Source organism: Pan troglodytes, chromosome 23, assembly GCF_028858775.2.
Source record: "Pan troglodytes isolate AG18354 chromosome 23, NHGRI_mPanTro3-v2.0_pri, whole genome shotgun sequence".
NCBI lineage: Eukaryota > Metazoa > Chordata > Mammalia > Primates > Hominidae > Pan > Pan troglodytes.
In genome coordinates, this window is record NC_086016.1 from 19665264 (window position 1) to 19722164 (window position 56901).

Below are 56901 nucleotides of genomic sequence, written 5' to 3' on the forward strand. Positions count from 1 at the left end.
AGTTAAGGGTGGTATCAAAATATTTAACAACTGGAACAGCAAAGGCTTTGGCCAGCAGGATGAGTTTCAGCCATGGACAACCAGAGCAGTAGCTGAGGGCTGAGCGAGGGCAGTCCAGTGACCTTCTTGTGCCTTGACCATGCTATAGCCTCTTTTCTATGAAGAGAAAGACCCTTGTTCTCAAGCAGTATGAAACCAGCCTCTCTGAAGCCTTTGAAAGCTGTTGCTCTTCCTGTATGCTGTACCCTCGATTTCCTCACTGCATCTGGGCAGCATGATAGGGACCCATGCTGCTCCTTGGTAAGGAGAGGACATACCCCTGTCCCCATCACTTGAGGTACAGCATGGAGTGACAGCCCTGTGTGCTGAAGGACTTGCCTAGTTCTGAGGCTGGGAGGACCTAGAGGATGGAATGGAAGAGAGAGGAAGGGTGCACAGGATGGGGGGTCCCAGTGGAATACTGTGGAGGGGACTCACCTCCCAGGTGCACTTGAAACCCAAATAAATAACTGGAGATGTTTCAGACCCAAGAATTCTGGACTGCCCACAAACACCTGTTGCAGATGCCACATCCCTCTTTCCTTGCATCTGAGAAGCTGGGGAGGTTGAGAGGGGCTTGTCACATCTCCAGAGCTGGACTTGGCACGGGTCAGGGCTAGCTGGGAGGCAGCCCCCTGTTTCTCCAGAACTCGAACCCATCTCCTTCCCATGGACACCATCCCATCCAGGAGCTGGAGAGGAGCACATGAGCAGCCACACTGGCAGGGCCCAGGACCAGCTTGTCACCACAGGGCCATGGTGCACCTACCATGCCTACACCTAGCTCCTTACCACAGGCAACAACCCAGCCTGGAGCTAGAGAAACGCAGGAGCAGCCACACTCTCAGAGCCCAGATCAGCCCTCACCACAGGTTTCCCACTCCAGAGCCCGCACCCGGCTCCTTTCCTGGGCCCCACCCCATCCTGGAGTTGAAGCAGAGAAGTGGGGCATGTACGGGCCCTGGGAGCAGCCCTTACCACAGGGTCCGCAAGCACCATTCCTACAGTGCCATTTGGGAGAACATGGAAGGTAAAAAGGCACCAGGGACCTCAAGGGCTGCCCCACTTGTGCAGTGGGTGGAGCGGTGGAGGGGAGTTGTGAGATGTCAGACCTCAGGAACCTGTTGCCAGGGGCCCAGTGGACACAGACACAGATGAAGCCCTCTCAGAACCACCTCTAGACTCCCTTCTAAGAAAGACGGATTGGCAGGTGCTAGCACAATGTCCAGTTTACAGATTAGGAAAATAGATTCTGTGATAAAGAGAATTTATTTTCTCTCTGAGCCAGGAAAAGTACCTATTTCCTATTTAAGATGAAGTGAACAGACTGGCACAGTGGCCTTCCTGGGTCATTGGAGAAATGATTCTGAAATGGTTTTCTTGTTGACAGTGTGTGTCTGTGCCTGCCCAGGGCAGCCAGGTGCTCAGGCTCAGCCTAAGGTGAGACTTGAGTGAGTGTGGGCTCCACTCCCAGAAAGACCCAAGCAGCCCACCCTGGGCTGTATTCCTTATGAACTTCACTGCCGTCCTGCTCCAGTGCCTCAGTACAAAGGAGCCTGCCAGCACGAGGCCTGTCCAGTGACCACAGCAGAAATGATAGCCACTTGAGCACACTCCTGTCACCCCCAGGTGTGCTCACAGGGTAAATACACATAACAAACATTTTAAAAGAAAATGGAATAACTTCAGTGATTAGGCACCAACAGTGATTTGAAAAATGAAATGTCAATTTTAAATGGTACCAAGACAAGAACTTAAGACTGGGCTTCTTGCCCATTTTCTCTTAATGAGAAACCAAACATTCTGTACAAAATGATTCTAAACAGCAAGATACAAGTAGCCAACAAATACACAAGGACACACACCGCTGGACCAAACATACCAGCCTGACTCTGCAGTGGGCTCTCAGCAGGCAGACGGCCATCGTCCCAGGCCTCAGGGGCCTGGTGTATCCCAGAATGATGCTCTTAGTGCTCTGCAGGTCAGCCTCCCCTCCCCCACACTTCCCAGATCAAGGCCCAGGCCCAGAACGGAAGTGCTCACTTCCCTGTCCTGCATGTCCCTGGGGGTCACAGTCATGTGGGTGATGCTGTGCCAGGGCCTGGGACCGAGATGACAGCCTCACAGCACGTTGAAGGACCACAAGGCAGACTACAGCTGAGCCTATGTTCCCATAACCAGAATGGTTGTGCTTCTGCCGTAGGAATGTGGTCTATTTTAATAGTTTGAAATGAAGAAGTTGTCCGTATCAAGCCAGAAAGGGACTAATTGGCCAAAGCTCTCGTGCTGCTCATCCCTTGCAATGCAGAGCCTCCAGAGAGAAGTAACAGAGCAAGGAGCTCCGAGACCAGCAGAGCCTCAGCCTAGGAAGGGGCCAGACAACATCGAATCCAACCACCCACTCCACAGATGGGAAAGCAAAGTCCTAGGGAGATGTCCTTGCCCGTTTCTCATTGTTCCCACCTGACTGCTCTAACTTTGCAGGTGGTGGGGGTGGGTGAAGACGGCTCCCCTGGAGAGCCCAGCAGGACAAGCCCCCATGTGAGCTGCATTGGCTGAGGTGTCCCTTTTTGGGCTCTCAGTCCTGGCCAGGCCACCAGGGGAGGTGGACTTTAACCTCAAGATAGGTCCAAGGACCCCTGTATTAAGCTGAGTTGACTTTTCCTTCTGGGATGGTGGGTGGAGGGGGGGACACATGCTAGACATGGCTGGAGTCCAGGCTTGGGAGTAGAGCTCTGCTTCCAATAGGCCAGTGTCCTCTTCTCTTGTCCTTCTTTCCATCTCCACCCCTACTTTCACCCTCAGGGTTTGGTGGTCACAGGAACCAAGAGCTGGAAGGAACCCCTCTGGAGATGGGACTTGAACACCTCAGTCTCTGAAGCCTCCACCAGGTTCGTGCACACCATGCACACTCAGAACATGCAGCACTTTCTTAGCAGCCTGGGATCAACAGGGAAGGTGGCTGGGCTGGGAGCTGAGATCAATACTGGGCCCCACTGTAGTCAGCTGGGGACAGGGGATGGCAGTTAAGAGCTGTGCTGTATGGGACCCCTTGTAGAGGACCTTACAGGGACACAGTCAGGGCTGGGCCAGTGAGCCAGCACCCTGCACGCTCTGCCCAGTGTGGTCACACGGCCATCACCATTCCACCCGTGGGAGCACAAAGGCCCGGCCCCTGCAGTTCTGAGCAGCTGGACCTGCCCTCCAAAGCTCCTGTGGCCCCTCAGCACAGGCTTTTCCAGTCTGTCGTTCCTTCCTCCACTGCAGCCTGGCCCTGCCCTCCTTCCCTGCAAAAATCTGACCTAACCTCTCAAGACTAATTCAGGCACCCCTTGTCCTAAAAACCACCTTCTCTGCCTCCACTCCCTGAGGAGTTTTCACTTCCTGTGCACCCCATCAGCATCTTCAGCCTATCTTGGCCATCACCACTGTCTGTGTCCTTGTTCTTTCCCTCACTGATGTGACCTTGTCACGTTTGGGAAAAGGTCTAATAGATTCTCCGTGTCCTCAGTGCCTAAGCCCGGGGCCTTGCCACCTGAGCCTTTGAGCTGCCAGGGGAGAGGGCTCCTGCTGAGGGATGGATCCCCAGAAGCCAGCCAGGCCCCTGGTCTGGTGAAGTGTGGTGCTCACAGGTGCTGACAGGGTGTGGAGGCCGCCTCCATCAAACCCTGTGGGCAGTCATTTTTTGGAGGAGGAAAGTCTGTTCACCCCAAGGTAGGATGAAGTGTCCGCTCTGCCCTGTTCATTCTGAAACTCTTCGAAATTTTGGTCAAAAACTTTCAACAAAAAATTCAGATCCCTACCTGAACTTTGGCACAAGAAGCCCTGGGTGAGGGCCTACCTTCTGAACCTGCGATCTGAGAATCTCTCAAGTCACAGGAGGAGGAGACTGGCTTCTCCTGTCCCCATAGCCAAGTTTGAGTCCAATGTGGCACTGGAACGCCAAGGAAGAGGGCGAAGTGAGAGGGAAACACGGCCTGGCACAGCCCCAGCCCCACCCCAGGCCGTCCTCCCTGCAGGCTCTACCCACGTCCCAGATGCCCCTCCAGCTGGCCTCCCACACTGCTCCCATGCATAGCAGACCCCCCTTCACCTTCTGCTCCTGTATTCCTTTCACCACTTCTGGCATGCCCCCAGGGCCCCTGGCCACATTTCCCCACTTCTCCCTGGCTGTCTCCCCGGCCTTGCCTCTCATGGGTTCCCTCTGTGCCCTCCCCACTGCTCTGCCCCTTCACAGAAGGTCACGTGCTGCACCACCTGCACTGCAGAGTCCTGGGCCTTGCCTCGGGCCCCTGCCTGTCCCAGGACCCCCTCAGCCCTGAGCCATCTCCATCTGCACATGCTCCCTTCCTCCCTCGCTCCCTGCCCCATCCCACCCCTCACCCTGCAGGTATTTCCCCCATCAGTTGCTGCTTTGCCCAGCTCAGATCAAGCCTTCTTAGGCAGGCAAGGGCCCCCCAAGGGGCATCAGCAAAGAGCAGCAGAGCCAGCCTGCAGCTCCAGATTTCTGGGGCCCTGACCCTGGTCCTTGTCACCCCAGTCTCTGGAGCTCCAGCCCTGCTTCTTGTGGCTTTCGGCTGTTCGTCTTCATGTTTTCCCTTCCTTTTGCCCTTCCCTCTCTGCCTCTCCCACCCGGGAGCAGCTGCCATACTCTGGCCTCAGTCTGAAAGTGGGAGCCCTTGCAGGTATAAGCTGCCCTGCTGGTCTAAGGATCTAATTCCTTTGCTTCTCAAGACCACCTTTAACCTTCCTTCTCAACTATTCCAACGTTTGATGGCCTTGCCTCTCCCCTGACCAAAAAATGCCAGGGCTGAAAAGGTCCATGTCCACTGTGGCCTGTGGGCCTTGGGTCCCCGGGTCAGCAAGGTAGCTCCTCATGTTCCAGGATTGAGGGAAACAGCCCAGAGGCTAGAGGGAAGAGGCTGAGGACCATGAGTAAGTGTGAGAGTGGAAATCTGTTGGGAGCCCAGGTCTGAGGGGCAGGAAGAGACTGAGGATGCTTGCTGGCAACTGCTCCTAGTAAGGGGGTGAAGGTGGGGACCATGGCCAGCCAAAGGCACAGGTGGGCCCCAAGCAGGCAAAGGATGTATATTGATCAGGCCTCTGCTCTCTATGTAAGGGATGCGGTCCCTGATATTACAGAGCTTTACAGTGTGGAGGAGCAGCTCTGAGGCACTGTCCTGGCCCCACTCTGGTTTTGGTGGCCCGAGTCACAGCTTGGCGCCCCTGGAAGGCTCCGAGGACTGCCGCAGGCACATCTGTTCATGCATGGTCTTCTGCAGGGCCTGGGTCTTCTCCAGATCCACCTGGACATAGTCCACCTTCTTGCCGGACGTGACAGAGCCTATGGATGGCTGAGGGACAGAGGGTGGAAGTGGGAGTGGTAGTGTCTGTGAGTTCCTGGTGAGGAAGGGCAGGCCAAGGAGTGGGCTCTCTCAAACTTTCTCAGGGGGAAAGGAACCTCTGCCTCCTGCTCTCAGCAGCCTGGGGGGCCTGGGCTTTAAAGCCTCAACTCCAGGCTAACCTCTCCTCCTGCTGGATGCCATAGCCCCGGCCAGCACTTCTCATCTCCCACCTCGCAGGAAGAGCCAGGCCCTTCTCTGGCCCAAGGACTGGCCAAGGCCTTCCCCTCTAAACACTCATCCATGGCAGGAAATTTCCCAGGTGTCAACAAGCACCAGCCTAGGCCTTTCCAGGGGTGCCCTCGGTGAGCCCTATCTCCCCAAGGGGCGCAATGCACAGAGATGGAGCTCTCCACCCTGCTGTCTAGACAGGCTGGCTACATGTGCTTTCTCGGGAGGCTTTCCTGGACCCAGGAGTTCCTTCTGAGGTCCCCCGCATCAATGGCCGGGCTCTAGAACCCTCCCACACAGTGAGTTCTCCTCACAGAAGAGTTTGGCCTGGAGCCAGGTTGCCGGTCCTGGGTCTCTCCTGATTTATTCCACAACCTCCACAGATCAGGTCTCCACACAGTCATCTGTCTCTAATGGGGAGTCGGGGCAGGCTGATGAAGGCACCACGCTGAGAGGGAAGGAACAGGAGCCCCGAGATCCAGATCAGAGCACCACTGAGCATAAGAGCCAGGCACTGGGCTGGGAGTGGCAGCCCAGTAGCCCGGTGCTGCCGGTGCTGAAGGGCCTGGCCCCACAGTCTCTCCCCCAGGGCCCAAGGGCTCTCCCCAACCCCAGCTCCACCCCAGGCACCTTGCTCGGCTGGAAGTCCAGGGCCACGTAGTGGATGTTACCAGTGCTCCTCGGCGGGGCTGAACTGCTGGTGCCACCGGAAACAGGAAATGCAGATGCCGGGTTCTGCTGTCACAAGGAGGAAAATCCTGCAAATGAGTTCAGGACACAGACCCAGCACCCAGTGGAACACACCTGTGGGCGTAGCTACGAGCCCACTGGGTGCTACTCTGAGCCATGCACTGGGGCACTCTCTGCTCATTCAAACCCTCTCAGCAGTCCTGTGAGCCAGGTGTTACTACTGTGCCTCTCCTTCACACACTGGATGCTGCACCCAGTCAGTCATCTGAAACTCCCACCCATGGCCCAGAGTAGGTCCATCCTATGAAGCAGCTGCCTCCCCCTCCAGCTCCCAGAGATTGGCAGTGCCCACCACCTGAGGCTGCATGGAGCCTGCCCCCTTGGCAGCTCTCTAGGAGACACGCGGGGTCCCGCAGCCTCCTCTCTAGAAGGCTGCCACCTTGCTGGGACATTCCTGAAGTCTGGCTCTGGTGAGAAAAGTGGCCGCCCTGGGCTCTGGGTTTTGGCTGCTTTGCTGGCTGGCTCATTCTTCCAATATCTATGCAGCAACTATCAAATGTTGGTCATGATGCCCTCTTCAGTGCCAATCTAAGGGGCATCCTGTGTTCCACCTGCATCTCCACGTCTCTCACAGCCCTCACCAGGGTGAAGCACGTACATGTGTGTCTCCCCATGGCGAAGCAGACACCTCCAACTCTGCCTCTTCCAGGGCAGGGCACCACCTGTATCACCGTCATGAGGGCGAGGTGGGCTGCCTCTGCTCTTCAAGTTCCAGACTTCCTTGAGGGGAGACCATCATCTTCCTAACCCTAATGATTGCCTGATACACCTGTGCTCAAGAAGAGCTTGCAATAGGAGACCAAATCACACCTGACTGGGCTGGGGTGAGTCAGCTGAGGTAGCTAAGCTGGGAAGCGGGGACATGAGTGTGGGTCCCAGGGGACTCTGATAGGAGCCCTACAGTGACCCCCAAGGACTCACCGGGAAAAGATACCTCTCTCCACTGTCTTCTGAGTCTGTGTTGGTGATGCTCTGCGTGGAGATGGGGTGTTGGGAGGAGCTGGAGTCAAAGGTGTGGCTGTCATGGGAAGAAGGCAAGGAGTACATCCTGGGTGGGGCTCAGGGCTGCTGTCAGGGCTCCAGCCTCCAGCTGGGCCCTGACTTCAAGCATCCAGGCCTCACACTGTTACCAGATCAAGAACTGATAGGGACAGGGATCATTATTCCCCCTTTACAGATGAGAAGACCGTCACGCCTCATGAGACGGAGACAGGATCAGCCATGTCCACATCAACATCAGCATCCAGTTATCCTGACCACAAGCCAATGACCATCCCACTCACTCCTCCACCGGCCCAGTCCCAAGCTCCTGTTTCCACTGACAGACACTCACCTGGTCCCAGACCAGGGTTCTGTGACAGGTGGCTTGAAGGAGAGCTCATTGATGACCCTGTTGTTTCTCAGGTTGGGCGGTGTTGGGTTTGCTGGAGCAAGAAAAGAACCTTCAGTCATCAGCCAGTGATGACACCACACCCATGTCCACTTTGCTACAAGGCCCAGGTGTGCTTAGAAAGGCCCACCCCGTCCACCCAGTCCACCCAGCTGTGTGCGGGGGACTGAGGCTTGGCAAGGCTCTATCGGCTGGGTCATGCTGAAGGGCCTTAGAGTTCTGTTCTCAGATTCCAGATCATATGCTCCTCCCACTGTATCTATAGCCACTGTATTTTCAGAATCCAAAATGGGGACTCATAGTCTGACAATAGATTTTTCTGCCTAAATTTGACTTGATATAAAAAACAGACACAATGTTTGAAATGGATTTAGTCCCCATGCCTGCCCCTGCTTGCCTTGGACAGGGCTGTGTAGCCCACCGTGGAAGCAGGTAGACACCATGAGGTGCTGAGGCTCCAGCGCCACTCGCTGGGTCTGGTTCCCTGTGGCCAGACCCACAGGACTGATCCCCACCCAGTTATCCCACTCCTTCCTTGAACCCCATGCTGGGCCAAGGCCACAGGGTGAGGTCATGGCAGCCTGGAACCTGAGCTCTAGCTCTTCTTCCTGGTCTACATGTGGAGGCCCAGACCAAACTTCACTGGACGCCTGCTGTGAGCCAGGGCCACTGTCCCAGACACTCTCCTTCCAAACAAACCCGGGAAGTAGGAGTTACTATCTCCATTTCACAGAGGAGAAAACTGAGGCTCAGAGAATTCACATGACTTGCCAAAGTCAGACGTTCCACATCCAGGATCCACCTGACACCTAAGCGAATGCAGAGTCCCTGGACATTGTCAAGAAATAGAATGGGGAAAGACTTACCTTTCTGGTTAGGCTTGAGGCTGCGGTTGACAGGGGGCAGCTGGACCTCATGTCCCTGGCTGAGGTCTTGGTGCATAGAAAGCTCTGTGAGTGGGGAGCCAAGCAGGTCAAAGCGAACAAGACATGAGCCCACAGGGATGCAGACACCCTGGGAATCATCGCCTGCTTGCTTCACAGCCGGCAGGGTCGGGGAGCCTGGGTTCATGGGCACACAGCTGTCCTCAGAAGCAATGCTGTCTGACAGGCCCACAAGTGTTTTTCCTGGCTAGGAAGAGGACAGTGAAAGAAACACAGCTATCACCAGCAAGAACAAGATAGGAATGAGAATTTCTAGACAAGGCCAAAAAGAGTCATGACGGGGTGTTTTGAACGAAACTTTTGATCACCTTGGCTGGGGGCTGCTGTCTTCAGCAGCCACCTGCGGCCCAGATAGAAGTGCTCCAGCCAGGAACCCCATGCATGGGGCCCCTCTGGGCAGCCTCAGGGGTCAGACTTTGGAGCAGCTTCCATGACACAGTCAACATGTAAAAGTGGAAGAGTTTTCAGTTCTTACAGGTCCTGGGAGGTTAGGGAGTAAGAGGAGAGAGGGTGGCAACTGGAAGTGTATCTTGCAGAATGGGGTGTGGGATCACTTAATTAAGGTCAGAGTAAATGCCTGGATGGTCCATTTAAAGGGAGCAGCAAGAAAGTGGCGAGCCCAGTCTGCTGCATGGGGGAGGTAAGTCTAAATTCCTATCTCTGGCCACTGACTGAAGCCACATGGGTGTGGTGTAGAACTGGAAACCATCAGGGAGACTAAGTCCTCTGCCTCTGGTCTGAGAAAGTTAAACCTCCATTCGATGTGGATGCCAAGGCAGCATACAATTATAAGCCTTCACTACATGGGGAGGGCTACACTTTGAAGCTATCAGAGTGACCTTGGAAAGACTCTGAAATCAAAGTAGAGGCAAGAAAAAAATGAGATGTCTGGGCACTTCTAGCTCTCAGGACCCCTTGGGGTCCAACTACAATTTGTGACAAATCTATAGGATAAAATATCTTTAGTGGCTGGGTCCACTCAGGTTTCTGGATGCTGGGCCCAGGCAGAAGGCAGCACAGGCCGTGCACCATGCAGGTGTGGCTCAGCACCCAATGTCCACTCAGGTTTCTGGATACCAGACCCAGGCAGAAGGCAGCACAGACCATGCACCATGCAGATGTGGCCTCGAGACCCACCATCCACCTCAAGTCCTGACTCGGCACTGGCAGGTCAGCATCTCAGGCCCTGATCAAGGCAAGGATCACATCAGATGTCTTGGCCCTGGAAGGTGACGTATGGGGTGAGGTGCAGACAAGGAGATTCCTTCCCCAGACAAGGAGATTCCTCTCCCCCAATGGCTGTGATTAGCAGACAAGGTATCAGGGAGGTATAGGGAGCCTGGGGCTCACTCGGGCTCCTGGGTGACCACCAAGCTGCAGGCAGAGCTGCCACAGAGTTGTGCAATGCAGCAGACCTAGGTACAGCCTTCCTCCAGCTCCTGCCTCATCTGCCCTCTGCCTTGGTTACCTAATTCCCACCATCTTTGTAAGAAGCCTGACGCCAGGCCTTGCTGCTTGTCTGACACCTTGGAGAACTGTGGTTACCCTTTCCAGGTGGCAGCCTGGAATCCATCCACCTCACCTGACTCTGAGTACTGCCCTTGCCTTGAGGCTCACACAGAAGCACCCCTGCTCCAGAGGATCTCCTGGATAAGGTTGCTGAATCAGATCACCCACCACCCCAGCAGCCTGTCCCCTCTGCCTACCCACACCAAAGGCTCACAGGGAAGCACTCCTGCTCCAGGGGACCTCATGGGTTAGAGCACCTGCTTAGAGCACCCAGAACCCCAGCATTCTGCACCCTCTGCTACCCACAGGGCTGATAAGACTTGTGATCCCATCTACTTAAGTACTCACTTTCTTCCAGACCTGGATACCTGTATTTCACTTATCCAAAAACTGAACCTATGGTTCTGAACTGAGGCAAGAACCTAGGCAGGCTCCTAGGAGGGAGATGCTGTCACCCTTTGGGGGATGTGCTTTTAGTTCCATGGAGTGTGACCTTTACCTCCCTGAGCCAGTCTGGGGACCCCTGGTTAAGCCATACTCACCAGGAAAGAACAGACTCCCTCATGCATGGACTCAGCAGGCCGGCTGGCATTCCCTCCACCATGCTGGGTGTACTTGCCGGAGGAAGCTACGACAGAGGAAGGAGATCCACATGCATCACAGCTGATCCATGTGTTGATGCCTCCCACGCCCTCCCCAGTGCTGCTTAGGGTCTCACTGATGCTCTAGAGGACACGACTCTCAACCCCAAATGACAAAGCGTTACCTCTAACACATCCCTGCTCCCTACCACAACTCCTCCTGGGCTTCCAGGTCCAGCTCCAGTGTTACCCACACAGTGTCCCTCCTGGACGCCTGCCCTCAGGACACACCTTTTCCTTCAACTCCTACAGCACCCACCACCCATCCCTTTCACCCACCTGCCACCTCCAGGAATAGTAAAGAGTGCTTATACTGACTTCTGCATGTCGGTTTCATTTTATTTTATACATAAATGTGAGCTCTGAACAGCAAACATGTTTTATATATACCTCTATCATTTCAATTTCACAGCACAAGGGCCTTGCTCAAATTGCTGAAACACTAAAAAGACTGCAAAGAACTCTAACCCAGGATCCAGGACCTCAGGGTGAGGCTCATCTTTACCACTTATGACTTTCAACCCTGAATAAGCCTAAGTACCATGGGCCTCATATAAAATGGAGAAAACAAGGCTTTGCCCCACCAGACTCTCTCATAACAGGAAGAATAAACAAAGGCTTTGCAAGGTATAAGAATGGATGCAAAAGGAAAGGAGTTACTATTGATCTATTTTTTTTCATTGAGGAGAGGAGGTTATATGCAGATATAAAATACTCTCAGTGGAAAACAAACGAGAAAAGAATCTAGGTATTTCAAATACAAGTTTAGGCTTCAAACAAAGAGACCCAAATATAGGCTGGAAAATATTTTGAAGATCTCATTTTGTTTCAACAGTCTGTTAGTCCACACTGGTTTGGCTCTAGTTTTGGACTGATCTCCTAAACTTCTGTTTTAAGTCTTTACTTGGATTTAAACATACATACACTATGATGATTTAGAATTCCAAACCCATAATGTGCTGTACTGTAACTAAGAATGTTCTGTCTCCCTTAGTGGAGGCCAAGTCTGCCAGTCTTGCCACTGGGTGTCTATTAACAGCCTCCAGTGCTGGGGGACCCAGTGGTCAAGGTCCAGGCAGGAGATGAACTTGACTATCAGTGACCTGAGTGGCTCCCAAGTCTCCCTTGGCCATGGGAGACCAAGGACTAGCTAACCACTGAGAACCCGGTGCCACCTCCCCTCTCCCTCTGGGTCTCAGTGAGGGCTCATACTGACCTTGGTGACATCGGCTGTTGTCTACTGCAGGAAGGGTATTCCGCCTGGGGATGGCAGCAGCAACAGACCACCTGCTACTTTCACTGACTAAAGGTCTCTGCTGAGGGCTGCCCCACTGACATGCTTCTGCCTGACTTGCCTTGGGCAGGGGAAGGGAGGCTATGGGCCCAGGAGTGGCCACCACCATGGCATAGAGGTTCTTGTCTAACGTGACTGTCCTAGGAATCTGGTGCACTGAGAGTGGGGTGGCCGGAACACCACTATTGTTCACCAGGTGGCCCCCAAACTCCTGGAACAGGGTGCTTCTGGGTGCCTTGAAGGGGTACACACCCTCATTATCCACCTCAGAGCCTGTGAGGCTGCCTCTGGTGTGGCCATGGAATGCCAGGCTCCAGGGGATTCTGTGGGTGCTGCCTCTGAATTCTGTATTGTGCTGGCTCGGCTTGGAAAGGCTATGGAAGCCATGGATGTGACCGCTGACCCCATCAACACTGTATCCACTGTGCTGGGCAAGATTTTGCATGGCTGTGTTTCTCCTCATGATGAATGGGGCCTCAGAACCCTGGGAGAAGCTGGCACTCCTAAGAGAGAGAAAGAAGGGAAGGGGCAGGGGTGAGAGGAGGCCAGGACTGCCCCAGGGAGGCAGGCGGGGAAGTTCACAGCCCAATGTAGTGAGATGATATGGAGAAAACACAGGAAGAGGAATTGGGCAGACCTGAGGTTTGTCTAGTTTGGGAGTTTACCACCTTGTGGCCTTGAGTATTTTCCCTTTCTGAATTAGTTTCTCCATCTGTAAAATGGTGATTAAAAACTCACTTTGCAGGTTGCTTAGAAATCAGACTCTAGTATATCTAGAGTCTAATTCAATCAAGGCAAGACCTTATTCCTCTCCCCCAATGGCTGTGATTAGCAGGGTGGTCAGTTTCACCCCCACAAAACAGAGCAGCAAGCCAGGTACACTGGCTACTGGTTCCCTGCTGTGAGCATTGCAGAATGTGCACAACTGAATGCCCAGGCTGAGAGACGGTGGGGAGAGCTTTGAGGTGGGTGGCAGGAAGCAGCAAGCGAGTCATCTCATCTCTGAGTGTCAGTGTTCCCCTCTAAAGTAAACCAGCTCATGGGTGTCAATGGGTAAGTTATAAAGAACTATTCAGACATAAGCAACAGATCCATCTTCTACCAGGTTTTAGGGTGGTTAGAGAGGCAATTCGAAGGAAAAGTTTCTCTCCCCAGAAACCTAAACATCTATAGAAAAAATGGTTTCCTGTTTGGCAACTCTATTTGGATAGAAAAAGGTTTGAAGCCAGGCACGGTGGCCCACACCTGTATTCTCAGCACTTTAGGAAGCCCAGACAGGCAGATGGCTTGAGCTCAAGAGTTCGAGACCAGCCTGGACAACATGGTAAAAACCTGTCTCTTCCAAAAAAAAAAAAAAAAAAAAAAAAATTAGCCGGGCATGGTGATGTAGTCCCAGTTACTTGGTTGGGAGGCTGAGGTGGGAGTATGGCTTGAGCCCAGGAGGCCGAGGCTGCAGTGAGCTGAGATCATGCTACTGTACTCCAACTTGGGCAACAGAGCCAGACCCTACCTCGGAAAAAGAAAAAAGAAAAAGTTTTGAATTATTAAAACGTAAGTTTTGGGAGATAAGGTAAGCAGTAAAAAGAGAATCAATGAATGAGGAGGGAGCTGTGGCAGGTTCCAGCGCTGCCACCGATAAGCTCTGTGTGCCTTCCTGATCACCCCAGACACGACCCAGCGTCACAGTGATTTCCAAGGGTCCATCTTGCTCTGCAACTCTACAGCCTTCGGCTTTATGAGAGTGGTTTTGGAACTGGGTTCTACGTTCTGTGTGGGCGCTCTAGGAAATTGCAGGATGTAGTTCTGAGCAAGTATGGATCTAGGTCTTCTTCCCTATCTTTTATATTATTATTCCTCCCAGGATTTAATGTGGGGAAAAAAGTAAGACTGGATCCTTATAGCAGCAGTTCTCAGCCTCTTGATGGCCACAGGCATCTTTGAAAAGCTGAGCAAAAGCTCTTGGGGTGACTCCCCAGAATGAGGCATGTCTCACACACATGCACATTTGCATGCGGTTTCTAGGGGTCACAGCCCTCTGAGACCAATCCATGGAACTGCCTCACTGGTATGCTCTCAGCCTGTGGGGAGCTGTTCCTTGGGGACATGGCCACAGCTGGCCCAGAAGCTTAGAAAAATGAAGGGAAGCAGGTGTGCAGGCCAGGCTACCTCCTCTGCCAACATGGGCCACCGAGCTTCACAGCCTTCCTTCCTGGGCCTCTGCATTCCTTCTCCCTTTCTATTCCTCTCCACACACAAGACCAAGCCAACAGCATGGGCCTCCATAACTGAACACGTCTCTAGAGCATGCTGTGCTTCACCAGCAGACAGGAGAGCAGGGGAAGATGCAGGATCCTCGTGTTTATATTTGTCTTCGGTGCCTTTCACTTGGTCTTTTGGAGTTTCCAGCTCTCTGGTGGATATGCCACCTGGATTTGCTTCTGTGATGTTTGCTCATGCCCCACTTTCCATCTGGGCCAGGCACAGTGGACACAGACGCCACCTGCCCTGCAGGACAGGCATCACAGCAGTGGAGGAGGTGTCATGAACACACACCACCACAATCAGGTGGGATGAGCACACGGCTGCAGACAGATCTGGAAGAGCCCTCCCTGGTGGTGGTCAAGAGTGCCAGGAAAGCCTTATGCAAAGCCTTCCATCTGAGTGAGCCCGGAAGGATCTGCAGCAGCTGGCCAGACAAAAGTTGAGACAAGGGAAAAGCTGTTCCACTTGGAAACAGCAAGATGCAGAACACAGCCTGGCAGTTCAAGGGGCTGCAAGCTGCTCAGGCTGAGAGATGACAGTGGAGGGGCCAGGCCAGCACTGAAGGGATCAAGAGCTTCGGAAGGATGTCAAGGTGGGGATGGGGTGGGGGAAAGCACCTCAGGTGTCCTGCGGTAATCTCACGCATATTCAGAATATGCCCATCATCTTCCTCCTGAAATCTACTTCTCCTGACTATTCTGTCTTGGGATTGGCTCCAGCCTCTCAAGCCCAAAACATTGGAGTTACCCACACTCCCACTCACTCGCCAGTCAGCCTTAGTGAGCCCACCCTACTCATTTCCTCCTGATCCTTCCTCTGGACCACAAAAGGTCTCATAACACGTCTTCCTCACATCTTCCCAGGGCCTCTCCAGCTCTCTCCATCCTGCTATTACCTTCCTAACCTCCCAGCTTAAACATCTCCATCACTGTCACAGTGCTTTTAGGATGAAAAACCCCCAGCTTTATTCCATCCCATCTCTCCAGTCTTTTCTTCCTAGTTACCCTTCCCACCTAGGATCCACTCAAACCAGACGTCACTGTGTCCCCAGTGTGCTCCTCTCAGTGACACTTCTGGGCTTTGTCCTGTTGTCAGCTGTCCCTGGATGGCTTCTGAGGTCCCTCTGGCAAGCTCCTACTCCACTTATCCTTCAAATTCAGCTCAAAAGGCACATTTTTAAAAGCCTGTCTTAGATCCTCTATCTCCAAGCATAACCAATCACCTGCATAACTGTTCTTGGAGCAGCAGCAAACTGCTATCTGAGTCACACTCCATTGTTACTTATCTCCTCCACCAGACTATGATTTCCCTGAGGAAGGAAACCCTGTCTTATTCATCTTTCTTTCCTCAGCACCCAGGTTAGTGCTTGTCACATAGCAAATAATGAATAAATGTTTGCTGAAGGAACAAGCAAATGAATGAAAAAGTAAATAAAGAAAAGTGGGGTGCTGCCATCCTTTTTCCTGAGCTTGGCCCAAACACTTTGGACCAGCAGATCCAAACTCTTCCTCCTTAAACCCCACTTTCTTATGTCCAAACATCCGCCTGCCCCAGGTCCTTTACTCCAGCTCAGATACTCACCCCTGAGTACGTCCCACATGGTCTAAACCCCATCCCTGGGTGTGCATGCCTCACCTCGCCCTGGAATGCTTCTCTCTGATGCATCAAAATGTTACACCAAGTCCAAAAGACTTTCCATCTACAAAAGAATTACTGGTCCCTAATTCTCCCTCTCATCTTAAGCATACCCTTCTCTGTGCCCCCATAGAACCTGGGCTCCCATCAGCACATGCACTCACTCTGTCTGGTGTGTGTTATCAGTGTGAGTCTCCCCACTCCTAGCAGACCCTGTGCTCTTCCTCCCTGTTCCCACAGCACCTGGGCTCCCATCAGAACATGGACCTTGCTCTGTCTTGTGTTGGTTTCTGGGTCTGTGTCTCTCTACTCCTAGCCAACCATGTCCTCCAAGACAGCAGAGGGCCACATCCTGTCCCATGGAATTATGCCTGGCTTATGGTAGATGACACTGATGCATTTTGAGCAGGACTATATCAGGTAAAAGGTAATCAAGGGAAGCCAACATGCCTGAAATTACCTACTCAAAGAACAGGAGCACTGTGCCAACACCCAGGGCTCTGGACACCCTGCTCAATCCCTGCTGCAGTGTGCTCCCCTTGGGCAAGAATCAGGAGGAGAACTCTGAGGACTCAGAGGTCCTGGGGACTCCATTACTGCCATGCACACCCATGTGAGGCCAATGTTACTATGATGTCCTGCATTGCTTTTGTTGGACGGATAACTGGGAGCAGTGGATTTGGAGAGACACTTGTCTTCCAGGACTGCAGGCTGACAGAAGCTGCATAAAACAGGTAAGACCCTGTGTCAGGTGCATGACATGTGATGCCACTTTAAATCTTCCTAATAGGTCTCAGAAACACATGTTACCCCTGCATAGCAGATGAGGAAGGCAGAAATGGCCAAGTTGGTACAGGGAGACACTAAAGCACTAGTGTGCAGGGTGCTTCCTGGAGTCAGCAAGCAGTTTGGGAGTAAACACTCACTCCAGCCAGCAGCGCAGTGCACCTGCCCTCCTGTCCTAGGCTTCTGGCTGCACAGAGGCTGGTGGCATGTGGGGCTGTCACACCACCTCCTCCATATTCTTTGGTGTCAATATCAACCCAGAGCTCTCCCTTGACTTTTAAAAATGGTTTCCTAGGTTTTGTAGCCACTTCCTTTTGCACTTGGTCACTGCATTTAAATAAATAAACACTTTAAAAATCTAAATGATGGGTGGCTGGCAAGATGGCCAAATAGGAACAGCTCTGGTCTGCAGCTCCCAGCGAGATCAAAGCAGAAGGTGGGTGATTTCCGCATTTCCAACTGAGATACCTGGCTCATCTCACTGGGACTGGTTAGACAGTGGGTGCAGCCCACAGAGGGTGAGCCGAAGCAGGGTGGGGCGTCACCTCACCAGGGAAGCACAAAGTGTTGGGGAACTCCCTCCCTTAGCCAAGGGAAGCCGAGAGGGACTGTGCTGTGAGGAATGGTGCATTCTGGCCCAGATACACTTTTCCCACGGTCTTCACAACTCACGACCAGGAGATTCCCTCGGGTGCCTACACCACCAGGGCCCTGGGTTTCAAGCACAAAACTGGGCAGCTTTTTGGGCAGACTCCGAGCTAGCTGTAGGAGTTTTTTTCCATACCCTAGTGGCGCCTGGAATGCCAGAGTGACAGAACTGTTCATTCCCCTGAAAATGGGGCTGAAGCTAGGGAGCCAAGTGGTTTAGCTCAGGGGATCCCACCCCCATGGAGACCAGCAAGCTAAGATCCACTGGCTTGAAATTCTCGCTGCCAGCACAACAGTCTGAAGTCAACCAGGGACACTGAAGCTTGGTGGGGGTGGGGCATCCGCCATTACTGAGGCATGAATAGGCGGTTTTCCCCTCACAGTATAAACAAACCCTCCAGGAAGTTCTAACTGGGCAAAGCCCACCACAGCTCAGCAAAGCCACTGTGGCCAGACTGCCTCTCTAGATTCTTCCTCTCTGGGCAGGGCATCTCTGAAAAAAAGGCTACAGTCCGAGTCAGGGGCTTATAGATAAAACCCCATCTGCCTGGGACAGAGCACCTGGGGGAAGGGGCAGCTGTGGGCGCAGTTTCAGCAGACTTAAACGTTCTGCCTGTGGCTCTGAAGAAAGCAGCATATCTCCCAGCACAATGCCCGAGCCCTGCTAAGGGACAGACTGCCTCCTCAAGCAGGTCCCTGACCCCTGTCCCTCCTGACTGGAGAAACCTCCCAGCAGGCATCGACAGACACCTCATACAGGAGAGCTCCAGCTGGCATCTGGCAGGTGCCGCTCTGGGATGAAGCTTCCAGAGCAAGGAACAGGCATCTATCTTTGCTGTTCTGTAGTCTCCACTGGTGATACTCCACTGGTGATATCTGCTGGTGATACAGAGTCTGGAGTGGACCTCCAGCAAACTCCAGTAGAGCTGCAGCAGAGGGGTCTGACTGTTAGGAGGAAAACTAACAAACGGAAAGGAATAGCATCAACAACAACAACAAAAAAATCCACACAAAAACCCTATCCGAAGATCACCAACATCAAAGATCAAAGGTAGACAAATTGACGAAGATGAGGAAAAAACAGTGCAAAAAGGCTGAAAAGCCAGAACACCTCTTCTCCTCCAGAGGATCACAACTCCTCACCAGAAAGGGAACAAAACTGCACAGAGAATGAGTTTGACCAACTGACGGAAGTAGGCTTCAGAAGGTGGGTAATAACTCCTCTGAGCTAAAGGAGCATGTTCTAACCCAATGCAAGGAAGCTAAAGACCTTGATAAAAGGTTACAGGAATTGCTAACTAGAATAACCAGTTCAGAGAAGAATATAAATGACCTAATGGAGCTGAAAAACACAGCATGAGAACTTCATGAAGAATACACAAGTATCAATAGACAAGTCCATCAGGCAGAAGAAAGGATATCAGAGATTGAAGATCAACTTAATGAAATAAAGCATGAAGACAAGATTAGAGAAAAAAGAATTAAAAGAAATGAGCAAAGCCTCAAGGAAATATGGGACTATGTGAAAAGACCAAGCTACGTTTGATTGGTGTATGTGAAAATGACAGGGAAAATGGAACCAAGTTGGAAAACACTCTTCAGGATATCATGCAGGAGAACCTCCCCAATCTAGCAAGAGAAGCCAACATTCAAATTCAGGAAATACAGAGAACACCACCAAGATACTCCTTGAGAAGAGCAAACCCCAAGACACATAATTGTCAGATTCAGCAAGGGTGAAATGAAGGAAAAAATGCTAAGAGCAGCCAGAGAGAAAGGCTGGGTTATCCACAAAGGGCAGCCCATCAGACTAAGAGCAGATCTCTCTGCAGAAACCCTACAACTCAGAAGAGAGAAGGGGCCAATATTCAACATTCTTAAAGAAAAGAATTTTCAACCCAGAATTTCATATCCAGCCAAACAAAGCTTCGTAAGTGAAGGAGAAATAAATTTCTTTACAGACAAGCAAATGCTGAGAGATTTTTGTCACCACCATGCCTGCCTTACAAGATCTCCTGAAGGAAGCACTAAACATGGGAAGGAAAAACCAGTACCAGCCACTGCAAAACCATACCAAAATGTAGAGACCATCGATGCTAGGAAGAAACTGCATCAACTAGCAGTCAAAATAACCAGCTAGCATTGTAATGACGGGATCAAATTCACACATAACAATATTAACCTTAAATGTAAACGGGCTAAATGCCGCAATTAAAAGACACATACTGGCAAATTGGATAAAGAGTCAAGACCCATCGGTGTGCTGTATTCAGGAGACCCATCTCACGTGCAAAGACACAGATAGGCTCAAAATAATAGGATGAAGGAAGATTTACCAAGCAAATGGAAAGCAAAAAAAAACAAAGCAGGGGTTGCAATCCTAGTCTCTGATAAAACACACTTTAAACCAAGAAAGATCAAAAGAGACAAAGAGGGCTTTACATAATGGTAAAGGGATCAATTCAACAAGAAGAGTTAACTATCCTAAATATATATGTGCCTAATACAGGCACACCCAGATTCATAAAGCAAGTTCTTCTAGACTACAAAGAGACTTAGACTCCCACACAATAATAATGGGAGACTTTAACACCCCACTGTCAATATTAGACTGATCAATGAGACAGAAAATTAACAAGGATATTCAGGACTGGAACTCAGTTCTGGAACAAGCAGACCTAACAGACATCTACAGAATTCTCCATCCCAAATCAACAGAATATACATTCTTCTGAGCACCACATAGCACTCACTTATTCTAAAATTGACCACATAATTGGAAGTAAAACACTCCTCAGCAAATGCAAATGAAGGGAAATCACAACAGTCTCTCAGACCACAGTGCAATCAAATTCGAACTCAGGATTAAGAAACTCACTCAAAAATGCACAACTACATGGAAACTGAACAACCTGTTCCTGAATTTATTTACTGGGTAAATAACGAAAATAAGGCAGAAATAAATAAGTTATTTGAAACCAATGAGAACAAAGACACAATGTACCACAATCTCTGGGACACAGCTAAAGCAATGTTCAGAGGGAAATTTACAGCACTAAAGGCCCATAAGAGAAAGCAGGGAAGATCTAAAATCAACACCCTTAAAAGAACTAGAGAAGTAAGAGCAAACAAATTCAAAAGCTAGCAGAAGACAAAAAATAACTAAGATCAGAGCAGAGCTAAAGGATATAGAGACACAAAAAAACCTTCAAAAAATCGATGAATCCACGAGCTGTCTTTTCGAAAAGATTAACAAATTAGATAGACCACTAGCCAGACTAATAAAGAAGAAAAGAGAGAAGAATCAAATAGACACAATAAAAAACGATAAAGTGGATATTACCACTGACCCCACAGAAATACAAACTAGCATCAGAGGATACTATAAACACCTCTATGCAAATAAACTAGAAAATCTAGAAGAAATGGGCAAATACCTGGACACATACACCCTCCCAAGACTAAACCAGAAGGAAGTCGAATCCCTGAATAGGCCAATAACAAGTTCTGAAATTGAGGCAGTAATTAATCGCCTACCAACCAAAAAGAGCCCAGGACCAGATGGATTCACAGCCGAATTCTCGCAGAGGCACAAAGAGGAGCTGATATCATTATTTCTGAAACTATTCCAAAAAATAGAAAAAGATGGACTCCTCCCTAACTCATTTTGTGAGGCCAGCATCATCCTGACACCAAAACCTGGCAAAGACACACAAAGAAAGAAAATTTCAGGCCAATATCCCTGATGAACATCGATGCGAAAATCCTCAATAAAATACTGGCAAATTGAATCTAGCAGCACATTAAAAAGCTTATCCACCATGATCAAACTGGCTTCTTTCCTGGGATGCAAGGCTGGTTCAACATACGAAAATCAATAAATGTAATCCATCATATAAACAGAACCAATGACAAAAACCACATGATTATCTCAATAGATGCAGAAAAGGCCTTCAATAAAATTCAACACCCCTTCGTGCTAAAAAATCTCAATAAACTAGGTATTGATGGGATGTATCTCAAAATAATAGGAGCTATTTATGACAAACTGACAGCCAATATCATACTGAATGGGCAAAAGCTGGAAGCATTCCCTTTGAAAACTGGCACAAGACAAGGATGCCCTCTCTCACCACTCCTATTCAACATAGTATATTGGAAGTTCTGGCCAGGGCAATCAGGCAAGAGAAAGAAATAAAGGGTATTCAATTTGGAAAAAAGGAAGTCAAGTTGTCTCTGTTTGCAGATGACATGATTGTATACTTAGAAAACCCCATTGTCTCAGCCCCAAATCTCCTTAAGCTGATAAACAACTTCAGTGAAGTCTCAGAATAAAAAATCCATGTGCAAAAATCACAAGTATTCCTATAAACCAGTAATAGCCAAATCCTGAGTGAACTCCCAATCACAATTGCTTCAAAGAGAATAAAATGCCTAGGAATAGAACTTACAAGGGATGGGAAGGACCTCTTTAAGGAGAACTACACACCACTGCTCAAGGAAATAAGAGAGGACATAAACAAATGGAAAAACGTTCCATGCTCATGGATAGGAAGAATCAATGTCGTGAAAATGGCCATACTGCCCAAAGAAATTAACAAATTCAATGCTATTCCCATCAAGCTACCATTGACTTCACAGAATTAGAAAAATCTACTCTAAATTTCATAAGGAAACAAAGAAGAGCCCATATCGCCAAGACAGTCCTAAGCAAAAAGAACAAACATGGAGGCATCATGCTACCTGACTTAAAACTATACTATGAGGCCACAGGCACCAAAACATGGGACTGGTACCAAAACAGATATATTGACCAATGGAACAGAACAGAGGCCTCAGAAATCACCACACATCTACAACCATCTGACTTTTGACAAGGCTGACAAAAACAAGCAATGGGGAAAGGATTCCCTATTTAATAAATGGTGTTGGGAAAACTGGGTAGCCATATGCAGGGAACTGAAACTGGACCGCTTCCTTACACCTTATACAAAAATTAACTCAAGATGGATTAAAGTCTTAAACGTAAGACCTAAAACCACAAAAACTGTGGAAAAAAACCTAGGCAATACCATTAAGCACACAGGCATGGGCAAAGACTTCATGAATAAAACACCAAAAGCAATGGCAACAAAAGCCAAAATAGACAAATAGGATCTAATTAAGCTAAACAGCTTCTGCACAGCAAAAGAAACTATCATCAGAGTGAACAGGCAAACAGAATGGGAGAATATTTCTGCAATCTATCCATCTGACAAAGGGTTAATATCCAGAATCTACAAGGAACTTAAACAAATTTACAAGAAAAATCCAAACAATCCCATCAAAAAGGTGCCAAAGGATAATAGACACTTCTCAAAAGAAGACATTTATGCAGCCAACAAACATGAAAAAAAGCTCATCATCACTGGTCATTACAGAAATGCAAATCAAAACCACAATGAGATACCATCTCATGCCAGTTAGAATAGTGATCATTAAAAAGTCAGGAAACAACAGATGCTGGAGAGGATGTGGAGAAATAGGAACACTTTTACACTGTTGGTGGGAGTGTAAATTAGTTCAACCATTGTGAAAGACAGTGTGGCGATTCCTCGAGGATCTAGAACCAGAAATACCATTTGACCCAGCAATCCCATTACTGGGTATATACCCAAAGGATTATAAATCATTCTACTATAAAGACAAGAACACCCGTATGTTTATTGCAGCACTATTCACAATAGCAAAGACTTGGAACCAACCTGGATGCCCCTCAATGATAGACTGGATAAAGACAATGTGGCACGTATGCACCGTGGAATACTATGCAGCCATAAAAAAGAATGAGTTCACATCCTTTGCAGGGACATGAATGAAGCTGGAAACCATCATTGTCAGCAAACTTACCCTAGAACCGAAAACCAAACACCACATGTTCTCACTCATAAGTAGGAGGTGAACAATGAGACCACATGGACACAGGGAGGGAAACATCACACATCAGGGCCTGTCAAGGGGTGGGGAGATAGGGGAGGGATAGCATTAGGAGAAATACTTAATGTAGATGATGGGTTGATGGATGCAGCAAACCACTATGGTGCGTGTATACCTATGTAACAAACCTGCACGTTCTGCACATGTATCCCAGAATTTAAAGTATAATAAAAATAAATAAATAAATATAAAATATAGTAAGGAGTAGAAAAAAACTAAATGATGCCCCTTAAAAAAGTTGAAAAGTAAGAAAAAACCAAACCCCAAATTAGAAGGAAATAAATATTACAGTTCATAGCAGAAATAAATAAAATTTAGAGTGAAAAAAATAAAATATCAATGAAACAAAAACTTTACTTTTTTGAAAAGATAAACAAAATTGATAATCCTTTAGCTAGATTAACAAAAAATGAGTCAAGCCTTAAATAAAATCAGAGCCAAAAAAGGAGACATTACATCTGATAAGACAAAAATTCAAAGGACCATCAGAGACTATTATGAGCAACAATATGCCAAAAATTGGAAAACCTGGAAGATACAGATTAATTCCTACACAAATACAACCTAGCAAGGTTGAATCATGAAGAAATAGAAAACCTGAACAGACCAAGAAGTCACAAGATAGACACAGTAATAAACTCCCATCAAAGAAAAACCCAAGACCTGATGGCTTCCCCGCTGATTTCTACCAAACATATGAAGAACTAACATCAATTCTTCTCAAACTATTCCAAAATGTTGAGGAGGATGGAATACTTCTAAACTCATCCTATGAAGCACTATCCTGATACCAAAAACAGACAAAGATACAACAAAAGAAGAAAACATCCCTGATGTTTATAACAATATATTATAAAGATAATTAATCTTGATCAAGTGAGATTCATTTCAGGGATGCAAGGAGGGTTCAACATATGCAAAGAAATGAACATGATACACCACATTAATAAATTCAAAAACAAAAACCATATGATCATTTCAAAATATGACAAAAAGTTATTTGATAAAATGCCACATCCCTTGACAATAAAAACTCTCAACAAACTGGGTATAGAAGGAACATACCTCAAAACAATAAAGGCTTTACATGCAAAACCCACAGCTAGCATCATACTGAACAGGGAAAAATGAAAAGCCTTTCCTCTAAAATCTGGAACAAGACAAGAATGCCCACTTTCACACGGTTATTCAACATGGTTCTAGAAGTCCTAGCCAGAGCAATGAGAAGGGAGAAAGAAAGGGCATCCAAATTGAAAAGGAAGAAGTAAAATTGTCCTTGTTTGCAGACAATATAATCTTATATTTAGGAAGACTTAAAAATGCCAAAAGGCTGTTGGAACAGATAAATAAATTCAGAAAAGATGCAGGATACAAAATCAATATGTAAAAATCAGTAGTATTTCTATATGTCAACAACAAACAGTCTAAAAAAAGAAATTAAGAAAGCAATCCCATTTACAGTAGCTACAAAAAATACTTAGAAATAATCTTAAAGAAGTAAAAGATCTCAACAATGAAACTATAAAATATTTATTAAAGAAATTAAAAAGGACATGAAAATGGAACAATATCCCATGATCATGATTGCAAAAATTAATATTGTTAAAATGTCCACACCACCTAAAGAAATCTGCAGAATCAATGCCTATCAAAATACATTCAGTATTCTCTACAGAAATAGAAACAAAAATTCTAAAATTTATATGAAACCACACAAGAATCAGAACAGCCAAAGCAACCCTGAGCAAAAAGAACAAAACTGGAGGAATCATATTACCTGACTTCTGTTGGGGAAAAGCTGAGTGTTGGGAAAAAAGCTGAGGCAGGGCTTGCATGTCTGACATAATGTAAAAGAGTCTCGGAACATGTCCAGGGTCCAGGGTCTAAAACCCCTCTTGGCCTTTGGAACACCAAATTCTGTGCCAAAGGGTGGAAGGCTGCCCTGCCGCACCATAATCTAAGCCCAGGGCATAAAATCCCTCGTGGCGTGGATGGAATCCAGGGCTCAGGGCATAAAACCCCTAGTGGCCTCTGGAATGTGTCTAGACTTGCTGGCTCCTTGTTTCTAGCATTCCCAGGATCATAGGTTGATTGTATCTTAAACTAGAAGAACATGTTTCCATTATCTCAAGTAGCAGAACATGTTCCATATGCTTCAAAGAAAATGCTAAACCATCACAGGTGTAGATCATGGGCTTGATGTGTCACTACCTTTCAACCCCACATCCTCACCACCTGTTTCTTTGATCACCAATAAATAGCATGGGCTCCCAGAGCTCAGAGCCTTCACAGCCTCCATACTAGCATTGGCCCCCTGGTCCCACTTTCACTCTTAACTTGTCTTTTCTCATTCCTTTCAGTCCACCAGACTTCATAGCCCTCATGGTCTGGTGTTGCATCTGATCACCCCAGCACTACCTAAAGAAATCTGCAGAGTCAATGCCTATCAAAATACCATTCTGTATTTTCTACAGAAATAGAAATAAAAACTCTAAAATTTATATGAAACCACACTAGAATCAGAACAGCCAAAGCAACCCTGAGCAAAAAAGAACAACACTGGAGGACTCATATTACCTGACTTCAAAATATACTACAAAGCTATAACCAAAACAGCATGGCACTGACTTAAAAATGGACACACAGGCCAATGGAACAGAATACAGATCTCAGAAATAAATTCATGCATTTACAGTCAACTCATTTCCAACAAAGATGCCAAGAGTATACACTGGGGAAAGAACGGTCTCTTCAATAAATGGTGCTGGGAAAAATAAATATCCATATGAATGTATGAATGAAACTAGAGCCCTATCTCTCACCCTATACAAAAATCAACTCAAAATTGATTAAACATGTAAATGTAAGACCTGAAACCATGAAACATGTAGAAGAAAACATTGAGAAAACACTTCAAAACATTGGTCTAGCCATATGTTCTTGAATAGCACCTCAAATGCACAGGTAATCAAAGCAAAAACTGACAAATGGGATTACATCAAGCTAAAAAGCTTTGCTGTATAGCAAAGGAAAAAATTAATAAGGTAAAGAAACAATCTACGCAATAGGAGAAAGTATTTTCAAACTATTCATCCAATAAGAAATTAATAGAATATATAAGGAACTCTAACAACTCAATGGACAAAAAAATCAAACAATCAGATTACAAAATGGACAAAAGATCTGGATAGACATTTCTCCAAAGAAGACATCCAAATGGCCAACAGGTAAATGAAAAAATGATCAACGTCACTAGTCATTAGGAAAATGCAAATCAAAACCACATGAGATATCTCCCCCAGTTAAAATGGCTATTATCAAAAAGATAATAACAAATGCTGATAAGGGCATGGAGAAATGGGAATGCTCTATATACTCTTTGTAGGAATGTAAATTAGCACAGCCACTATGGAAAACAATATGGAGGTTCCTCAAAAAACTAAAACTAGAACTACCATATGATCCAGCAATCTCACTGCTGGGTATATAGCCAACATCTGTATTATCTTGAGGTTCACATCTGTGTCTTCCAATTAAAACTGGTTAAATTCTGCTGGTTCTCCGTAAGCTGAGAAAATGTGAATTACATCCTGAATGTTGTGCATGTTGTGTTTTGTGTAGACTGTGGGTTGCCATAATCCTTGGGAGAATGTTGATGTTTTGGTTTCTGCAGGAAATCAAGCTGGTTAAGGTTGAGACTGCAAGTTCCATCTCTCCTATGTGTGGTAGTTCCAAGCTGTGCTCAGTTCATATAGCTCTGTTACACTGGTTTGGGACTTTCTACACACATGTAGCTCAAGGTGAGCATAAGACTTGGGTGGTTTCGTGCTCAGAATTAGCAGATCCCTTCTCCAGCTCACTCTGCTCTAGAATCCTTTCCAGCTCCACTGGGCTCTTTCCTGGTTCCTCTACCTAGAAAGATGGAGTTTCCAGGAAAGTTTTAACCACTGGCCCCACTGTGCTGCTTTGTGTGGGTGCACCCTGGAGGCAAATCCATGGAAGACAGAAAATTGACCTCTGTGTATTTGCTGCTCCAAGTTTTTCTCCAGTCCACACCCTGCCTCCTTTCATTTACCTCCCAGGGTCTTTGGGTAATTGTACTTTGTATGTGTCCAGAGTTTTAAGCTGTGATCTGGGAATGATATCCTGCAGTGGGTCTGCCACCACAGTGGAGCTGGAACTCCTAAGTCCTTTACCAGGGTCCCTGTATCTCTCCCAAAATCCATCATCTCTTCACCCATTACATACATTTTTTGCCCACAGATTTAAAAAGTTAACATACTTATTTTAAAGCCTTTGTAGGCTAGCTCCAAAATCTGGGTCTATTCTGGTCTGTTTCTATGTACTGAGTTCTCTAAACTGTGGGTCAACTTTTACCATTTACTCATACGGCTAGTAATTTCTCATTGGATACTGAATATCTGGGATCTGTTCTAGGAAAAGCCACGGAAATTGAATCTCAGTTCTTTCAAGAGTCAAATCTGTTCCAGAGTTTTGATTGTTCTTTAGTGCCTTCAAACAATTGTTTTCTAATGTCTCAGTTTCTAACTGTTCAGTAGGTTTAGTATGATGCAAGCTATGCCACTACCATCAGAAACAATATCATCTTTCAGGACTTAAGAAAGCTTCCTTCCTATTCTCCATCTCCCCTTGGAATTTGGCAAACAGTGTCTAACTTTTCTGTAGAAACTACACTGAGATATTGCTAATTGTTCTCTCACTCCCTCATCCACACAAGCGAAAACAAAGAGGACAGCACAGCTTGGCCAAGGGCCCATGGCAGTGCTGTTCCTAAGCTTTAGACAGTTCTTTCTCCTCAAATGTGCCATCTCACTACAGCACACGACCATCAAACGCTGATCATGTACTGCTAAAGACATACTATATGCCCTGCCTTGTGTCCTCAGAGCATCTTAACACAGAAATCCATAACACGACCTCCATAACATCCAGAACATCTTAACACAGAAATCCATTAACATGAGGCAGACAGCCCCAAATGCTGGCAGAGAGAACATAAAAAACTGCTGTGGTGATTCAAAGAAACCAACTCCTGCTGGTAAGACTAACAGGAATTTCACAGAGAAGGAAGGAATACAGAAAGTGGACCCTCACTGCTCATGCAAGCAGACATTTACCTGTCTGTCTCCTTTTGCTTCAGCTGTGTCATGGGAGTACAGGTGGTGGTGGCTGTTAGTATACCAAGCCTTCTACATAAAGTGTGTCCTGCAGATGAGCTGCACTAGTATCCTCAGTCTGTGTCAGCAAGGCAGGACTGTAGGACCCATCCTAGGTTCGCTGATGAAAACAAGCATCTCAGCAAGCTCCTCAGGTGTTCCACGTGCATGTGAAAGTATGAAGGGCACCAACATGAAGCACTGTGTCTTTTACAAGAACAACGACTGGAAGACCTCAGTTCTCTCTGTCCAGGCATTCATACATGCAATAGAGGGAAAGGGGCACAGGGAGAACCACAGGTAACATGGACTGGGCATCTGCCACTGTGCACTTCATGTGTGTTCTGCCACCTTACACCCATCAGCCTTTGAGTTAGTCGTTTCCATTCTGAAGATAAGTTGAAGGTCAAAGAGGTTAAATAAGTGGCCTAAGATTCCAAGAAAAGTGGCAGAACCTCAATTTGAAACCATATCTGGCCGATGCCAAGCCTGTGCCATGCTTTCCATTGCACTGTACTGCCTATCCCTGGTCTGGGACTCAGGAGAGGCAGGTACTGGTGTGGTTCTGCCACTAACTAGTTTAGTGATCTTGGTTAATTCGTTCTATCTTTCTAGAACACAGATCTTCATGTATCAGTTGATGAAGGTGGAACTGCTGAAAGTTCACAAACGAAGGAATTGCATTGCTTCAGGAAAATGGGTGATGGAACTAGCCTTCAGATTGAGTGCTGGAGCCCCTGCCATGTTACAGAAAAAGGATTAGAAAACCAGGAGTGCAGCAAAGTGTGGGGCAAAGAGTTCAGGACAGATGTGAGGACACCTGGGTTCTAGTCCCGCCTCTACCATTTGATAGCTGTGAGCCTCAGGTGCTTCACCTATAAAATGGAGATAAATGATCTTCCTAGCTATCTCTCATATGTTTGACTGGTTCAAGTGAGATTATGTATGAAAATATTCTCACAGATGTCATGAAGTCATCTATTAAGACAGCCATTTATCTGTCTGCCTTCATTTTCACAGCATGATTTAGGTATTTCTAAACTAACAAACCAAGGAATGTGACTGTGATCTGAGTGCCACAGTAGCAACTGAGCACCAGCTCTGGCCAAGCCCATCCCCTCTGCACATTTGCCTGACCTTACACTGGGAATAACAGGTGATAAAACTGGTGCAGGCCCTGCCCCTGTGAGAGAGCCAGTGGTGTCAGAGAAGCAGAGGTCATGGTTCCAGAGCAAGGAGTCCCTTGTGAAACCATCTGTGGTGACGGACATGCTGCCTATCTTTGCTAGTCACTTTGGTGGCTACTGAGCATTGACGTGTGGCTACTATAACTGAGAAACTGAACTAGAAATTTAATTTAATTTTAATTAGCTTAAATTTAAATAGCCATGACTGCAGCTACTGTGGAGCAGCACAGCTTAGAATTCAACTGAGCTATGGATCTGGTCATCAATCTTAAGGTTTCATAGCTGTCCTCTTAAGGCCAACACATAAACCAACTTTGTTATTTGCAGTTCTGAAACTCTAGCCTCTAATGCTTTTTTCCCCACAATCAAACAAAATTTTCATGGCATGGTTTTTTTATAATGGTAGGTTTCTTAGGAATCCAATTATCACTTTGTAGCAACATAAATAAAACAAATAAAATGTGAAGGCTACATAAACAAAAAATTAAATGTTGTTATATATGTTTGCTTACCTGGAAAGATATAATATTTTATGTCCTTCTCTTTGAAATTTAAAAAAATCAGGGACTGAATAGAACAAGACCTTGTGGGGTCACTGCCCCCACTGGCCATAGTAGCCCCCTACCTTGCATGTTCTGCTCTCTGGCTGGCGTGCTGGTGCGAGCGGAGACACCCCCGAGGTGCAGGGATGGGCCAGGTGGGCGGCACACAGTGAGACACCAGGGGCTCAGATGTGGGTTCTTGTTCTTGGGGGAGGTGCTGATGGGAGCGGCTGGGCTCAGCTGGAGAAGAGCAGGGGCCGTGACTGGCCAAGGAAATGTTTCCCAGGAAGCCTGTGAATGAAACAGGAAGGAAGGGCATCCTTGTCCTAAAGTGGGCTGCTAGAGGCAGAAACACATGAAGACAGTGGCGGTAATCCAACACCAGCACTCTTCCACTCACATGCCTGCCTCCTCTGTCCTCCCAGAGGAGGGCTGGGGCCTCCTGGCTATCCTGGCTGAGGAGCAGACGCTCTGCCTCTTTCCTACCCTGGAGCAGCCTGGAGGCCTCATAGTGCCCTGGGCCCTGACTGCTCCACTCCCAGACGGCGTGGTTCCCCACAGTCCAGGAGTGTGGTCCGGGCCCCCAGGCAAGACAGCCTCTGCAGTGGTGAGTGCTGCCACCTCCCTCCTCCATGGTGGCTCCTCTGTCATGGCCTCCCTCAAAGCTAAGGCTGTCTGGGTGAAGCGAGGCTTGCCAACTGAAGCCGCATTCTTGGAAACCCAGCTTTCCTGCCTGTCCTTCCATGGCATCTCAGACTCTCCTGTGGTGTTGGCAAGGAAGAGAGGTATCATGGACAGGTGGTACTTTGCTGCACCCCAAGCCCAGCACACTGTTCATCTGGCTTGCTCTCCAGGACCTGTCCACACTACTCAGCAGAACCTACAAGGCCTTTCACAGTCTGACCTGTTTCCTGCTTTCCTATACCCACGACCAAGGTATATGGCAGCATCAGCCATCCTGCACACACCGGCCTCTTTCAGGCTTCTTTGCTTTGGCTTATGCTGTTCCTTCTGCCTGGATTTCACTTCTACTCAAACTCACATGCAGACTTTAAGACCCTGCTCAAATATCATATTCTCTCTGAAACTTCAGGGACCGACTTTCTTCTGGGTGTCACAGCACTTGGCCCATGTTCCCGTTACATGTGTGATCCCATCATAGGCACTTCCTTGCCCAGTCCATGGGTTTTTGAGAACCGCTACTGATGTTGTTACCTCCACAGCCCAAGCATTTACCCAACAGAAGCCAGGTACATAGATAGTTTTTAGTTTGTGTTTGCAGAATAAATAAAAACATACTTTCAGCAATCAAAAACCCCAACAGCAAAACTTCTTGTTCAAAAGAAATGAAGGTCTACAGGTGTAATTTCAAATGATGTGATCGCTAAGTGGGGTTATGTTTGGGTGGTGCTGATGGTGGCTTTCTAAGGGTTCTTCAAGTCATATCAGAGGGGGCAGAGTTCTCTTTCTGACCCCTGATATCTGGCCTATTTCTGGCTGTGCCACCTCACGGCCTGAGGCAGGAACCCCAGCTGGCTAATGCCCCTGAGTGTCTGCTCCTCTCCAGCTGTTTCTGATGCTAGGCAAGACACGTTCTGCCAGTGAGCAACAAAAACATATGGCAGGACTCTGGGAAAGATGGCTCCACTTACAGCTATGTGCACTCCAAGATGAGCTCCCATGCAGGTCTCCTGGTGAGTGGGATGTCTGCTAACAGAATCAATGGCCTTGTAGCTCCAAAAGATCTGCAAGATGAATGCTCTACCAGTGGAGGATCAAGGGTCTATGCTAGGGGGCCAAGCAGCCACGGCACCAAGGATGAACACAGCTGCTGCCCAGGGAGGGTGCAGCCTGGGAAGCTCTGCTGAGCCTCTGCTCCTGCCATCTTGTTGGATCTGTTTCCTCTGCCTTCAATGGAGCTATTCTTCAGGGTTCTGCTCTAGACCCTCCTCAGCCTCACCCTGACTCCGGATACCGCAGGGTGATTCTGTCCTCCCACAGCCCCCAGGACCACCTAAGTGATGGCAACTCTAAAATCTGAACCTGCAGCTCAGGCCTTTCTGGGGCTCCCTGCCGCAAGGCAGACACCCCACAAGCAGGTGTCCCCGATGCTCCAAGTGAGCCCCTCGCATGCCTGTGTTCCCTCTCGGTGAGGCACATCAGCATGACTGTCCACTGCACTCTCTAAGCCAGAGCCCAGGCATCACTGCGACTCTTCACTCTTTCTCACCAACCATGTCCTGTCCTTACGGCATTGCTCATGGAAAGCTCTTCCACAATGCGCTGCATCCTTAAGATGACTCACAAAGCACTCTCTCTCTTTCTAAAACCATATTTCTGTTTATTTCTTCAACCAGTTTCTTGCCAGTAATTCCTCGTGTTTCAAATGGAATTCTAGTAAAATACCAACCTCTTTCTCATCACCCCATACATTCAGCTCAAAACTCAGTGAGGGCAGAGATTTCATCTCTTTTGAAATGGTTTTGTTCTCAGAATCAAGCCCAGTGTGTAACACAGTAAGTATGTGTTGATCAAACAAAGGATGTAGTATAGTAAGGAACTACTCCCCTGGTGACAGTCACTGCTCCTCATTGCCCTCCCAATAAAGTCCAGGCTCCTCAGTCTGGTAGGAAAGGCCACTTTTCCACAACCCACTAACCCTGTCCTGTCACCCCATGCATCCTTCATGCCCCCAGTTGTATGTGTGGGCTGTGAGGATGAAAGAGTGACTCACCCTCACCTCCACAGCCCCTGTCTAGCACTCGGGCAGTAGAGTCCTATCCATGACCCAGAGTCCATTTATATGCAGACCTGGGGGTCTATCAGCACCAAGCCATGGCTATAAAACTGGTCAGCTCTCTCAAATGGGCTATAGCTCCAGAAACATCCTTTCAAAGCAGTTCTGGCAATAAACATTGCCTGGAGAGTTCTTAAAACCAGACTGCTGTGTTTTGTCCCAGAGTTTCTGATTCAGTAAGTCTGGAGTGGGGTGCAGACTGACTTACAAGAGTAAATTACTTACTGACATTCTTACGAGAATGTGCAGGTCTAACAAGTTCCCAGGTGATGCTGATGCTGATGAGCTGAGAATGGTTTTTACATTTTCAAAGGATTGTAACATTTAAAAAAATAGGAATATAAAATAGAGACTATCTGTGGCCTTCAAAATCTAAAATATTTACAGGAAGTATCTGCTGAGCCCTGGACCCTTGCTACTCAAAATGAAGCTTTACTTTTTCAATTTTATCCTCCCAAAAAAAGTGGGAAGGAGTGGAGCTTCCAAAAGACACTAATGCCTGGGTCCGCCACCCAAGAGATTCCTGGGTAACTCACTTGGCACAGGTCCTTGGCATCAACATTTTAAAAATGTCCCTCCTTAATTCTGATGTGCAACCAGGTTCAAGAATGGCCAATTTAGACCATACATCTGCCTCAGGAAAAAAAAAAAAAAAAAAAAAAGCCTGCTCCTCAACCTTCCTGGTGGGTAGAGGATGAGCCTGAACAAACGTGAAGGAGCATTTCTGCAACTTACAACTCATTTTAAAAAGCTGAACAACTCTTTTGTGAAGGTTATTAAAACCCAAGCATAAGTCTGTATTTCCTCCTCTCACCTGTCCCCTCCTAAGTGATTATAAATCAGTAAGAATCAAAAAGCAACCCCAAACAAACCCACCAAGGGTCAAGTGCAACTGTGCCAGGTGGTCTGAAGTAGGGCCAGAACAGCCAGAGATGGATCAGTAGAAGGCAAAGGAGAGGTCTTCCCTACAGGTGGCTGAGAGGTGACAGGGCAAAGAGCTCAGGGAAGGGGGAGAGGTGGAGGACTGAGGATGGTAGTGGTATCGAGGTGTCTGAAGAAACACCAAAAATGCCTTTAGCTTCATCACAAGCCCAACACTTCTTGGCAGTGTTGGCAGCTAGAGCTGCCCTCCTTGCTGGAGATTGGAGGGCCTCATCTCAGCCCCTCATGAGACAGGGCTGTGTGTGCTCCCATACCTGTGCTTTCCTCAACCTGCCTGAAGCCACAGATCTGACAGATGCTCTGGACCCACTCGTTCATGTCCTCCCTGGTCTCAGCCACCAGGTAAAAGGTACGCTCACTGGTCTTGATGTCAAACATATAGCCCTTCTGAATCTCCTTCTTGTTGAAGTTCAGAGTCACACCAACATCCAGCTGCTCACAGAGGTTCAGGTTGATGGTGCGCAGGGGCTTCTTGGAGCCATCATTCTTGTAGTATTCCAGAACATCTGGGTCACTGCTAGTCTGGCCCCTCTGCAGGATAAACCAGCGTTTCCTCCAGGCCTAAGGAAGGAGTAAGAAGAGGGGAAGCATTCATTTGTTATTACAAAGCTTTTAACAGGTCTGAGACATCACTAAGTTAAGGATGGGACTCGGACCTGCACTCAGCCTATGTCTCCCTTTCGGATTTCCCCAGTTTCAAAGGTGGAGAGTGACTTTGAATGCATTTTACTGCAGCATCTCACTATGTCAACAGAGTCTCATCACTACAAAATAAGATGTGCATTTCCACACTTTAGAGCAGGAGGTTGGGTGAGGACACTTTATAGCAACAATTTCATTAGGCTAGAACACTGACCTCAATGCATAGCACTTTTAGACAGAGTAGAACTCTCAAAGCCACAACACCTTAGTTTATAGATGGGGACCTCCACTAAGCATGGTGAGTTGAAGCAACAATGTCAGAAGCAGAAGGAGTAGCAGTAAACAAGTAGCAGAAAAACATGTTTCCCAACTTTTAGTAAAATGTGCTTTTTACCATATCATGATGCTTTAGAAGAGTCACAGAGAAACCCTTCTAAAACTTCTCTGAAGCACAGGACTTCAGGATGCTTCTTTTTTAAGGGACACAGTCTTACTCTGTCACTCAGGCTGGAGTGCAATGGTGGCACACTCACAGCTCACTGCAGCCTCTAATTCCTGAGCTTAGGTAATCATCCCACTTCAGCCTCCTAAGTAGCTGGGACTAGAGCATACACCACCATACCTAGCTAATTCTTTAATACATTTTTTTGCAGAGATGGGGTCTCACTATGTTGCCTAGGCTCATCTTCAACTCCTGGTCTCATATGATCCTCCTGCTTCTGCCTCCCAAAGCACTGAGAGACCTTTTTTCTATCTTGTTCACTGCTATATCCCTAGTACTTATAATAGTATTACTGATCAGATAAACTCCTTATAGTACTCCATCCCATAGAATTGAATGCATTATTACATTTTGTCTTAGGCTGTCTTCTACCTTCCACCTCTTCAACAAGACTGAGTGATCCATGAGCAGACACCACACACAGGGATAAAAGACTACCCATGGTAGAGAACTGTGGATGAGTCTATGCTTCTCCACTGACTCCAGGTGTGACTTTCCAGTAAGCCATTTACCTCTTTGGAGCTTGTCTCAGCTATTGGAATCACCACCACCACCACCTGCCCTAAGTACCTCATAGTTTTATTATGCAAACAAACTCGAACCACTTGGTATACAACCCTGAAGGACTACAGATGCCAAGCATTGGGTTATTATCGCAACTCTTCAGAACCCAAGAGAGTCCTACACTCTAGGACTCCTACCACCTTTTCCCACTCACCTTTTATCCCTGTTATTTTCCCCCTTATCAAACTTCCTTTCCATGGCTCTATTATAATCATACCTTTGCTTCTTTCTCCATTCCTCTTATTTATCTGGCAAAACCACAGCCCCTGGCTAAGCCTAATGCTTTGCCTACTCCACCTGTTCCCATTCAGCTGTGAACAGCTGGAGAGAAATACACAACCATGCTGCCTGGTCTCACTTTAACTTCAAGGGGCCTTCATGTGGCCCAATGTCCTACCATATTTACCTAGTTCATGGTTTTCTCCTAGTGTTTTGCAACAATTTCTCAACTTCTCTCCCTTTAAACCTCCAACACCCCTATTTCTTTGTTTCTTATTCCATGAGAAAATATAAGCAATGCAAAGAGAATCTGCACCTGATCCGCCTCCACACCCACCAGCCTGCCTGTGCCTATAGCCCTGGACCTTGTCACTGGGGAGCACAGAGAGTTCATCCATTCTAAGGCCAACCTTCTTGCATTTGTGAACACCCTCTCACTCACAAACGGACATCACTTCAACAGTTCTCCACCTCTACTAGGATCATTCCCATCAAGACACAAATTTCTCCCATCTTAGGAAAAAAAATTAAAAATTTGGTTTCAGCCCGCATTCTCTTCCAACTATGGCCCAGTTTTTCTACCCTCTTTACCTTAAAACTCTGAAGAGTTTCCTCACTGCTAATCTTCATTTCCTCCTCTCCTGTTTTGTGAAATCACTCTAATCAGGCTGTTCCCCTTCTGCACCACTAAAATGACTCATGGAAGGTCTCAAAGACTTCATTGCTGCTATATCAACTCCTGGGCCTCACTTAATCTCCCAGCATAACCCGTACCCAATAAGCCTTGGATTGAAAAAGATTGAAGATTGAGGCATAGCCAGACAGGATAGAGCTGAGGAACATAAAAATAAGTGCTACTTATTTACAGTCACCTGAAGTCTTGCCGAGGCTGCTGCCTTCACGATTCTGTGTGTGCATGGTGCAGGTGTTATGTATATACATGTAGTGTGAGCATAGCAGGTATACTGTTACTACTCTAGCTGGTGTTTACTCTCATATATTGTAAGGGTTTTTATGCTACTGCATTATTTCAATTTTGTGTAAATTATGCAGCTGTATTTCCATATATTAAGTTTATATGTTCACCCTAAATTCTGTGATCTTGCTATATTCGCCTAGCTCTGGGAGGGTTTTTTGAAGTACATTTCTTAGAAGTTCCTGTATATCCAATCATGTCTTTTGAGAATAAAGACAATTTTACTTCATCTTTTACAATCTGTATGACTTTCATTTCTTTTTAATGCTTGTTACACTGACTAGACCCTTTGGTACAACACTGCATAAAAGTCATACGCACAGACATCCTTGCTTTGTTCATGATCTTAGGGTAAAACGTTCAGTATTTTATGATTAAGAATGTTGTTAGCTGTAGGTTTTTCATAGATACGACTAATTTTCTATGGTTTGTTGAAATTTGGTCAAATACTTTTTTGCATCTATTCAGATGAGCAGGTGATTTTTCTTCTTTATTCTCTTAATGTGATGAATTGCACTGGCCTGTTTTTAAACGTTAAGCCAACTTTGCATTCATCCTATAAACGCCTTGGTCATAAAGTGGCAGAGCAAGACTTCAAGCCCAGGAGCCTGGTTTCACGGGCTCTGCTTGTTCTCTCACCAATATTGCTTTACGTGTAGAATTTGGGCTGAGGGTAGAGGAGAGGGAACAGTGATGAGGATGACTCTGCAAAGATAGTTGGGCGGAAAATGGAATACGGTTTCCCAAATCTGTAAGCAGATCCTTGAAAGCTGTGGATTGCTCGGCTCCAGTCTTCATCCTCCCAAGACTTTCTTCCAGTGCCTGTAATTTACTGGAAATCCTTCTGCATCCATGTTGTGTATCAATATCATTACACTCCCTAGAAGCATACTGCTGAAGTATTTCTTTTAGCATTTTTCATATTGTGGGTTGTCTGGTAACATATTGTCTTAGTTTGCTGTGTTGTTGCTGTTTTCTATCTGATGCTCTGACAGTGTGTTTCTTTGGCCTTCATATTTTAAAACAGAATTTTCCACTGGACAGAGAATCTAGGATGATGGCACCACTGACTGTGTCATGGCCTGTGTTCTTCATGTCTTCATTTCCTCACCTGAGAAATGAGGACAATACTGTGCCTATGCTATCAGGCTGTTCTAAGGATATGAAGTGACTCAGATAAAAGCCTTGGTACTGTGCTTCACACCTAGCAAGTATTCAATGAACACTTAAAGAAAAACAAATGCATGCCTACAGTGATCAGATTCTGCTAGGCAGACTATATATAGGATAAAAGCCACAGCTCATGGTTTCCAGGAGCCTGAAATATTTCTTTTAGCATTTCTTATATTGCATGCTTTCTGATAACACCCTTCTTAGCTTTTTTAAAAATGTGACAATGTTTTTATAGTGTCTTCACTTAAAAAGAAAATTGCACTGGGTGCAGAATCTCAGATGACGGTTTTCTTCCTCCAGGGCTGTTGACACGTCAGTGCACTGTCTTCTGGCCTCCACTGTTTCTGATAAAAGCTGGCTGTCATTCTGGTACAGTGTGTATTACCCCCTTGGCTGCTTTTTTATTTTTAGACAGAGTCTTGCTCTGTTGCCCAGGCTGGAGTGCAGTGGTGCAATCTTGGCTCACTGCAACCTCCACCTCCCAGGCTCAAGCGATTCTCCTGCCTTGTTTTCCTTATCTTTGTCTTTAGCGATTTGATTATGATGAGCTTAGGTATATTCTCCTTTGTGTTTATCCTGCTTGGAATTAGCTGAACTTCTAGGAGCTGTGGACTACTGTTTATGACCAAATTTGGCAAAACTTCAGCTAAAATTTCTTCAAGTATTTTTTCTCTCCTCTCCCTCATCCTCTTTCTGAAACTTCAGTTATACATATATTCAATTTCATGATACCATCTCACAAAGTGCCTATTCATCTTTCAATTCATTTTTTTTCAAGCAAGATAAATAGCATGAAATAAGATAACAGAAATATACCCAACAATGTCAGTAGTTACATATCCAAATATGACAGTAATCACAGCAGTTTGGGGGAGACTGCTAGATGACCTGGGCAAGGAAGGTCTCTCCGAGGTAGTGACATTTTATAATAGCAATCACTTCTACAGAGCCTTACTACACACCGAGCACCATTCTAAATGCTAAATATGTGTGTGTATGTACACATATATATGAATTTATTTAATCCTCACAACGACCTAGTCAAATAGATATTACAACTCCAAAGAACAGTTTACGAATTGGGGTGCAGAGAAGTAACTTGCTCAAAGTCACAGAGCCAGTGAGTGGTAGAGCCAAAATTTGAAGCCAGAGCACATGCTCTCAATCACCTTACAACACTGCTTGAAAATACCCGCCGATACTAGAAGAATGAGAAGGAGCCAGGCATGTGAAAGTGGTGGAGGAAGCTGCTGTGTTCCAGGAAGAGGGAACTGCAAGTGCAAAGGCCCTAAGTGGGGAAGAACTTGGCTCTTTCCAGTGAGAGATGCGACAGTGTGGTATGGGAAATTTGGAAGGTAGCACATGCCACACCAAGCAGTTTATTTGATGGCTAACTCTACCTCAGGGATTGAGCTCAATGCCTTGTATCAACCTTACGTTATACAATTTCTTAATACAACAGTCACCTGTGATACTTATTTGCCTCCCACATTTTATAGAAAGTGAAGCTTCATTCACTAAGTAAATCTGCCTATGATACACAGCTATTAGGTAGAGCCACGATTCAAACCAGGTGGACTGCCTGCAAAATTCAGGCCATAACCATACATTACCTCAGGTCAGGCTAAATACAATCATTTGTCCAAGAATCATCTCCACCTCCCTGGAGAAGCACCTGGCTATGAACAGAAGATGCACCCAGACTTCTAAGAGACTCTTCTGAATAAGGTGACTGTGAGGGAAATGTTTTGCGCTATGGGACTTCAGATCAGGATTACCTTTATTCTGAACTCGGCTTTGTCCCAGAAAGCCAGAGTTTCTTGTTAATTTCTTCCTTTGTCTAGTAGCTCTTGGTTCTAAAACTGCATCTGTATTTCAGATTTATGTCAATGTTTAATATATTTAACATTTATTTTATACAAATATTTAATTATATATTTATATATATTTATATTATATAATTATATATTTATATAATTATATAATTATATATTTATATTTATTAAATAATTATATATTTATATATATTAAATAATTATATAATTATATATAAATATATATTAAATAATTATATAATATATAAAAATATATATTAAATAATTATATAATTATATATAAATATATATTAAATAATTATATAATTATATATAAATATATATTAAATAATTATATAATTATATATAAATATATATTAAATAATTATATAATTATATACAAATACATATTTTTTATATTTTTATATTTTTATTTTATATATATTTGTATATATTATATATTTATATTTAATATATTTATATAAATATATAATATATAAATATATTTAATATATTTATATAAATATATAATATATAAATATATTTAATATTTATTTATTAATATATTTAATATTTACTGCTGCTGGAGTTGCCTCCTTTCAGGGCCTCAGTTGAGCCCTGGTACCCTGTGTTGACCTGTGGTGCTCATCTCTACATCAGGCCAGCAGAATGCAGTCTAATGGCTAAGGATCCTCATAAAAAGGGACAATGGCCAGCCCAAGGTAAAAACAGAGAAAGAGGTCACTGGGAAGTTTGAACACAGTGCAGAACCCACCACAGCACAGGAAAGCTGCTGTAGCCAGACTGCCTCTCTAGATTCTGCCTCTCTGGGCAGGGTATCTCTGAAAGAAAGGCAGCATCCCCAGTCAGGGGCTTATAGATAAAACTCCCATCTCCCTGGGACAGAGCACCTGGAGGAACGGGTAGCTGTTGGCGCAGCTTCAGCAGACTTAAACGTTCTGCCTGTGGCTTTGAAGAGCACAGCGTATCTCCCAGCACAGCACCTGAGCTCTGCTAAGGGACAGACTGCCTCCTCAAGTGGGTCCCTGACCCCTGTCCCTCCTGACTAGGAGACATCTCCCAGCAGGGGTTGACAGACAACTCATACAGGAGAGCTCCAGCTGGCATCTGGCAGGTGCCCCTCTGGGATGACGCTTCCAGAGGAAGGAGCAGGCAGCAATCTTTGCTGTTCTGCAGCCTCCACTGGTGATACACAGGCAAACAGTGTCTGGAGTGGACTTCCAGCAAACTCCAGCAGACCTGCAGAAGAGGAGCCTGTCAGAAGGAAAACTAACAAACAGAAAGCAATAGCACCAACATCAACAAAAAGGACACCCACGCAAAAACCCCATCCAAAGATCACCAACATCAAAGACCAAAAACAGACAAATTCACAAAGATGAGGAAAAACCAGGGCAAAAAGGCTGAAAATTCCAAAATCCAGAATGCCTCTTCTCCAAAAGATCACAACTCCTTGCCAGCAAGGGAACAAAATTGGATGGAGAATGAGTTTGACAAACTGACAGAAGTAGGCTTCAGAAGATGGGTAAAAACAAACTCCTCCGAGCTAAAGGAGCATGTTCTAACCCAATGCAGGGAAGCTAAGAACCTTGATAAATGGTTACAGGAACTGCTAACTAGGATAACCAGTTTAGAGAAGAACATAAATGACTTCATGAAGCCGAAAGAGACAGTACGAGAACTTCGTGAAAAATAAACAAGTATCAATAGCCGAATTGATCAAGCAGAAGACAGGATATCAGAGATTGAAGACGAACTTAATGAAACAAAGCATGAAGACAAGATTAGAGAGAAAAAAACTTAAGGAATGAACAAAGCCTCAAAGAAATATGGGACTATGTGAAAAGGTCAAATCTATGTTTGATTGGTATATGTGAAAATGACAGGGAGAATGGAACCAAATTGGAAAACATTCTTAAGGATATTATCCAGGAGAACTTCCCCAACCAAGCAAGACAAGCCAACATTCAAACTCAAGAAATACAAAGACCACCACCATGATACTCCTCGAGAAAAGCAACCCCAAGACATGTAATTGTCAGATTGACAAAGGTTGAAATGAAGGGAAAAAATGGTAAAGGCAGCCAGAGAGAAAGGTCGGGCTACCCACAAAGAGAAGCCCATCAGACTAAGAGCAGATCTCTCTGCAGAAACCCTACAAGCCAAAAGAGAGTGAGGGCCAATATTCAACATTCTTTTTTATTATTATTATACTTTAAGTTTTATGGTACATGCGCAAAACGTGCAGGTTTGTTACATATGTAAACATGTGCCATGTTGGTGTGCTGCATCCGTTAACTCACCATTTACATTATGTGTATCTCCTAATGCTATCCCTCCCCCCTCCCCCCACCCCACAACAGGCCCTGGTGTGTGATGTTCCCCATCCTGTGTCCAAGTGTTCTCATTGTTCAATTCCCACCTATGAATGAGAACATGCGGTGTTTGGTTTTCTGTCCTTGCAATAGTTTGCTGAGAATGATGGATTCCAGCTTCATCCATGGCCCTACAAAGGACATGAACTCATCATTCTTTATGGCTGCATAGTATTCCATGGTGTATATGTGCCACATTTTCTTCATCCAGTCTGGTTGGTTCCAAGTCTTTGCTATTGTGAATAGTGCCGCAATAAACATACGTGTGCATGTGTCTTTATAATACAATGATTTATAATCCTTTGGGTATATACCCAGTAATGGGATTGCTGGGTCAAATGGTATTTCTAGTTCTAGATCCTTGAGGAGTCGCCACACTGTCTTCCACAATGGTTGAAATAGTTTACACTCCCACCAACAGTGTAAAAGCCTTCCTATTTCTCCACATCCTCTCCAGCACCTGTTGTTTCCTGACTTTTTAATGACTGCCATTCTAACTGGTATGAGATGGTATCTCCTTGTGGTTTTGATTTGCATTTCTCTGATGCCCAGTGATGATGAGCATTTTTTCATGTGTCTGTTGGCTGCATAAATGTCTTCTTCTGATAAGTGTCTGTTCATATCCTTTGCCCACTTTTTGATGGGGTTGATTTTTTCTTGTAAATTTGTTTAAGTTCTTTGTAGATTCTGGATATTAGCCCTTTGTCAGATGGGTAGATTGTAAAAATTTTCTCCCATTCTGTAGGTTGCCTGTTCACTCTGATGGTAGTTTCTTTTGCTGTGCAGAAGTTCTTTAGTTTAATTAGATCCCATTTGGCTATTTTGGCTTTTGTTGTCATTACTTTGGTGTTTTAGCCATGAAGTCCTTGCCCTTGCCCATGCCTATGTCCTGAATGGTATTGCCTAGGTTTTCTTCTAGGGTTTTTATGGTTTTAGGTCTAACATTTAAGTTTTTAATCCATCTTGAATTAATTTTTGTATAAGGTACAAGGAAGGGATCCAGTTTCAGCTTTCTACATATGGCTAACCAGTTTTCCCTGCACCATTTATTAAATAGGGAATCCTTTCCCCATTTCTTGTTTTTCTCAGGTTTGTCAAAGATCAGATGGTTGTAAATGTGTGGTATTATTTCTGAGGGCTCTGTTCTGTTCCATTGGATTATATCTCTGTTTTGGTACCAGTACCATGCTGTTTTGGTTACTGTAGCCTTGTAGTATAGTTTGAAGTCAGGTAGCGTGATGCCTCCAGCTTTGTTCTTTTGGCTTAGGATTGTCTTAGCAATGCAGCTCTTTTGTGGTTCCATATGAACTTTAAAGTAGTTTTTTCCAATTCTGTGAAGAAAGGTCATTGGTAGCTTCATGGGGATGGCACTGAATCTATAAATTACCTTGGGCAGTGTGGCCATTTTCACAATATTGATTCTTCCTACCCATGAGCATGGAATGTTCTTCCATTTGTTTGTGTCCTCTTTTAATTTGCTGAGCAGTGTTCTGTAGTTCTCCTGGAAGAGGTCCTTCCTATCCCTTGTAAGTTGGATTCCTAGGTATTTTTTTCTCTTTGAAGCAATTGTGAATGGGAGTTCACTCTTGATTTGGCTCTCTGTTTGTCTGTTATTGGTGTAGAGGAATGCTTGTGATTTTTGCACATTGATTTTGTATCCTAAGACTTGGCTGAAGTTGCTTATCAGCTTAAGGAGATTTTGGGCTGAGACAATGGGGTTTTCTAAATATACAGTTATGTCATCTGCAAACAGAGACAATTTGATTTCCTCTTTTTCTAATTGAATACCCTTTATTTCTTTCTCTTGCCTGACTGTGCTGGCCAGAACTTCCAATGCTATGTTGAATAGGAGTGGTGAGAGAGGGCATCCCTGTCTTGTGCCAGTTTTCAAAGGGAATGCTTCCAGTTTTTGCCCATTCGGTATGATATTGGCTGTCGGTTTGTCATAAATAGCTCTTATTAATTTGAGGTACGTCCCATCAATACCTAGTTCATTGAGAGTTTTTAGCATGAAGGGCTGTTGAATTTTGTCGAAGGCCTTTTCTGCATCTATTGAGATAATCACGTGCTTTTTGTCTCTGGTTCTCTTTACATGATGGATTACATTTATTGATTTGCATATGTTGAACCAGCCTTGCATCCCAGGGATGAAGCCAACTTGATCGTGGTGAATAAGCGTTTTGATCTGCTGCTGGGTTCGGTTTGCCACTATTTTATTGAGCATTTTTGCATGGATGTTCATCAGGGATATTGGTCTAAAATTCTCTTTTTTTGTTGTGTCTCTGCCAGGCTTTGGTAACAGGATGATGTTGGCTTCATAAAACGAATTAGGGAGGATTCCCTCTTTTTCTATTGATTGGAATAGTTTCAGAAGGAATGGTACCAGCTCCTCTTGGTACCTCTGATAGAATTCGGCCATGAATCCATCTGGTCCTGGACTTTCTTTGGTTGGTAGGCTATTAACTATAGCCTCAATTTCAGAACCTGTTATTGGTCTATTCAGGGATTCAACTTCTTCCTGGTTTAGTCTTGGGAGGGTGCATGTGCCCAGGAATTTATCCATTTCTTCTAGATTTTCTAGTTTATTTGCATAAAGGTGTTTATAATATTCTCTGGTGGTAGTTTGTATTTCTGTGGGATTGGTGGTGATATCCCCTTTATCACTTTTTATTGCATCTATTTGATTCTTCTCTCTTTTCTTCTTTATTAGTCTTGCTAGAGGTCTATCAATTCTGTTGATCTTTTCAAAAAACCAGCTCCTGGATTAATTGATTTTTGAAGGGTTTTTGGTGTCTCTACCTCCTTCAGTTCTGCTCTGATCTTAGACATTTCTTGCCTTCTGCTAGCTTTGGAATGTGTTTGCTCTTGCTTGTCTAGTTCCTTTAATTGTGACGTTAGGGTGTTGATTTTAGATCTTTCCTGCTTTCTCTTGTGGGCATTTAGTGCTATAAATTTCCCTCTACACACTGCTTTGAATGTGTCCCAGAGCTTCTGGTATGTTGTGTCTTTGTTCTCATTGGTTTCAAAGAACATCTTTATTTCTGCCTTCTTTTTGTTATGTACCCAGTAGTCATTCAGGAGCAGGTTGTTCAGTTTCCATATAGTTGAGCAGGTTTGAGTGAGTTTCTTAATCCTGAGTACTAGTTTGATTGCACTGTGGTCTGAGACATGGTTTGTTATCATTTCTGTTTTTCTACATTTGCTGAGGAGTGCTTTACTTCCAACTATGTGGTCAATTTTGGAATAAGTGTGATGTGGTGCTTAGAAGAATGTATATTCTGTTGATTTGGGGTGGAGAGTTCTGTAGATGTCTATTAGGTCTGCTTGGTGTAGAGCTGAGTTCAATTCCTGGATATCTTTGTTAATTTTCTGTCTTGTTGATCTGTCTAATGTTGACAGTGGGGTGTTAAAGTCTCCCATTATTATTGTGTGGGAGTCTAAGTCTCTTTCTAGGTCTCTAAGTATAGGCTTTATGAATCTGGGTGCTCCTGTATTGGGTGCATATATATTTAGGATAGTTAGCTCTTCTTGTTGAATTGATCCCTTTACCATTATGTAATGGCCTTGTCTCTTTTGATCTTTGTTGGTTTAAAGTCTGTTTTATCAGAGACTAGGATTGCAACCCCTGCTTTTTTTGTTTTCTATTTGCTTCGTAGATCTTCCTCCATCCCTTTATTTTGAGCCTATGTGTGTCTCTGCACGTGAGATGGGTCTCCTGAAAACAGCACACTGATGGGTCTTGACTCTTTATCCAATTTGCCAGTCTGTGTCTTTTAATTGGAGCTTTTAGCCCATTTACGTTTAAGGTTAATATTGTTATGTGTGAATTTGATCCTGTCATTATGATGTTAGCTGGTTATTTTGCTCGTTAGTTGATGTAGTTTCTTCCTAGCATCAAGGGTCTTTACAATTTGGGATGTTTTTGCAGTGGCTGTGCAAAGGTTGTCCTTTCCATGTTTAGTGCTTCCTTCAGGAGCTCTTGTAAGGAAGGCCTGGTGGTGACAAAATCACTCAGCATTTTTTTGTCTGTAAAGGATTTTATTTCTCCTTCACTTATGAAGCTTAGTTTGGCTGGATATGAAATTCTGGGTTGAAAATTCTTTTCTTTAAGAATGTTGAATATTGGCCTCCACTCTCTTCTGGCTTGTAGAGTTTCAGCCGAGAGATCAGTTGTTAGTCTGATGGGCTTCCCTTTGTGGGTAATCTGACCTTTCTCTCTGGCTGACCTCAACATTTTTTCCTTCATTTCAACTTTGGTGAATCTGACAATTATGTGTCTTGGAGTTGCTCTTCTCGAAGATTATCTTTGCAGCATTCTCGTATTTCCTGAATTTGAATTTTGGCCTGCCTTGCTAGGTTGGGGAAATTCTCCTGGATAATATCCTGCAGAGTGTTTTCCAACTTGGTTCCATTCTGCCCGTCACTTTCAGGTACACCAATCAGACGTAGATTTGGTCTTTTCACATAGTCCCATGTTTCTTGGATGCTTTGTTTGTTTCTTTTTACTCTTTTTTCTCTAAACTTCTCTTCTTGCTTCATTTCATTCATTTGATCTTCAATCACTGATACCCTTTCTTCCTCTTGATCAAATTGACTACTGAAGCTTGTGCATGTGTCATGTAGTTCTCGTGCCATGATTTTCAGCTCCATCAGGTCATTTAAGGACTTCTCTATACTGTTTATTCTAGTTAGCCATTTGCATAATCTTTTTTCAAGATTTTTAGCTTCTTTGCGATGGGTTCAAATATCCTCCTTTAGCTCGGAGAAGTTCATTATTACTGATCGTCTGAAGCCTTCTTCTGTCAACTTGTCAAAGTCATTCTCTGTCCAGCTTTGGTCCGTTGCTGTAGAGGAGCTGCTTTCCTTTGGAGGAGAAGAGGCGCTCTGATTTTCAGAATTTTCAGCTTTTCCCTGCCCCTAGAGGTGGAGTCTACAGAGGCAGGTAGGCCTCCTTGAACTGAGGTGGGTTCCACCCAGTTCAAGCTTCCAGGCCGCTTTGTTTACCTACTCAAGCCTCAGCAATGGCGGGCGCCCCTCCCTCAGCCTGGCTGCCGCCTCGCAGTTTGATCTCAGACTGCTGTGCTAGCAGTGAGCGAGGCTCCATGGGCATGGGACCCCCCGAGCCAGGCGTGGGATATATTCTCCTGGTGTGCTGTTTGTTAAGGCCATTGGAAAAGTGCAGTATTAGGGTGGGAGTGTCCCGATTTTCCAGGTACCATCTGTTATGGCTTCCCTTTGCCAGGAAAGGGAATTCCCTGACCCCTTGTGCTTCCCGGGTGAGGCAATGTCCCACCCTGCTCCGTGGGCTGTACCCACTGTCTGACAAGCCCCTGTGAGATGAACCCAGTGCCTCAGTTGGAAATGCAGAAATAACCCATCTTCTGCATTGCTCATGCTGGGAGCTGTAGACTGGAGCTGTTCCTATTTGGCCATCTTGGAACCTCCATTTTCAACATTCTTAAAGAAAAGAATTTTCAACCCATAATTTCATATCCAGCCAAACAAAGGTTCATAAGCGAAGGAGAAATAAAATCCTTTACAGACCAGCAAATGCTAAGGGCTTCTGTCACCACCAGGCCTGCCTTACAAGAGCTCCTGAGGAAGCACTAAATATGCAAAGGAAAAACTGGTACCAGCAACTGCAAAAACATACCAAAATGTAAAGACCACCGACAGGATGAAGATACTGCACCAACAGGCAAAATAACCAGCTAGCATCATAATGACAGGATCAAATTCACACATAACAATATTAACCTTATGTTCTCACTCATAGGTGGGAATTGAACAATGAGAACACATGGTCACAGGAAGGGGAACGTCACACCCTGGGGCCTGTTGTTGGGGGCGAGGGGGGAGGGATAGCATTAGGAGATATACCTAATGTTAAATGACGAGTTAATGGGTGCAGCACACCAACATGGCACATGTATACATAGGTAACAGACCTGTACATTGTGCACACGTACCCTAAAACTTAAAGTATAATAAAAAAAATTAACCTTAAATGTAAATGGGCTAAATGCCCCAATTAAAAGACACAGACTGGCAAATTGGATAGAGTCAAGACGCATCAGTATGCTGTATTCAGGAGACCCATCTGATGTGCAAAGACACACATAGGCTCAAAATAAAGGGATGGAAGAATATTTACCAAGCAAATGGAAACCAAAAGAAAGCAGGGTTTGCAATCCTAGTCTCTGATAAAACACACTTTAAACCAACAAACATCAAAAACGAAAAGAAGGGCATTAAATAATGGTAAAGGGATCAATGCAACAAGAAGAGCTAACTACCCTAAATATATATGCACCCAAGACAGGGGCACCCAGATTCATAAGCAAGTTCTTAGAGACCTAGAAAGAGACTTAGACTCCCACACAGTAATAGTGGGAGACTTTAACACCCCACTGTCAATATTAGGCAGATTAACAAGACAGAAATGAAACAAGGATATTCAGAACTTGAACTCAGCTCTGGACCAAGTGGACCTAATAGACATCTACAGAGCTCCCCACCCCAAACCAACAGAATATACATTCTTCCGAGCACCACATAGCACTCACTTATTCTAAAATTGACTACAAAATTGGAAGTAAAACACTCCTCAGCAAATGGAAATGAATGGAAATCTTAACAGTTTCTTAGACCCCAGTACAATCAAATTAGAACTCAGGATTAAGAAACTCACTCAAAAATGCACAACTACATGGAAACTGAAAAACCTGCTCCTGAATGATTACTGGGTAAATAACAAAATCAAGGCAGAAATAAAGATTTTTTTTAAACCAATGAAAACAAAGACACAATGTACCACAATCTCTGGGACACAGCTAAAGCAGTGTTTAGAGGGAAATGTATAGCACTAAATGCCCACAAGAGAAAGCAGGAAAGATCTAAAATTGACACTCTAACATCAAAATTAAAAGAACTAGAGAAGCAAGAGCAAACAAATTCAAAAGCTAGCAGAACACAAACTAAGATCAGAGCAGAGCTAAAGGAGATAGAGACACAAAAAAACCCTTCAAAAAATCAGTAAGTTTAGGAGTTGTTTTTTAAAAAATTAGATAGACCGCTAGCCAGACTAATAAAGAATCAAATAGACACAACAAAGAAGAATCAAATAGACACAACAAAAAATGATAGAGGGGTATCACCGCTGATCCCACAGAAATACAAACTACTATCAGAAAATACTATAAACACCTCTATGCAAATAAACTAGGAAATTCATAAGAAATGGATAAATTCCTGGACACATACACCCTCCCAAGACTAGACCAGGAAGAAGTCAAATATCTGAATAAACCAATAATAAATTCTGAAATTGAAGCAATAATTAATAGCCTATCAACAACAACAAGAAAAGCCCAGGACCAGACCGATTCACAGCCGATTTCTACCAGAGGTACAAAAACGAGCTGGTACCATTCCTTCTGAAACTATTCCAAACAATGCAAAAAGAGGGACTCCTCCCTAACTCATTTTATGAGGCCAGCATCATCCTGATACAAAACCCTAGCAGAGACACAACAAAAAAATAAAATTTCAGGCCAATATCCCTAATGAACATCAATGCAAAAACCCTCAATAAAATACTGGCAAACCGAACCCAGGCACATCAAAAAGCTTATCGATCACGATCAAGTTGACTTCATTCCTGGGATGCAAGGCTGGTTCAACATATGCAAATCAATAAACGTAATCCATCACATAAAAAGAACCAATGACAAAAACCACATGATTATCTCAATAGATGCAGAACAGGCCTTCGATAAAATTCAACACCCCTTCGTGCTAAAAACTCTCAATTAACTAAGTATTGATGGAACATATCTCAAAATAATACGTTATTTATGACAAACCCACAGCTAATATCATACTGAATGGGCAAAAGCTAGAAGGATTCCCTTTGAAAACTGGCACAAGACAAGGATGCCCTCTCTCATCACTCCTATTCAACATAGTATTGGAAGTTCTGGCCAGGACAATCAGGCAAGAGAAAGAAATAAACGGTATTCAAACAGGAAGAGAGGAGGTTAAATTGTCTCTGTTTGCAGATGACATGATTGTATATTTAGAAAACCCCATCATCTCAGCCCAAAAACTCCTGAAGCTGATAAGCAACTTCAGTAAAGTCTCAGGATACAAAATCCATGTGCAAAAATCACAAGCATTCCTATACACCAATAATAGACAAATAGAGAGCCAAATCATGAGTGAACTCCCATTCACAATTGCTACCAAAAGAATAAAATACCTAGGAATACAACCTATAAGAGATGTGAAGGACTTCTTCAAGGAGAACTACAAACCACTGCTCAAGGAAATAAGAGAGGACACAAACAAATGGAAGAACATTCCATGCTCATGGATAGGAAGAATCAATATTGTGAAAACGGCCATACTGCCCAAAGTAATTTACAGATTCAATGCTATTCCAATCAAGCTACCATTGACTTTCTTCACAGAATTAGAAAAATCCACTTTAAATTTCACATGTAACCAAAAAAGAGCCCGTACAGCCAAGACAATCCTAAGCAAAAATAACAAAGCTGGAAGCATCACACTACCTGACTTCAAACTGTACTACAAGGTTACAGTAACCAAAACATGTTACTGGTACCAAGACAGATATATAGACCAATGGAACAGAACAGAGGCCTCAGAAATAACACCACACATCTACAACCATCTGATCTTTGACAAACCTGACAAAAACTAGCAATGGGGAAAGGATTCCCTATTTAATAAATGGTGTTGGGAAAAGTGGCTAGCCATGTGCAGAAAACTGAAAGTGGACCCCTTCCTTATATCTTATACAAAAATTAACTCAGTTCTGAAGGAGGTCGGGGTCAAGATGGATTAAAGACTTAAACGTAAGACCTAAAACCATAGAAACCTTAGAAGAAAACCTAGGCAATATCATCCAGGACATAGGCATGGGCAAAGACTTCATAACTAAAACAGCAAAAGCAATGGTAACAAAAGCCAAAATTGACAAATGGGATCTATTTAAACTAAAGAGCTTCTGCATAGCAAAAGAAACTATCATCAGTGTGAACAGGCAACCTACCGAATGGGAGAATTTTTTTCCAATCTACCCATCTGACAAAGGGCTAATATCCAGAATGTATAAGGAATTTAAACAAATTTACAAGAAAAAAACAACAACACTATCAAGAAGTGGGCAAAGGATATGAACAGACACTTAACAGAAGAAGATATTTATGTGGCCAACAAACATGAAAAAATGCTCATCATCACTGGTCATTAGAGAAATGCAACGAGATACCATCTCACGCCAGTTAGAATGGCCATCGTTAAGAAGTCAGGAAACAACAGATGCTGGAGAAGATGTGGAGAAATAGGAATGTTTTTACACTGTTGGTTGGAGTATAAATTAGTTCAACCATTGTCAAAGACAGTGTGGCATCTCCTCAAGGATCAAGAACTAGAAATACCATTTGACCCAGCCATCCCATTACTGGGTATATACCCAAAGGATTATAAATCATTCTACTATAAAGACAAGTGCACCCATATGTTTATTGCAGCACTATTCACGACAGCAAAGACTTGGAACCAACCCAAATGCCCATCAATAATAGACTGGATAAAGAAAATATGGCACATATACACTATGGAATATTATGCAGCCATAAAAAAGAATGAGTTCATGTTCTTTGCAGGGACATGGATGAAGCTGGAAATCATCATTCTCAGCAAACTTACACTGGAACAGAAAACCAAACACCTCATGTTCTCACTCATAAGTGGCAGCTGAACAATGAGAACATACGATCACAGGGACGGGAGCATTACACAATGTGGCCTATTGGGGTTGGGGGGCAAGGGAAGGGATAGCATTACGAGAAATACCTAATGTAGATGATGGGTTGATGGGTGCAGCAAACCACCATGACACGTGTATATGTATGTAACAAACCTCCACGTTCTGCACATGTATCCCAGAACTTAAAGTATAATAAAAAATTGAAAAAACAAATGGAGAAAGACAAGAATGCAGAATTGATCATACCCCATACCTCAGGGAAGCAGAGGAAAGGGAAGATGACTATAGGATCAGCTTATTCTGGAATAGATTCTTGAAGGGGTGGACCTGGGGCTAAGGAACAGGAGAGAAAAGCCTCTTCTATGTACCTTGGTATAATCATAGTGACTCCTAACAATTACCACTTCCTCAGTAAAATTGTTGAAATTTAGAACAACACTCTTCAAATTAGCCACTAGGGGAAAGGGCAACCAATCTTCTTTTTTTCTAAATCGTTTAACCACATGAATTAATATATAGAAAACTACACTGCAGTGCACACTGTCCCTCAGCAGGCGTGGTGGCATGGAAGGACGCGAACGACCCCGGGAGTGGCGGGTGAGGAGGGAAGGGGAGCGGGTGCGAGGTGCCCGCGTTTTCTTGGGGCCCAGGAGAGAAAGGGAGAGGGTGTGAGGTGCCTGCCTTCTCGGGGCTTGGGAGGGAAGGTGAGCAGGTTTAAGGCGCCTGCCTTCCTTGGGGCCTGGGAGGGAAGGAGAGAGGGTGCGAGGTGCCCGCCATTCTCAGGGCCTGGGAGGGAAGGGGAGCGGGTGCGAGGTTCCTGCCGTTTTGCGAGGCTGCGGAGCCTGCTGTGTCCCCTTTCCCGCCCACTCTCCGACCTGCAGGCCCACGGCGCTCAAGGTAATAGGGTCCCCAGCCCTGGAATCAATTCCCTGGGTCTCGGAACGCAACCCACACAAACCTGGACCCTGTCTCTCGCTGGCGGGGAGTCGCCTTCGCATGCAGACGTGGAGAAGTCGCCTCCACCCGCAGCTCCTCCCGTGGACCCAGGCCGCCTCCCCCACGCCCCTCCCGGAGCCCCCAGACCCTCCGTGGCGCTCATGGTACCGCCCCCACTGCCCGCACTCACAAAGAGCCTCAGCTTCTTCTCGGGGGGCGACTTCCTCAGCCAGCCGCTGTACAGCACGTGGCCACTTCTCGTGCTTCCGCCGGCGGGGCCACTTCCGGGCCACGAAGACAAAGGCGCAAATGCCGGGTCAGGTGGACACAGCTCCTGGGAGGGTGAGGGGGACGGCAGGGACATGGGGGCTGCAGCTCACAGTGAAGGTGGGGGAGACAGGGCGTGGAGGTGGGGTGTGAGGGACGGCTTGCGATACCCTGGGACTGCGGGGTAGAAAGCGCAGTTCTAGGGGAGGTCGGGGTCAGAGGTGAAGCTCGTGGGGAGGGCTGGACCCGGGCGCAGCCGCTCACAGGCGAGGGCGGGGTTCAGGTTCCACCTGGGCTTTGAGTTCCGGTTCAGGCTTCCATCTGTGGTTCCGGTTCCAATTTGAGGTGGAGTTTGGGATTAAAGTTTAGACGAGGCCTCTGGTTCAGGGTTTGCGCTGGGGATTGGGGTGGGGATTTGCACCCTGGGTCAGCCTGGGTGCATCTCATCGGGACCACCGGGGCGGGGGACATGGGCTGGGTGGCTCCTTGGGAGAGGAGGGACAGGGAGCGCAGCTGGTGGGGAGGACAAGAACGAGGGGCGCAGCTCATTCAGAGGGCCACAACAGAGTCTCAGGTGCTGAGTCCCATGCGCCAGATGAGGAAAGACAATGGAAGAGTTCAGGTTCCTGCTGGGGTTTGAGTTCCAGTTCGGGATTCGGCCCATGGTTTACCTTCTGACTTGAGGTGGGGTTTGGGGTCAAGGTTCAGGCTAGGACTTGAGTTCCGGGTTGCAGTTTGGGGGTGGGGTTAGGTTTCAGAGTGAGGGTTTGGGCCTGTTTGTGTTGTGTATGTTTGTGAATGTATTGGGATGTCACCATGTGTACTTATGTCACGTGTGTGCACGCATCAGTGTGTGCATGTGTGAGTGTTCGTTGAGTGTGGCACCGACAGCCAACCCCTCTCCTCCCATTTATGCCCCACTGTCTTATCCTGGTTGGGGTGGGCTTTACAAGTTCCTTCCCTGGGCCAGTTGGAGGTTCTCGTGTTGCCTGGGGAGAGAAGGGAAGGAGAGAACAGGTCAAAGATGAGGGCAGCTTGGCCTCAACCAGACCCGGTGTCACGGGGACCAAGAAGCCGGAGGTCCTTGTCTCCTGCCTCTGGAGGAGCTTGGTTTGCTTCTTTGTTCACACATTGTGTGAAAGCACAGTTGGGGGCATCTGATATGCACAGGATCTGTTCTTGCCTCTGCAGATGTCTTAGAGAACAGGACAGACAAGGGGCCTCTTCAGTAAGCCATCCCCAATGTGCACTGCATGTCAGCTTACAAGAGGGGCACAGGGGCCCCATCAGGTAGCAGGGAGGATGCAAGGAAGAGTGTGTGGGGATGGGGGTGCTGGGTGGGGCCAGGTGAGTGGGTGCCTGGCTTCTCCTCAGAGCAAAGGAAAGTGCTGAAGAGTGTGAAACTGTGTGACATGTTATGCTTTATGTTTTGAGAATGGATTGCAGGAACAAGCAGACATGGGGGACCTGATGAGGGCCAATGGGATGTCCATAGAGATAAGATTTGGCTTGAGCTGGTGGGAAAAGTGGAGATGGAGCCACATGGAGGAAATTGCAGAGTCTTGAGACTGAGGAGACATGTGGGTGGATGAGATATGAGTAGTGACCCGACCCTGAGGTGGGGAATGGGGGGACAGCCCCGAGGGGAGGTTGGTGAGGTGTATTTGGACCTATTGGGTTGGAGCCCTAGGCAGCATCCTCATGGGAGGACCACTGGGTCCTGGTCAGGCAGACATGGTGCTCAGGGAGACACTGGATGAGGTGGGAGCCATAGACCCTCTGCTGATGGCAAGAATGGGGTTCCTGGAGGTGCTGGCTCCCTCTGCAGGCTGCAGTCATGGCGAGTCAATTCTAAACTCACCATCACAGCTCACACTGTAAAAGACACATACCTTAGTATAAATCAGTTAGCCAACGAGGCCACAGGGTACCCAGTTGGATCCTGCCCTGAGAGTAGGTTTAGATGGGGTGAGACGGGAGAGAGGCAGTGGCAGGAATGAGGCAGATGAGCTCTTCCTGGATGGAAGGGAGCTCAGCCCCTGCAGTGACCTCATGCCGACTGGGGCCTCAGCAGGAGCCCCGACCTGGGTCCCCGTGGGCCTCTGACTGTCTTCTCCTGGCCTCAGGGTGGAAAGAACCCTCTTCCAGAATATGTCCTCTCCAGCAACATTCTTCCAGCCCCCTACAGTGCACACAATGGGAACTTCAGGAGAGTGCAGAGACTGCCACAGGGCATGGAAGGCAGGTGTTGCCCCAAGGTCTAGCCTGCCCAGGATGTTGGCTTTGATGACGGTTGGGGGCCACTGTGGGCGACTTATGAGTGTTCTGAGCCTTTTTGTGTGTGTATACAGTGAATTTAAATTTATCCTCTGTGTTTCAAGTGGACAAAAAAAAACCACTTTATTTTCCATTGATGATTTATTTTTCTTGTGTCTTCCATTCCATGGTTGATGGAAAAAATATATAAGTTTCTCATAACTTATCTCTGTTTCCTCTGCTTTGCAGCTATCTGTGCCCACCATGGGTCTCACCTTCTCCTTCTGTGAATGTCTGTCCGGTGGCTGTGGGGGAGGGTCTCTAGCACTTGTGCTGCCCTTGGGACCCTCACTGACCCTGGGCTCCTGGTCTGCCCACCCCTTCGATTCCCCTGGGGTCACACATTGGCACCAGAGTCAGGAATGGGCTCTGCATTTCCCCCTCTGTGAGCCTTGTCTGGCTCCCACAGCCCATGTATCAGCGAACTACTTGGGGGTCACATAGGACCCTCCCCTCCCTGCTGAGCTGGCAGTTCATGCCCCGTGGGTAGGGGGAAGGGCAGAGGGAGAGGTCCAGGGGTGGGCTCCAGTGTGCTCCCTCAGGCTTCTCACTTTGGGCAAAGGACACAGGGCATGAGGGCCTCTCCCTGGGGTCTGGACCAAGCTGACCTGGGTCTTTACCAGTCAGGAAAATAAAATAACTTTTATCTGAGAAATGCAAGTGCTTTAATTATCAGGCCCAGAAAGAGGCATTAAAATGAGACCACAGTCAAGTCCTACTCCCTCACATTGAGCTGTGTATTCATTTCTTGATACTGCTGTTGCCAGAAGTAGCTATGAATTTACCTCATAATGCCACACCAGACGCCATACCCCACACCCTATAGCTTAACAGTGTACGGCCCATCACTAAGCAGTGTTATTGCTATGAACCAACTAAAATTCCTGAGGAATTGTATCTGCCCCTTCCCTGCCCCCCTTGTTTTGCCTTTAAAAATCAGCTCATAACTGCTGCTAATTGCAATGTATATTCAGGATAACTTGAATCTATGCTCCAGAGTTGCAATCCTGAAGTTTGTCTCAAATAAACTCTCTACTAAGATTAACTTTGTCTCAGCTTCTTCCTTATAGGGTGACACCAGGATCTCCTTTCCTGGTGCTGCAGGGCTTCCCTGGACCCTGTGCGGCAGAGATATCCCCTCCACACAGTATTGCCAGCATATTATGTAGAAAAATCATTTTCCCTTTCAACAGGAAGCCCAGTTCTTA

General features: G+C 45.9%; 1 protein-coding gene across 10 annotated transcripts; it reads right to left on the bottom strand.

Annotated features, from left to right (window-relative positions):
• Nucleotides 1-1289: 1289 nt before the first annotated feature.
• Nucleotides 1290-53607, bottom strand: GAB4 (GRB2 associated binding protein family member 4). 10 transcript variants are annotated; one of them, XM_016939621.4, is made up of 10 exons: nucleotides 53301-53570; nucleotides 34347-34653; nucleotides 30437-30644; nucleotides 12393-12643; nucleotides 10748-10833; nucleotides 8619-8883; nucleotides 7696-7786; nucleotides 7284-7380; nucleotides 6243-6347; nucleotides 1290-5393 (listed from the first exon to the last, which is right to left on the bottom strand). In XM_016939621.4, the coding sequence occupies exons 1-10, from the start codon at nucleotides 53472-53474 to the stop codon at nucleotides 5250-5252; spliced, it is 1728 nt and encodes a 575-aa protein (XP_016795110.1). In that variant the 5' UTR covers nucleotides 53475-53570; the 3' UTR covers nucleotides 1290-5249. The 10 variants fall into 10 exon arrangements, with proteins under 10 accessions (XP_016795110.1, XP_016795106.1, XP_016795105.1 ...); XM_016939617.4 differs by having other exon boundaries at nucleotides 12063-12643; nucleotides 53301-53541; XM_016939616.4 differs by having other exon boundaries at nucleotides 1745-5393; nucleotides 6243-6350; nucleotides 12063-12643; nucleotides 53301-53607.
• Between the last annotated feature and the right edge of the window lie 3294 nt (nucleotides 53608-56901).

What these genes read in the sequence shown, in the direction of transcription:
- GAB4 (XM_016939616.4), bottom strand. Translation starts at nt 53,474, where the DNA reads ATGTCCCTGCCGTCCCCCTCACCCTCCCAGGAGCTGTGTCCACCTGAC. An exon ending in GCAGGTTGAGGAAAGCACAG is followed by an intron (nt 30,645 to 34,346) that starts GTATGGGAGCAC and finishes TTTCATTCACAG; the next exon opens with GCTTCCTGGGAAACATTTCC. An exon ending in CAGAGAGCAGAACATGCAAG is followed by an intron (nt 12,644 to 30,436) that starts GTAGGGGGCTAC and finishes TCTCTCTCTTAG; the next exon opens with GAGTGCCAGCTTCTCCCAGG.